The sequence below is a fragment of the Pseudophryne corroboree genome, chromosome 9 (assembly GCF_028390025.1).
Source record: "Pseudophryne corroboree isolate aPseCor3 chromosome 9, aPseCor3.hap2, whole genome shotgun sequence".
Taxonomy (NCBI): Eukaryota; Metazoa; Chordata; class Amphibia; order Anura; family Myobatrachidae; genus Pseudophryne; species Pseudophryne corroboree.
Genome location: NC_086452.1, coordinates 228569764 through 228641852, shown reverse-complemented (window position 1 = coordinate 228641852; position 72089 = coordinate 228569764). Strand labels below are relative to the sequence as shown.

The 72089-nt window shown below is 46.9% G+C and overlaps 1 protein-coding gene and 1 long non-coding RNA gene across 2 annotated transcripts; one reads left to right on the top strand and one right to left on the bottom strand.

Moving 5' to 3' along the window:
* Positions 1 to 45231: 45231 nt before the first annotated feature.
* On the top strand, positions 45232 to 47734 carry LOC134957915 (uncharacterized). The gene is made up of 4 exons (XR_010186794.1): positions 45232 to 45368; positions 46757 to 46882; positions 47165 to 47290; positions 47571 to 47734. It is a non-coding gene; the product is annotated as an uncharacterized LOC134957915 (long non-coding RNA).
* Positions 47735 to 47736: 2 nt separating this feature from the next.
* Positions 47737 to 52770, bottom strand: LOC134957914 (serine/arginine repetitive matrix protein 1-like). The gene is made up of 7 exons (XM_063940154.1): positions 52586 to 52770; positions 50962 to 51140; positions 50273 to 50792; positions 49690 to 50196; positions 49476 to 49601; positions 48319 to 49400; positions 47737 to 47806 (listed from the first exon to the last, which is right to left on the bottom strand). The coding sequence occupies exons 2-6, from the start codon at positions 51136 to 51138 to the stop codon at positions 48715 to 48717; spliced, it is 2016 nt and encodes a 671-aa protein (XP_063796224.1). The 5' UTR covers positions 51139 to 51140; positions 52586 to 52770; the 3' UTR covers positions 47737 to 47806; positions 48319 to 48714.
* Between the last annotated feature and the right edge of the window lie 19319 nt (positions 52771 to 72089).

Sequence of the window (72089 nt, the reverse complement as noted above, 5' to 3'; positions counted from 1 at the left end):
TATTGCATCAATGGAGAAGATTACGTATTACCTTCATGACCGAGGTCATGTTTTTGAGCAGGTTTGGGCCCCCTGGCTCGCCGCTGAACGTCAACCGCCGTCTTTCCCCTCTTGTCCCTAGCCCCACCCGTAGACCCATGGGCATTGCCTACTGATCTTTCTCCATCTCCTTTTCGTCCTTTTCCTCTCCTCTCTCTTCTTTCCTCCTCTTTTTCTCCTCCTTCCTATTTTCTCTCGTCTTTCACTTGCCCTCCTTCTCTATCTTTTGTTCTGAACTCATTATTCTCAGCATATATTCCGTGACTGGGTTATTATGTCGTTGTCCCCACTTTCCCCCCTCCCCCCCCCCCCCCCCCCCCCCCCCTAAATTGGATACTTGATTTCTGATGTTATTTTTGATTACTTTTACTGCTTATTCTAAAAATTGTGGCTTCTGTTGGACGTTGGTCCTCCTGACCGCTTGTCCCCATTATCAATGTTTGCTTACCTATTGTAATTTGCAGCGCAAAATAAAGAATTAAAAAAAAAAAAAAACAGTTTAGAGTAGAAACCCATACCCCTTTTGAGGAGAGGGAACAAGAACAATGCTCCCTGCCATCGGGAGGGATCTGATGAAGACTGAAAGGCGGTGGCTTTACCGATGTCAACTTGCAACCTGGTGGTAAAAAATTGAAGAAGCGGCCTCTCCAGAAAGGTGGGGGCGTATCCCCTGGATACTATGCCTGACACCCAGGAGCCGGACATGGAGGCTAGCCACATGTCTGGTAACTGTAGAAGATGACAGCCCACAATGACTGAGTCCAGGAGGGGACCCCGAGCATCATGCTGTGAAGGCTTGTCAGTTTGCTTATGGCCAACCGAGGACTGACGACCCTTTGGCTTGTCTGGTTTGGACAATAAACCTTGTACACGGGAGAAGGACTGTCTCCTCTGTTTGGACTTTGGAGCAGCAGAAGGCAGAAAAGTGGTCTTGGATTCTGCAATGGTGGCCACAATCTTATCCAACTCAGGTCCAAAGAGGATATCTCCAGTAAAGGGGAGAGCCTCTAAAACTTTCTTAGATTCTTTATCAGCTCTCCATGAGCAAAGCCACAAGGCATGTCCAGCCGTCACAGAGGCAGCTGAAATCTTGCCAACAAAGTTACCAGCATCTACCGCTGCTTCACCCAGGTATGTGCTAGCGTCTCTGATGTGGTCTCCAAAGGAGAGTAAGTCAGAGTGTCGTGTCCCGGACTGGAGACTTTTTATCAGGGCAGGAGCGCAGGAAACTGCAAACTTTTACCAAGCCCTGCACAGATTGAGAAAGATTGTGCACCCATGCTGGCTCCACTGTGGTTGGGGCGGAGTTCAGGCTGTGGTTCTGTGAGAGAGACGGACACAGAAAGCGGATGCCTGAGATAGGGACAGCCAGTGTGGCTCTCTTGGTGCAGACGCCTCTGAAGCGGAACCACCCGGTGCATCAGTCTAGCAGGGTTCACAAAGGCCTGTGTTCCTGCTGCAAACAGGAAAAAATTTCCTTGCAGGCTCTGCAAGTGTATGCACGCAGCCTAGGAGTGGCCCTTTCCTTCTGGGAAGTTTTGGAAGAAGTCCTCCTGGAAGACATCTGGAAACCTGTAAGTGGAGTATAATGCAATCACGCAATTTACCTGTATATGTAATGGGCGAAAAAGAACAAAACACTGTAATAACAGAACACAGATAAATGAACTAGTGTCTGAGGTACTGGGGCGGTGTGGCCCAAACACAGCAAGGACTACTGTTAAAAGAAATAGTAGACCGAATAAGATGACTAATAATATAAACCCAAGAATTAAAAGTACAGTATGTGAAATATAATAAAGGATTATCCAACACCCACATGTACCACATGTAATGCTCACAGAATCAGAGATCAGAGGGACATAGCTACCCAACCATCTACACAGAGAAGTGGGGTGGAGGACAAATAATCTGACACCAGCACAGTGAGGTATAAGGGAGCATAGCAATTCTGGGGCAGATGTATTAAGCTTTTAGAAGGGATAAAGAAGTGATAAGTGCAAGGTGATAACGCACCAGCCAGTCAGTTCCTATCTGTCATTTCTCTTGCGTCCTAGAGGATGCTGGGGACTCCAAAAGGAACATGGGGTATAGACGGGATCCGCAGGAGACATGGGCACACTATAAGACTTTGAATGGGTGTGAACTGGCTCCTCCCTCTATGCCCCTCCTCCAGTTAGATTCTGTGCCCAGAGAGACTGGAAACACACTAGGGGAGCTCTCCTGAGTTTTTCTGAAAAGACTTTGTTAGGTTTTTTTATTTTCAGGAAGACCTGCTGGCTATAGGCTTCGTGCGAGTGAGGGGAGAGAAGCAGACCTACTTCTTCTGAGTTCAAAGGCTCTGCTTCTTAGGCTACTGGACACCATTAGCTCCAGAGGGTTCGATCACTTGGTGCGCCTAGCTGCTTGTTCCCGGAGCCGCGCCGTCAACCCCCTCACAGAGCCAGAAGAAAGAAGCCGGGTGAGTATAAAGAAGATCAGAAGACTTCAGTAATGAGGTACAGCGCAGCGCGCCATGCTCCCACACACACACTTCTGGCGGCACTTGCAGGGCGCAGGGGGGGGGAGGCGCCCTGGGCAGCATGATTACTGGAGTTTAACAAATAATCTGGCCAAAGTATATATGACTGCAGTGCATAGGCACTTGATATAGCCCCCGTCAGTATAAATAATTTAAATTTGAGCGGGACTACAGCGCGCCGGTGAGGGGGCGTGGCTTAGCCCTCACAGCTTACCAGCGCCATTTTCCCTTCACAGAACAGAGACACTGGCCCAGGCCTCCACTCTCCTGCACAAGTAACAGGGAGCAAAACGGGGGGGGTACAGTAATTTGGTGCGATTAACCCATTAATAATAACAGTGCAAACAGGTCTGAGGCAGTGGGTATTGCTCTCAGTACTGGGATAGGCGCTGGGGTGTGAGCTGGTAAACTCCCTCTGTGTTTCTCTAACAGGCTTTCCTGTTGGTCTGTCCCCTATAGCCAGTGTGTTTGTGCGTGTCGGTAAAGGTGTGTCGACATGTCTGAGGCTGAGTGCTCCTCCCCGGAGGAAGTTGCAGGGGGAGCAGAGAAGGCGCTGGGAGTGACTGTCGGCACCGCCGACTGCTGATTGGGTGGATATGTTGAGTACATTGAATGCAAATGTGGCGTTATTGACTAAAAGGCTGGATAAATCTGATTCTCAGACACAAACGTGGAGAAAATCCATGGAGGACGTCTTGTCTCAGATACAGGCCCTCAGGGTCACAAAAGCGTTCTTTTACCCAGATGGCGGATACTGATACCGATACGGACTCTGATTCCAGTGTCGACTATAGTGAGGCCAGTTTAAATCCCAAACTGGTTAAGAGTATTCAGTACATGATTGTGGCAATTAAAGACGTTTTACATATTTCTGAAGTACCTACTGTTCCTGATACAAGGGTTTGTTTGTATAAGGGAAAAAAGCCTGAGGTGACGTTTCCCCCCTCTCATGAGCTGAACACTCTTTGTGAAAAAGCTTGGGAATCTCCTGACAAAAGGTGGCAGATTCCCAAGAGAATTCTAATATCATATCCTTTCCCCTCTGACGACAGGGAAAAGTGGGAGTCATCTCCCAATGTGGACAAGTCTCTGTCACTGCTGTCCAAGAAGGTGGCGCTTCCGTCTCCTGACACTGCTGCACTAAAGGACCCTGCGGATCGTAAGCAGGAAACGACCTTAAAATCCATTTATGTCACTACGGGTGCGCTGCTCAGACCTGCCGTGGCGTCGGCATGGGTGAGCAGTGCGATTGGCAAGTGTGCAGATAATTTGGCATCTGACATGGATACCCTGGATAGGGATAGCATTCTTTTGACTCTCGGTTATATCAGGGACGCTGCGGCTTACCTAAAGGATGCAGCAAGGGATATTGGCCTCTTGGAATCAAGGGCCAATGCCATGGCAGTCTCGGCCAGGAGAGCGCTGTGGATTCATCAATGGAATGCTGATGCCGACTCTAAGAAAGCTATGGAAGCTCTCCCTTATAAAGGTAGGGTCTTGTTTGGTGACGGCCTCGCTGATCCGGTGTCTACAGCTACAGCGGGTAAGTCATCCTTTCTTCCTTATGTTCCTGCACAACAGAAAAAGACGCCGCATTATCAGATGCAGTCCTTTCGGCCTCATAAATACAAAAAAGGAAGAGGGTCATCCTTCCTTGCCTCTAAAGGTAGAGGAAGAGGAAAAAGGTTGCCTGCTGTGCCAGGCTCCCAGGAGCAGAAGTCCTGCCCGGCTTCTGCTAAGTCCACCGCATGACGCTGGGGCTCCTCTACGGGAGTCCGTACCGGTGGGGGCGCGTCTCCGACTCTTCAGTCAGGTCTGGTTTCACTCGGGCCTGGATCCTTGGGTGTAAGACATAGGCCCTCATTCCGAGTTGTTCGCTCGGTAAAAATCTTCGCATCGCAGCGATTTTCCGCTTAATGCGCATGCGCAATGTCCGCACTGCGCCAAGTAAATTTGCTATGCACTTAGTAATTATACTCACGGCTTTTTCATCGGTCTGGCGATCGTAATGTGATTGACAGGAAATGGATGTTACTGGGCGGAAACAGGCCGTTTTATGGGCGTGTGGGAAAAAACTCTACCGTTTCCGGAAAAAACGCAGGAGTGGCCGGAGAAACGGAGGAGTGTCTGGGCGAACGCTGGGTGTGTTTGTGACGTCAAACCAGGAACGACAAGCACTGAACTGATCGCAGATGCCGAGTAAGTCTGAAGCTACTCAGAAACTGCTACGAGGTGTGTAATCGCAATATTGCGATTACTTCGTTCGCAATTTTAAGATGCTAAGATTCACTCCCAGTAGGCGGCGGCTTAGCGTGAGCAACTCTGCTAAAATCGCCTTGCGAGCGAACAACCTCCCTAGTGTCCCAAGGGTACAAACTGGAGTTTCAAGAAGTGCCCCCCCACCGATTTTTCAAATCAGCCTTTCCAGTTTCTATTTCAGAAAGGGAAGTAGTGCGTGCTGCGATACAAAAGCTGTGTCAACAGTGTGTCATTGTCACGGTACCCCCGTCTCAATTGGGAGAAGGGTTTTATTCGAGCCTATTTGTCGTACCAAAGCCGGATGACTCGGTCAGACCGATCCTGAACCTAAAATCCCTCAATCTGTTTTTGAAAACTTTTAAGTTCAAGATGGAATCTCTTCAAGCAGTGATCTCCAGTCATAAAAGATGCCTACTTACATGTCCCAATATATCCTCCACATCAAGCTTTCCTGAGGTTTGCGGTTCAAGATTGTCATTACCAATTTCAGACGTTGCCGTTTGGTCTTTCCACGGCCCGAGGGTCTTCACCAAAGTAATGGCGGAAATGATGGTACTCCTACGCAAGCAGGGTGTCACAATTATCCCATACTTGGACGATCTCCTGATAAAGGCGAGATCAAAGGAGCAGTTGTTAAGAAATGTGGCACTCTCCCTGACAGTTCTGCAACAACATGGTTCTAAATTTGCCAAACTCCCAGTTGATTCCGACAACTCTGCTGTCTTTCTTGGGCATGATCCTGGACACGGAACTGCAGAGAGTGTTTCTCCCAGCGGAAAAAGCTCTGGAAATCCAGACCATGGTCAAGGAGATTCTGAAACCAGCAAGAGTGTTGATCCATCAATACACTCGGGTGCTGTGGAAGATGGTTGCAGCTTACGAAGCCATTCCGTTTGGCAGGTTTCATGCCCGGGTATTTCAGTGGGACCTGTTGGACAAGTGGTCCGGGTCTCACCTGCACATGCACCGGAAAATAAGTCTATCTTCCAGGACCAGAATATCTCTCCTGTGGTGGCTTCAAAGTTCTCACCTCCTAGAGGGACGCAGGTTCGGGATCCAGAATTGGGTCCTGGTGACCACGGATGCAAGTCTCCGAGGCTGGGGAGCAGTCGCACAGGGAAAATGGTCAAGCCAGGAAGCTTGTCTGCACATAAACATTCTGGAATTAAGAGCCATCTACAATGGCCTTCTGCAAGCGGAACACTTTCTTCGAGGTCTACCTGTCCTGATTCAGTCGGACAACTTAACAGCGGTGGCGTACATAAACCGCCAGGGCGGAACAAAGAGCAGGGCGGCAATGGCGGACGCCATAAGAGTTCTCCGCTGGGCGGAACAGCACGTGAGCGCTCTGTCAGCAGTTTTCCTTCCAGGTGTGGACAACTGGGAAGCAGACTTTCTCAGCAGACACGATCTCCATCCAGGAGAGTGGGCCCTTCCTCCAGAGGTGTTTGCAGAAGTGACATGGCATTGGGGAATTCCTCAAATAGACATTTATGGCGTCTTGCGTCAAGAAGAAGCTTCCGAGGTATTGTTCCAGGTCAAGGGACCCCCAAGCCAGTGCAGTGGACACCCTGGTAACTCCGTGGGTGTTTCAGTCGGTGTATGTGTTTCCCCCGCTTCCTCTCATTTCAAGAGTGCTGAGGATGATAAGACGAACAAGGGTTCAGGCAATACTCGTCATTCCAGATTGGCAACGGAGGGCCTGGTATCCGGATCTTCGGGAATTGCTCATAGAAGATCCTTGGCCGCTTCCTCTAAGAGAGGACCTGTTACTGCAGGGGCCATGCGTGTTTCCAGACTTACCGCGGCTGCATTTGACGGCGTGGAGGTTGAATGCCAAATCCTAGCTCGTAAAGGTATTCCCGGGGAAGTCATCCCCACTCTCCTTAAGGCTAGAAAGGAGGTCACAGCAAAACATTATCACCGTATTTGGAGAAAATATGTGTCGTGGTGTGAAACCAAAACAGCTCCTGCGGAGGAATTTCACTTGGGTCGTTTCCTTAATTTTTTGCAGGCAGGCGTGGATGCAGGCCTGAAATTGGGTTCCATCAAAGTGCAGATTTCGGCTTTATCTATTTTCTATTAAAAAGAATTGGCCGCCCTTCCTGAGGTTCAGACTTTCGTGAAGGGAGTGCTGCATATCCATCCTCCATTTGTGCCACCCGTGGCACCGTGGGATCTTGACGTGGTGTTACAGTTTCTTATGTCTCACTGGTTTGAACCTTTGCGAAAGGTTGAGTTAAAGTTTCTCACTTGGAAAGTGGTCATGCGTTTGGCCTTGGCGTCTGCCAGACGAGTGTCAGAATTGGCGGCTTTGTCTCACAAGAGCCCATATTAGATTTTTCATGTGGATAGAGCGGAATTGAGGACTCGTCAACAATTTCTGCCGAATGTGGTTTCTTCGTTTCACATAAATCAACCTATTGTGGTGCCCGTGGCTACAGATGCTGTGGCAGTCCCAAAATCTCTTTATGTCGTAAGAGCTTTGAAAATGTATGTCGCCAGAACGGCTCTTGTTAGGAAAACGGAAGCTCTGTTTGTCCTGTATGCTTCCAACAAGATTGGAAATCCTGCTTCCAAGCAGACTATTGCATGCTGGATTTGTAATATGACTCAGCACGCTCATTCTGCGGCTGTGTTGCCGTTGCCGAAGTCAGTAAAGGCCCATTCTACCAGGAAGGTGGGCTCATCTTGGGCGGCTGCCCGTGGGGTCTCGGCACTTCAACTTTGCCAAGCAGCTACGTGGTCGGGTTCAAACACTTTTGCTAAGTTCTATAAGTTTGGTACCCTGGTTGAGGAGGACCTCATGTTTGCTCAATCTGTGCTGCAGAGTCGTCCGCACTCTCCCGCCCGGTCTGGAGCTTTGGTATAGACCCCATGTTCCTTTTGGAGTCCCCAGCATCCTGTAGGACGTAAGAGAAAATAGTATTTTAATACCTACCAGTAAATCCTTTTCTCCTAGTCCGTAGAGGATGCTGGGCGCCCATCCCAGTGCGGACTGTTACTTGCAGTTGTATTGATACTTGTTGTTTTCGGTTACACGATGGTTGTGTATCAGTTATATTCAGCTTGTTGCTGTTGTTAGTTCATACTGTTATCTGGTATTCCTGCTAATCCATTTGTATGGTGTGTTTGTGGTGTGAACTGGTATGTATCTCGCCCTTAGTTTAACAAAAATCCTTTTCCTCGAAATGTCCGTCTCCCCTGGGCACAGTTCCTATAACTGAGGTCTGGAGGAGGGGCATAGAGGGAGAAGCCAGTTCTCACCCAGTCAAAGTCTTTTAGTGTGCCCATGTCTCCTGCGTATCCCGTCTATACCCCATGGTCTATTTGGAGTCCCCAGCATCCTCTACGGACTAGGAGAAAAGGATTTACCGGTAGGTATTAAAATCCTATTATTGCTTTAACTAGGTAGTAACAGACATAAGCCACAACATTTACAACAGTCACTTGTATATATTTAAATGCTAGTACCAGCTGTCATTAAGGTGGTATATGGGAGAAATCGTAGTTTAGGACAATCCAAAGTATATTCCGGGACAGAAATATTCCTCCAAAGATCAATGTCCAAATAAATTTTAAGTTCTCTGTATAATAAAAAACACCTTATATAAAACCGTGAGGGACTTGCTATATGTTGTACTTTGTTTCCTACTATAAGAGTCCCGTACGCTGACTGAAGTTGCCGGAACTCGAGCAATTAGGCAGCGGTGTACAGATTATATGCAGCTAATGGAGTTGCAGCAAGTCTACAGCAGCACATCAGTTACTGAAGACTGCCCAAGCTCAATCGAGTTGCCTGCAGTGTGTCAGAGAAATGGAGCTGAATGCCACAGAAAGGTAACATGGTTGAATTTTAACTGAGCGGTGTAGTGCTGATCTATATGTGATTAGCAATAGATGAATCTCCAAAGTACAAGGTAAAGGTGATCACCTGGATGAAAGCAGCCAATAGTGTTGCCTGTATTGAATGCCCCAGATCTTAACGTGTTTCTCAACTCCTGCTTTCATCAGAAGTTGGGGCCTAAAACAGCTGCAACTTGTGGTTACGTCCACGCTGAATGTCGCCCTTTATGACTACTTAGGTTAAGACCAAGAATCCAGTTATTGAGGAGATAAGTTCAGTCGGAAACTGTTTAATAAAATGCTCTAGAAACTTGATTGGAAATTTGGTAAAAGACTATCTTGCAGCTGAAGCGAAACACTAAGGAGATTGAGATCATCAGTAAATAGGTATGTTAGTCTTCAAGCAGGGGCGGATCCAGGAAAAAATGACAGGGGCGGCACCTTGTGCATGCCGAAGGCGTGCAGCCCCATGAAGGTGTGCGTGGCCTCACAAGAGCGCTCCTTTTTTATTTGATTAGAGTATCTATAGATATATATATATACATACATACATATATATATACATACACATATATATATGAACATATGACCAAGAATAAAATATATTAAAATATTAAAATTTAGCCAGCCTTACATTTGTGATTATGCTGCTGGCGGGCAGTACTGTTCAATTGGAGACCGAGAGCTGGCTTCTCTCGGCCTCTCCTCCAAGGACGCAAACATAGCTACAGCCTCCGGGGTTCCACGCATCTCTCCTCCTTCTTCAGTGCAGACTGCGGCGCGCCAATGACTGAGCCGCAGGCTTGCTGAGCCGGACAGCAATTGGATAGCTGAGCCGCCGCTCAGCTGCCCTGACTACCGCTCTTAGAGCACTCTTAGTCAGGGCAGTTGAGCGACGGCTCAGCTGTCCAATTGCTGTCCGGCTCAGCAAGCCTGCGGCTCAGTCATTGGCGTGTCGCAGGCTGCACTGAAGAAGGAGGAGGACGTCAGGGACAGGGCAGCGGTGCTGGGGAGCCGGGACACGTAAGCGCAGCGCCGCAGATCGGATTGAAGAGAGATCCGATCTGCGGCGGGGGGCCCTTTTAGATTGGGCGGCCTGGGGTACTTACCCCCAGGCCCCCCCTCCCCTTAATCCGGCTCTGCCGCCGCCGCTGCCAGACCCTTCATCGCGGCGGGCGCCGTCTGCGCCGCCGCTTCTTTTTAAAAGGGACTGCTCTGTTGTATTTTTTTAAAGTGCCAGACATGACAGGGGGGGCACGGGCCCGCGTGCCCCCCACTTGATCCGCCACTGTCTTCAAGCATTCCAAAGGACATTTCATTGATCTAAAAAAAATAAAAATGTTTTTATTTAGAAAATTAAATGGCATAAAAAAAGATCAAATGCATCACAGATAAACTGACTAGCTAGGCACTCATCTGAATAGATATCCAGCCCATCAGAGATGAGCTGTTACTCCCGATTTGGCCAGCAGTCCATTGCATTGGTGGGCATCCAGACGTTAACTCATTTCATGTTGGATCTATAAATCTAGTCCGGATGATTGTACATTTTTATTATTTATTATTGATGGATTACATCTGATCAAGACAAAGTTGTGAAGATAAGTAACTGTGGATACCACTACATTACATAAACATGTACTGGACAACTGGAAATGTACACAAATAATATGCAGCACAATATAAATATTTTATACCTCAGTCTGCCCAATCCCCGCACTGACTGCTGAACCCACTCACTCCCTCCCATAATACTTACCCTGTTCCTGGTGGGTCCTCTTTGTCTGTGGCCCTAGGTCTGTCCTATCTCCCTAGTAGTGGGAACCATTACAGATGACCGTTACAATTTGTTTAAAATAAAAAAAAAATATAATATATTAGTGGGCACAAAATAGGGGAAAGAAAAAACAGGATTTTTGTTCTTACCTGTTAAATCCTTTTCTCTGATTTCATGGGGGAACTGGAGACTGGGATATATAGCAGATGTGGAGAAAATATGGGCACTAAAAGGTCAAAAACAATTTCTAGCACAGGCTCCTCCCATTTTATACCCCACCTGCTGCCTCCTAACTGCCAGTTTATACTAACAAAGCTGAAGAACAGAGGGAAGAGAACAAGGCAATTACAACTACATACACAAAGGGTGACTAGAAAGACAACAGGCTCCAAAGAGCTACCGGGAGTGCCAGGAAGGGTGCCCAGTGTCCCCAACAGAATCAGAGTAAAGTATTTAAAAGGTAAGAACAAAAATCCTGTTTCTCTAACGTCCTAGTGGATGCTGGGGACTCCGTAAGGACCATGGGAATAGACGGGCTCCGCAGGAGACATGGGCACTTTAAGAAAGAATTTGGATTCTGGTGTGCTCTGGCTTCTCCCTCTATGTCCCTCCTACAGACCTCAGTTTGAATCTGTGCCCGGACGAGCTGGGTGCTGTTTAGTGAGATCTCCTGAGCTTGCTATAAGAAAGTATTTTGTTAGGTTTTTTATTTTCAGGGAGATCTGCTGGCAACAGGCTCCCTGCATCGTGGGACTGAGGGGAGAGAAGCAGCCCTACTCTCTGAAGCTAGGTCCTGCTTCTTAGGCTACTGGACACCATTAGCTCCAGAGGGATCGTACACAGGATCTCACCCTTTGTCGTCCGATCCCGGAGCCACGCCGCCGTCCCCCTCGCAGAGCCGGAAGACAGAAGCCGGGAAGAAGCAAGAAGACTTCGAAATCGGCGGCAGAAGACTCCAGTCTTCACTGAGGTAGCGCACAGCACTGCAGCTGTGCGCCATTGCTCCCACACTACACCCACATACTCCGGTCACTGTAGGGCGCAGGGGGGGGGGGCGCCCTGGGCAGCAATTAGGACCTCTTGGCAAAAGTTAGACATATATACAGTTGGGCACTGTATATATGTATGAGCCCCCGCCATAATTTTGTACAGAAACGCGGGACAGAAGCCCGCCGCTGAGGGGGCGGGGCTTCTTCCTCAGCACTCACCAGCGCCATTTTCTCTCCACAGCTCCGCTGAGAGGAAGCTCCCCAGGCTCTCGCCTGCAGATTCACGGTAGAAGAGGGTAAAAAGAGAGGGGGGGCACATAAATTAGGCGCAAAAACATAATATACAGCAGCTACTGGGTTAACACTAAGTTACTGTGTGATTCCTGGGACATATAGCGCTGGGGTGTGTGCTGGCATACTCTCTCTCTCTGTCTCTCCAAAGGGCCTTGTGGGGGAACTGTCTTCAAAAAGAGCATCCCCTGTGTGTGTGGTGTGTCGGTACGCGTGTGTCGACATGTTTGACGAGGAAGGCTATGTGGAAGCAGAGCGGGAGCAAATGAATGTGGTGTCTCCGCCGACGGCGCCGACACCTGATTGGATGGATATGTGGAAGGTTTTAAATGATAATGTTAATTCCTTGCATAAAAGGTTGGATAAAGCTGAAACCTTAGGACAGTCAGGGTCTCAGCCCATGAATGATCCTATGTCGCAGAGGCCGTCAGGGTCTCAGAAGCGCCCACTATCCCAAATTGTTGACACAGATACCGACATGGATTCTGACTCCAGTGTCAATTACAATGATGCAAAGTTACAGCCTAAATTGGCTAAAGCCATCCGTTATATGATTATAGCAATGAAGGATGTGTTGCACATCACAGAGGAAACCCCAGTCCCTGACAAGAGGGTTCATATGTATGGGCAAAAAAGTCAGATGGTGACCTTTCCCCCTTCACATGAGCTAAATGAGTTATGTGAAAAGGCTTGGGAATCTCCAGATAAAAAACTGCAGATTTCCAAGAGGATGCTTATGGTGTATCCCTTCCCGCCAACGGACAGGTTACGCTGGGAATCCTCCCCTAGGGTGGACAAAGCTCTAACACGCTTATCCAAGAGGGTAGCCCTGCCGTCACAGGATACGGCCACCCTAAAAGATGCTGCGGATAGAAAGCAAGAGGGTACCCTGAAGTCCATTTATACACATTCAGGTACCTTACTAAGGCCGGCAATTGCGTCGGCCTGGGTGTGTAGTGCTGTAGCAGCATGGACGGATACCTTATCTGAGGAACTTGATACCTTAGACAAGGATACTATATTAATGACCCTGGGGCATATAAAAGACGCTGTCCTATATATGAGAGATGCTCAAAGAGACATTAGCCTACTGGGCTCTAGAATAAATGCAATGTCGATTTCTGCCAGAAGGGTCCTGTGGACTCGCCAATGGACAGGCGATGCCGACTCAAAAAGGCACATGGAGGTTTTACCTTACAAGGGTGAGGAATTGTTTGGGGAGGGTCTCTCGGACCTGGTCTCCACAGCTACTGCTGGAAAGTCAAATTTTTTGCCATATGTTCCCTCACAACCTAAGAAAGCACCGTATTACCAAATGCAGTCCTTTCGATCACAAAAAGGCGAGAAAGTACGAGTTGCGTCCTTTCTTGCCAGGGGCAGAGGAAGGAAGCTGCACAACACAGCTAGTTCCCAGGAACAGAAGTCCTCCCCGGCTTCCACTAAATCCACCGCATGACTCTGGGGCTCCACAGGCGGAGCTAGGCCCGGTGGGGGCGCGTCTCCGAAATTTCAGCCACAAGTGGGTTCACTCCCAGGTGGATCCCTGGGCAATAGAGATTGTGTCTCAGGGATACAAGCTGGAATTCGAAGAGACGCCCCCTCACCGATACCTCAAATCGGCCCTGCCAGCTTCCCCATTAGAGAGGAAAATAGTGTTAGCTGCAATTCACAAATTGTATCTTCAGCAGGTGGTGGTCAAGGTTCCCCTCCTTACACAAGGGAAGGGTTATTATTCGACCATGTTTGTGGTACCGAAACCGGACGGTTCGGTCAGACCCATATTGAATTTAAAATCTCTGAACATATACCTGAAAAGGTTCAAGTTCAAAATGGAATCGCTCAGAGCGGTCATTGCAAGCCTGGAAGAGGGGGATTTTATGGTGTCTCTGGACATAAAGGATGCGTACCTTCATGTCCCCATTTATCCACCTCATCAGGCGTACCTCAGATTTGTGGTACAGGATTGTCATTACCAATTTCAGACGTTGCCGTTTGGTCTCTCCACGGCACCGAGAATATTTACCAAGGTGATGGCAGAAATGATGGTACTCCTGCGGAAGCAAGGGGTCACAATTATCCCATACTTGGACGATCTCCTCATAAAAGCGAGGTCAAGAGAGCAGTTACTGATCAGCGTAGCACGCTCTCTGGAAGTGTTAGTACAGCACGGCTGGATTCTGAATATTCCAAAGTCGCAGTTGATTCCTACGACTCGTCTGCCCTTCCTGGGCATGATTCTGGACACAGACCAGAAGAGGGTTTATCTCCTGATGGAGAAGGCTCAGGAACTCATGACACTGGTCAGAGACCTATTAAAACCAAAAAAGGTGTCGGTGCATCACTGCACACGAGTCCTGGGAAAGATGGTGGCATCATACGAGGCCATTCCCTTCGGCAGGTTCCATGCGAGGACTTTTCAATGGGATCTCCTGGACAAATGGTTCGGATCACATCTTCAGATGCATCGGTTAATCACCCTATCCCCCAGGGCCAGGGTGTCTCTCCTGTGGTGGCTGCAGAGTGCTCACCTTCTGGAGGGGCGCAGATTCGGCATTCAGGACTGGGTCCTGGTGACCAGGGATGCAAGCCTCCGGGGGTGGGGGGCAGTCACACAGGGAAGAAATTTCCAAGGCCTGTGGTCAAGTCAGGAGACTTGCCTTCACATCAACATCCTGGAACTAAGGGCCATATACAACGCCCTACGTCAAGCGGAGTCCCTACTTCGCGACCAACCGGTTCTGATACAGTCAGACAACATAACCGCAGTGGCTCATGTAAACCGCCAAGGCGGCACAAGGAGCAGAGTGCCGATGGCGGAAGCAACCAGGATTCTTCGCTGGGCGGAGAATCACGTAAGCGCACTGTCAGCAGTGTTCATCCCGGGAGTGGACAACTGGGAAGGAGACTTCCTCAGCAGGCACGACCGCCACCCGGGAGAGTGGGGACTTCATCAAGAAGTCTTCACACAGATTACAAGTCGGTGGGAACTACCACAGATAGACATGATGGCGTCACGCTTTAACAAGAAGCTACAGAGCTATTACGCCAGGTCAAGGGACCCTCAGGCGGTAGCTGTAGACGCCCTGGTGACACCGTGGGTGTTCCAGTCGGTCTATGTATTTCCTCCTCTTCCTCTCATACCCAAGGTACTGAGGATAATAAGAAAAAGAGTAAGAACAATTCTCATTGTTCCAGATTGGCCACGAAGGATCCGTGGCCTCTTCCTCTAAGACAGGACCTGTTGCAACAGGGACCATGTCTCTTCCAAGACTTACTGCGGCTGCGTTTGACGGCATGGCGGTTGAACGCCGGATCCTAGCAGAAAAGGGTATTCCGGAGGAGGTCATTCCTACGCTGATAAAGGCTAGGAAGGACAATAACAGCTAAACATTATCACCTGATATGGCGAAAATATGTTTCTTGGTGTGAGGCCAGCAATGCTCCTACAGAGGAGTTTCAGCTGGGCCGTTTCCTTCACTTCCTTCAGTCAGGAGTGGATTTGGGCCTGAAGTTAGGCTCAATTAAGGTCCAGATTTCGTCCCTTTCCATTTTCTTTCAAAAGGAGTTGGCTTCTCTGCCAGAAGTTCAGACGTTTGTGAAAGGAGTGCTGCATATTCAGCCTCCTTTTGTGCCTCCAGTGGCACCTTGGGATCTTAACGTGGTGTTGAGTTTCCTGAAATCACACTGGTTTGAACCACTTAAAACAGTGGAGTTGAAATATCTCACGTGGAAGGTGGTCATGCTATTAGCCTTGGCTTCAGCTAAGCGCGTGTCAGAATTAGCGGCTTTGTCTCATAAAAGCCCATATCTGGTTTTCCATATGGATAGAGCGTAATTGAGGACACGTCCACAATTTCTGCCAAAAGTGGTCTCATCCTTTCATATGAACCAACCTATTGTGGTGCCTGTGGCTACTCGTGACTTGGAGGATTCCGAGTTACTAGATGTAGTCAGGGCTTTAAAAGTTTATGTAGCCAGAACGGCTAGAGTCAGGAAAACGGAGTCACTGTTTATCCTGTATGCATCCAACAAGCTTGGTGCTCCTGCTTCAAAGCAGAATATTGCTCGCTGGATCTGTAACACGATTCAGCAGGCTCATTCTGTGGCTGGATTGCCGCAGCCAAAATCAGTGAAAGCCCATTCCACTAGGAAGGTGGGCTCTTCTTGGGCGGCTGCCCGAGGGGTCTCGGCATTACAGCTATGCCGAGCTGCTACTTGGTCAGGTTCAAATACGTTTGCCAAGTTTTACAAGTTTGATACCCTGGCTGAGGAGGACCTATCGTTTGCTCAATCGGTGCTGCAGAGTCATCCGCACTCTCCCGCCCGTTTGGGAGCTTTGGTATAATCCCCATGGTCCTTACGGAGTCCCCAGCATCCACTAGGACGTTAGAGAAAATAAGATTTTACTTACCGGTAAATCTATTTCTCGTAGTCCGTAGTGGATGCTGGGCGCCCGTCCCAAGTGCGGACTTTTTCTGCAATGCTTGTATATAGTTATTGCTTAAATAAGGGTTATGTTATAGTTGCATCAGGGTTTATCTGATGCTCTGTTATTGTTCATACTGTTAACTGGGTAAAGTTATCACAAGTTATACGGTGTGATTGGTGTGGCTGGTATGAGTCTCACCCTGGATTCCCAAAATCCTTTCCTTGTACTGTCAGCTTTTCCGGGCACAGTTTCTTTAACTGAGGTCTGGAGGAGGGACATAGAGGGAGGAGCCAGAGCACACCAGAATCCAAATTCTTTCTTAAAGTGCCCATGTCTCCTGCGGAGCCCGTCTATTCCCATGGTCCTTACGGAGTCCCCAGCATCCACTACGGACTACGAGAAATAGATTTACCGGTAAGTAAAATCTTATTTTTACTTCCTATAGGAGACACTGCAGACATTGGGGACGTCCCATAGCTGTCCCTAAGGGAGGCAGTGCTCCTGTGTGAAAGACAAAACCCTGTGACCATAATTTGCATTGCGAGAAAGCAAAGATCAAAGCAGTGGAACTTAATAATGGTGTGGGTGGAAGACCAGGTGGCAGCTTTGCAAAGCTGAGCTGCGGAAGCACTACAGCAAGGTGCCCCAGAAGTACCTACTGATCTAGCAGAGCAGGGCCTAACCGACTCGGGAACAGGGCAACCGGTAGCTGTAATCCACCAGGGGATCGATTGTTTTCATGCAGGAAAGCAGCGCCTGTGAGCATCAAAAGTACAAACAGAGAATCTTGGTTATGCAGTCCTGGCAATGTAGATGTGAAGAGCTCAAACCATGTTTACGGTATGTAACAAAGGGTCTGAAGTACTGAGCTCTTCCTCCAGGAGAGTGGGAACCACAATCTCCTGATTAATGTGGTAACTAGAAACCACCTTAGGAAGGAACTGCAAAATGTGTGCGGCACGGTTGTGATGAAAGACAAGAACTGGTGACCTATGTGATAAGGCTGATAATTCAGATACCCTCCTGGCTGAAGAAATAGCCAATAAGAAAACAGTCTTCCAGGTAAAGAACCACAGGTCCGCAGACTCCACTGGTTCAAATGGTGATTTTTGAAGTGTTTTAAAGACCAAGACCAAGTCCCACGGCACCACCAGAAGTACAAAGATGGAAAGATGTTACCACCTTAGGGAGATCACCGGGATGAGTTCTAAGAACTGCCTGGTCTCGGTAAAAAATCAGAAAGGACGGACGACAGGACAAAGCGCCTAAGTCCGACACCCTCCTAGCAGAAGCAATAGCCAACAGAAAAACGACCTTAAGCGTAAGGCATTTAAGATCCACAGACCCAAGAGGTTCAAATGGAGACTCTGTAGGGCATTCAAAATAACAGACAGATCCCATTGAGCCACAGGAGGGACATAGGGAGGCTGAATCCATAAAACACCCTGAGTGAAAGTATGAACGTCGGGAAGAGACACAATTTTCCTCTGAAATCACACCGACAAGGCAAAAATATGAACCTTGAGGGAGGCCAGATGAAGGCCTAAGGCCAGGCCCTGTTGCAGAAAACCCAAAAGTCTGGAAGTTTTGAAAGTATATGCATCATAATTCTTACCAGCACACCAGGTGAAGTAAGAATTCCAGACCCTATGATAAATGCATGCAGATGCCGGTTTACGGGCTTTCAAAATAGTTTGAATAACCTCCTCAGAGAATCCCTTGGCCCTCAGAACTGAAGCTTTAAGAGCCACGCCATCAAAGCCATTCTGGCCAGGTCCGGGTACACACAAGGTCCCTGAAAGAGGAGGTCTGGGCGTTGAGGAAGTAGAAGAGGACCCTCTTTCGATAGACCCTGCAGGTCTGAGAACTAATGCCGTCTGGGCCATGCTGGAGCGAGTAGAAGTAGTATTCCTCTTTCTTGCTTAAACTTCCGCAGTACCCTGGGCAGGAGTGACACCTGAGGGAACACGTATGGCAGCCAAAAGTTCCATGGAATTGCCAGTGCATCCACGAACGCTGCTTGAGGATCCCTTGATCCGAAGACCGGAACCTTGTGATTGTGTCGAGACGCCATCAGGTCTACATCTGGTAGGTCCCACTTGTCCACTAGGAGTTGACAGACTTCCGGATGAAGACTCCACTCTCCGGCGTGAACATCCTGATGACTGAGGAAATCCGCTTCCCAGTTGAAGACTCTAGGAATGAACACTGCCAATATTGCTGGCAGATGGTGCTCCGCCCAACGGAGGATCTTTGATACTTCCAGCATTGTCATGCGGCTTCGAGTGCCACTTTGTTGATTTATGTACGCCTCCGTGGTGGCGTTGTCTGATTGTACTTGAACAGGCATGTTCTGTACTAGAGGCAGGGCCAGTGTCAACGCATTGAACACTGCCCGCAATTCCAGAATGTTTATCAGGAGGAGAGATTTCTCCTTGGTCCACCGACCCTGGAGAGAGTGTTGCTCCAACACCATGTCCCAACCCTGCAGACTGCCATCTGTTATCAGGAGGACCAGTTGGGGATCCAGAAGGGACGGCCCCTGCTTAGCTGTTGGTCCTATAGCCACCAGCTCAATGACCGATGAACCTCCGGAGTCAAGGAGATCATTTGAGACCTGATCCAATGAGGCAGGCCGTCCCACTTGGAAATGATTAACCTCTGCAGAGGGCGGGAATGAAATTGAGCTTACTCCAGGGCCATAACTAGGGTGCAGGATTTGAGGGGGCGCCAAAGAGTTACAGAGGAGCAGGGTTTTTTGTTTTGTTTTTTACCGGCAGGGCTGTGCTGCTCCAGTGAGACAGCAGACAGCTCCCGGGGCAATGTCTCTGCCCACAGCTGGCGCCGATGCTGTGCGGGTTAGCTCCAGTTCCTGGGATCTCTACTATGCCGGCTTTAGGGGATGTAGTATAGTGATATAGAGCAGTGTATAGGGGAATGTGGTGCAGTGATGAAGTGTTATGATATAGTGCAATGTATGGGAACACACAGAGGAGCATGTAGTTGAACATGCTGGCGGGGCATGTGAGGCACATAAGGGAATATTGACCAAATGTATTCCTTTTTTTTCAAAATTTTCTAGTAATCTGATTATTTAAATCTGACAAGGTTTCTATTTTATTTATTTGTTTTTGATTTTTTATTTTGATTTTTTTTTTTGGGGGGGGGGGGCAAATTACTACCTTGCCCCTGGTGGCGTAAATCCTAGTTTCGGCCCTGCTTATTCCACCACGTTGAAAGCCAACACCATGAGGCCTAGTTCTTGCGTTGCTGAGTGTATCGACACTCTTGAGCGAGAGAGGAAATATCTGATCCTGTCCTGAAGTTTCAGGACTTTCTCTAGAGACAAAAACAATCGTTGGTTGTGTGTGTCCAGTAGTGCCCCCAGGTGCACTATGCTCCGAGCAGGGAACAGCGAGGACTATTTTACAGTTGATGAGCCACCCGTGGGCTTGTAGGAATTGGACCGTCAGTTCCAGATGACTGAGGAGAACCTCTTGGGAGTTCGCCAGGATCAGCAAGTTGTCCAGATACGGCAGGATCCTGATTCCCAGACGGCGGAGAAGAGCCGTCATCACGGCCATGACCTTGGTGAAGATCCGAGGGGCCGTGGCCAATCCAAAAGGCAGTGCCTAGAATTAATAATGTAGGTTGCTAATAGCAAACCGCAGATATTGCTGATGCGACATGGCAGTAGGTATGTGCAGGTAAGCATCCTGCATGTCCAGGGATACCATATAGTCTTTGGGTTCCATGGCCAGCACTTTAGAGCATGGAGTTTCCATACGGAATTTGGATACTATCGCAAACTTGTTCAATGATTTGAGGTTGAGTATAGGCCGGAAGGGCCCATTTGGCTTCAGAACTAGAAACAGGGTCGAATAGTATCCCCTGCCTCTCTGAGACAAAAGTACCGACACTGCCACTCCTATATCCAGGAGGGATTGTACAACCAAGTGTAGAGCTTGCACTTTCAACGGATCCACAGGGATAACCATTGTGCAAAACTGGCGAGGGGGACGTCTCTTGAAAGAGATTGCGTACCCGTGAAAGACAACTTCCCGCACCCAGGCATCTTCTGAAGTGGTCTTTAACCAAGCCTGGGTGAACTGCAGTAGTCTGCCTCCCACCCTGGGGTCCCGGGATTATTTAGATTTAGGCTTAGTGGTTTTGGAAGCACAAGCCTGTCACGGATATGCCTGACCCTTTGCTTTTCCTGGAGGTCGAAAGGAACGAAAGGTGGTACTCTCAGCCTTCGGAACAGAAGGATTAGCATTTGGGAGACACACAGTCTTGGCTGTAGCCAAGTCAGTTACAATCTTGTTCAGAACCTCCCCAAATAGTATGTCTCCCTTAAAAGGGAGCACCTCCAAGGTCTTTTTGGAGTCCAGGTCCACTTTCCAGGACCTCAACCACATAATTCAACGAGCCAGGATAAACGTAGTAGATGCCTTGGCCGCCATTACACCTGCATCAGAAGCCGCCTCCTGAATATAGTGGGAGGCTGTGGTAATATAAGACAGATATTGTCTGGCAGTGTCAGAAAAATCCTGAGGCAGCTCATCCTCAATTGCCTAAACCCATGGTTCAATACCTTTCGCAGCCCAGGAGGCTGCCATAGTAGGTCTATGTACAGCGCCAGTAAGGGAGTAAATAGACTTCTGGCATCCCTCCACATGCTTATTCGTCGGTTCCTTCAGTGAGGTGACAGTGGCGACAGGCAGAGTAGATTACACCACAAGACGGGCGACATGAGAGTCCACCGGCAGTGGAGTTTCCCACTTGTTACTCAACTCCGCAGGGATAGGATAATGAGCTAGCATCTTTTTAGACAGTGAAAATTTATTTCCTGGAGACGACCAGGATTCCTGACGTATGTCAATTAAACGGTCAGAATGTGGTAAGACTACTTTAGCAACCTTCTGACATTTGAACTTATCAGGTTTCTTAGACGCAGTAGTAGGCTCAATGTCATCATCTATTTGAAGAATTAGCTTAATAGCCTCCACTATGTCAGGAACATCAACCTGGGTTGTAGATTCCTCATCAGAAGCAACTGTATCAGTGTCTGACGGATCAGAATATTACCCATCCTCATCAGAATTATCTGAAATATTAGTGGATTGTGAGGAAGAAATGGCCAGTTTAGATGACTCCTTGGTCCCAGAGGAGCGTGGGGTAGACTTTTGTCTAACCAAACATTGATTTAATTGTTGTAACTGGGTAGACAGAGTATCCGCCCAGGGCGGATTAACTACAGGGACAATATGTGGCTGCAATGACACAGGAGGTCCCACAGGGGGCGTAAGACATGTCACAAATGTAGTCAGCGGACTTGAGAACGCTGCCCAAGGTGGGTCCTGATTGGCCACAGGTGCTGCAGGTTGACTGGGTGTATTGCCTGAACCAGCAGCTAAAATTTCCCCCTCCGGTAAATCCGTGGTGCCAGTACTGCAGGATGCAGAAGCGTCTGCGCATTTCCTGCCCTGTGTGGCAGACATTATAAAACCAGGCGGCACGCCAGGGACTTGTGAAATCAGGTAAAGTGTATTCTCAAATCAAAAAGCAATAATGAAAGGCATATCTTGCCGAAGTTTCAGCGCCTCGCAGGACACTTTTTTCAAGGCTATATGCAGTTTGTATTTTTCACTGCATATAGCCTTGAAAAAAGCGTCCTGCGAGGCGCTGGAACGTCGGCAAGATATGCCTTTCATTATTGCTTTTTGATTTGAGAATACACTTTACCTGATTTCACAAGTCCCTGGAGTGCCGCCTGGTTTTTACTGATTGGGAGTGGGCCGTTGCTAACCCCTCTCTATTAGACCACGATTCCTATACAGCATAAGGAGGGCACCGGGGCAGTTGTTCTATTGAAAGGGAGTGCCAACAATTCCAGTTTGCTATATATATATATATATATATATATATATATATACTCTTCCACGAAGGCACAGCACTCCAGACGACTTATTTAAGAATGACAAACGGCAATTGTTCAGCAACGTTTCAATGTATTACACATTGTCCTCAGCCTGAGGACAATGTGTAATACATTGAAACGTTGCTGAACAATTGCCATTTGTCATTCTTAAATAAGTCGTCTGGAGTGCTGTGCCTTCGTGGAAGAGTGTATTACTTTATATAGCACGGGCACCCGGCGCATTACCGGAGATTGTTGATGGGAGAGCCGGTACCTTTGTTGTGTGTATATATGTATGTATGTATATATATATATGTATGTATATATATATGTATATATATATATATATATATATATATATATATGAGAGAGAGAGAATGTCAGCTCTCACGAGTAGGGCCCTCTTCCCTCATGTGCTTATCCTTTTCTTACTTTAATAATGCTCAACTGCCCAAATCCCGCAGTTTTTTGGCCACCTTGAAACTTATCTCTGTCATTTACTGGTGCTTAGTTACCCTGTACTTGTCCTGTTTTGATTATGTACTCTGTAATTGGGTGCTGTGGAACCCTTGTGGCGTCATATAAATAAAGGATAATATATATATATATAAATATATATATACACACATATATACACACACACACACACACACACACACACACACACACACATATATATATATACTGTATATACTGCTCAAAAAAATAAAGGGAACACTACAATAACACATCCTAGATCAGAATGAATGAAATATTCTTATTAAATACTTTGTTCTTTACATAGTTGAATGTGCTGACAACAAAATCACACAAAACTTATCAATGGAAATCAAATTTATCAACCCATGGAGGTCTGGATTTGGAATCACCCTCAAAATTAAAGTGGAAAACACTACAGGCTGATTCAACTTTGATGTAATGTCCTCAAAACAAGTCAAAATGAGGCTCAGTCGTGTATGTGGCCTCCACGTGCCTGAATGACCTCCCTACAATGCGAGCTGGGCATGCTCCTGATGAGGTGGCTGATGGTCTCCTGAGGGATCTCCTCCAAGACCTGGACTAAAGCATCCGCCAACTCCTGGACAGTCTGTGGTGCAATGTAGCGTTTGTGGATGGAGCGAGACATGATGTCCCAGATGTGCTCAATTGGATTTAGGTCTGGGGAACGGGCGGGCCAGTCCATAGCATCAATGCCTTCGTCTTGCAGGAACTGCTGACACACTCCAGCCACATGAGGTCTAGCATTGTCTTGCATTAGGAGGAACCCAGGGCCAACCGCACCAGCATATGGTCTCACAAGGGGTCTGAGGATCTCATCTCAGTACCTAATGGCAGTCAGGCTACCTCTGGCGAGCACATGGAGGGCTGTGCAGCCCCCCAAAGAAATGCCACCCCACACCATTACTGACCCACTGCCAAACCGGTCATGCTGGAGGATGTTGCAGGCAGCAGAACGTTCTCCTTGGCGTCTCCAGACTCTGTCACGTCTGTCACATGTGCTCAGTGAGAACCTGCTTTCATCTGTGAAGAGCACAGGGCGCCAGTGGCGAATTTGCCAATCTTGGTGTTCTCTGGCAAATGTCAAACGTCCTGCACGGTGTTGGGCTGTAAGCACAACCCCCACCTGTGGACGTCGGGCCCTCATACCACCGTCATGGAGTCTGTTTCTGATTGTTTGAGTAGACACATGCACATTTGTGGCTTGCTGGAGGCCATTTTGCAGGGCTCTGGCAGTGCTCCTCCTGTTCCTCCTTGCACAAAGGCGGAGGTAGCGGTCCTGCTGCTGGGTTGTTGCCCTCCTACGGTCTCCTCCACGTCTCCTGATGTACTGGCCTGTCTCCTGACACAGCAAACCTTCTTGCCACAGCTCGCATTGATGAGCCATCCTGGATGAGCTGCACTACCTGAGCCACTTGTGTGGGTTGTAGGGAGGTCATACAGGCACGTGGAGGCCACACACACTACTGAGCCTCATTTTGACTTGTTTTGAGGACATTACATCAAAGTTGATCAGCATGTAGTGTGTTTTTCCACTTTAATTTTGAGGGTGACTCCAAATCCAGACCTCCATGGGTTAATAAATTTGATTTCCATTGATAATTTTTGTGTGATTTTGTTGTCAGCACATTCAACTATGTAAAGAACAAAGTATTTAATAAGAATATTTCATTCATTCAGCTCTAGGATGTGAGGATGTGTTATTTTAGTGTTCCCTTAATTTTTTTGAGATATATATATATATATATATATATATATATGACCCTGACGCACTTAGCCTCTCAGGGTCCAGAATATAGTGATAGCAATATGTGTTATAGGAGAATGGAATCCCACACAACAGCTACAGGCACACTCAGTCATATGTACAATGCAGAAGTTATTACATATAAACAATAAAATTGCACTGGACTAGTAAAACTACATATAAATATGTATGAGTATAGCTATAACAATGCACAGTAGATACTGGATGTATATCACAGGGTACTTGTACTAAATATCCCTGTAGTTATGCACTTGTTCTTAACTAACACTGTCTAAAATGACTTGTAGAATACTTAAGTGCCTGTAAATGCACAGCGCTGATGAGACAGGCGGCTTTACAGAGGAGACAGAGCCCAGTAGTCCCAGAGATCAGCCCAGCTAGTAGTGAAGATGGTGCCAAAATCTCTGTCAGGGAGTGAGAAATGCAGGTCCAGGGCAGGAACACCAGCAGTAGATGGCGCCCGAAGCTGGGGGAGGGGCTAAAGGTCAGCGCCTTATCACCTATGCTGGGAATCACCACCGGGTACTATGGAGCCTACAGTATATTAAACGGATTTTAGTAAATCAGACCTGTGCTCCCTGCCCTGGTGGATATAGTGGGATGCTTGTGCAGTACACTGTCCACGCCATCGGCACGGTCCGTCTCCTGGGACCGCGATTTACCGGTGGGTCCTACCTGGGGGACCCTCTTACCTCCTCCCTGATGTGCAGCCACGCTATCCAGGAGAGCGTCAGTGGTGTGTGCCTGAAGTCCGGTGCGCCTCCGCTACAAGTACCCGGGAATCAGGCCGCGGGAGTATGCAGCGCTGCTGGGGGAGGTGATGGAGCCGCAGCACAGCATGTCAGAATGCCATAGAAAGTGATGCGGACCTTGAAGTCTTCTTAAAAAGCTCTTTTCAGGTCTGCCTAGCCCAGCCCCCCGTTAGTGACCTGCTCTGCAGGCACCAACTTACAAACTGAGCTCCAGTACCTGGAGGCGGTGCAATGCATCCTGGGAACATTCAAAGCTTTAGTCTGTTGGTGTCTCAGATCAAGATCCAACTCTACACCCCGATGTTATTCCCTGTGGTATACCAGTGTATCGCACTGCAGAAACACACTTCACCCGGCCCGCATACAACACTAATTTGCAGTATACATGACATGAGCCGGTGTACCCGCTGCTGCTTACTGATCTCTGCTATCACGATACAAATGTGCACACATCATGCTGTTTGACTTAGGAGGGGTCTTTGTGTCCCCTGCATTTACATTGGTTATAAAATATATAGGTGGGGAAAGGAAAGAGCCAATACCACATGACTACGTTGAAGCCAGGTCAGCTCTCAGAGTAGCAGTACATAGATCACATGTGCAAGGGTGAGATTAAAAAGTAAAAAATTACACACTAACAACAGTTACCCTATAGTGGTATAAAGAAAGTCAAATCTGGACATATGAGTCCAAGTTAAAACTAACATCGGGAACAACACTGCCTTTCCCCCGGCCAACTTCTGGACCAGGCATAATATTCTTTTCCCCTTAGAGCTTGCTCCTTTACGCTTCTTTCCAGATTTTAAATGACTAAGTTCTCGTTTTGGGCTTCTAAATTCTGTCATCCTTCAATATCTGCAAATTAGACACTTATTTTTCCCTACATGTTCCCCACCCCATTCCACTAACCTCTTCATCTGAATCATTTTGTTGCTGGGACTGGTTATTAGAAGGCCAATTTTCCTTGTTATATCGGCTCATTCTCACTCACAACCAACCAAACTGGCCTGGGAGAGACTCTGGGGAATTACTAAAACAGAACTGACTAAAAGTTTCATTTCAGAAAATTATCTTAAGCTGTATTATCAATGTTGTATGGTTCCATCTAGACTATCCGCCATATTTCCCACACCCTCTGATCTCTGTTGGTGATCTTGTGGTCACCATCCCTGCTGCACATTTGGTGGTCATGTCCCAAAATTCAAGCTTAATGGAAGCTTATACACGATTTTATTCAGACTGTGATAGGATCTGAAATCCCAGATTCCCGCTCTATTTTCTTATTTCCCATCCTATCCCACAGGTTCCTGTTATGAGTCTCCGCGCTAGATGTAATGTCCCATTCTGCGCGTCCCAGCTGCACGCCGACGCTATAGAGCGGCAGATCATATTTGCTTCTAGTCCCGGCTGTTGCTTCTTATCTTGGCTCTTCAGATTTAGCTGAGATGGCTGCTCCATGTGACTCATGCCACCAATTAGAATAGTGGGGTTTGTTTCCCCTATGGGAATGCTTATTGCTGTCTTAGTAAAAAGGCAGGGAGGGCTTAGCCTCCCTGCCAGTTATAGCGTTCTTGCCTTGCATAAAAGCATACCTGCTCGTGATCCTGCTATGACTGCTGTGACACTTTACCTCCTGGATCCCAGTCTATATTGTACGTGTGGGTGAGGTCCCATTCTCTTTAAATCAAGACCCGTGAGACTCACTCAATGACTGACTGATCACTAATTCTCTTACTTCACGATTTTAATAAACCTCCCCTAAGGGGATAAAAAAGGGGTTGACATAATGACATCAATACTGATGCGTGATTTGCGTTGTGTGAATGATAACACCCAAACGGACAATCAGGTAAAAATTTGGATTGCACTTCCAGTGTCTAGATTTTAATAACCTACAAATATAGTCCTGTAATTTTTTTACTGCATCTGCTTTGGGTGCTCCTCGGACCAAGAATCATAGATTAACTCCTTAGACTCCTAACTCATTAAACTCCTGTGCACAAAATGGGGCGAACAGCTAATATAAATATATATATATATATATATATATATTCAATTTAATATAGAAGGCACTCACCATACTTGTAATGAATATGCAAAAAATTGTTTATCAAATCTCACATCAGCAGCTTAATCATGGTTGGTCGACGTTTCGGTCCCAAACCGGACCTTTTTCCAGACCAGTGTGTACAATCGTCAGAATCACAAGCCAAATGACCCTGAGTGTGGAACTACAAGTACCCCCCCAGGACCCGCCCGTTAATCCATCTACCAATTACAATCCAAGATGCTCTAACAGCCAGATTATATACTTGGTAAACACATATAGCTCACCTCACCTCTCATTGATGCAAATTAGCCTTTCTATATGCAACACATGAAAATAGTATAGTTGCGCTCACCTCATTCCCTGTTTGGAATAGATCAACAGATGGAACGCACGCTGCCGGTGACCCGCATGGGACTTCCACCGTCTCTAATTACCATATTACCACTTCCGACTTCATCGTTCAGCACTGGGTAACCAGTGGAACGCACGCCGCAGATGACCCGCAAGGCGCTTCCGCATCTCATAATAAAATGTCACTTCCGGATGTTCATGTGAATACCGTGGCGCAGCGTGAATACGCTACATACTAGCAAATATAACTTCAAGTATTAGTATAATTTACATAAAGCTAAATGTGAGTGACTATAACTGTGTTTACAATAATGTATCACCCAATCAGATCTTTATAAGTAAGGCCGCCCAAGCGGGTATCAGTAATTCCACACTGGTTTAGAACAGCATAATGGAAACTTGGTATCCAATACATATATAAACATACAAATAATATATTACTAAATAACATATTATTATTATTAAAATCCCTATTGTTGGACTGAATCACTGGATAGCCATGGTGGACAACCCTGTCATGGAAATAGTCCTTGAATAATCAAAGATCACAAGTTTGAAATTATTAGAACACAATGTCCAATATACTCAAAGAAAAATACTTAAATGATTCTGTTCATTCAGCCCTCTTGGTGACACAGTTCCCAGATAGTGTATCCAATAGGCTTCTCTTTTTAGGAGTAGTAAACCTCTGTCTCCCCCCCGTAGGGGTGGCGGAATCCAGTCAATGATCATATGACGTAATGTGGCAACTTGATGTTTCATCTGCATAAAATGAAGTGCCACTGGTTTATCTGTTTTGCCGCTGGTGAGTGCCAATTGTATTGAGGACCTGTGTTGGTTGATCCGTTCACAGTACGTTCTCACAGTTTTCCCCACGTACATCTTCCCACATGGGCAAGTGAGATAATAGACTACATGGTCCATTAGGCATGTCAGATGATGTCGTAACTGAACTTTTATCCCATACAGTGGGTGGTTGAAGAATCGCCCAGTTATCATAGCTCTGCAGGTCATGCATTTCAAGCATTTGAAGCATCCTGGATTTACATTCAACCAGGTCGTTCCAGTCGTCATCGTTGGTCGCATGGTCGGTCTCATCAGCATATCCTTCAGATTAGACCCTCTTTGTACACTCAGTAAAGGTGGTTTGCTGCCAACTTTCTTGAATTTGGGGTCAGTGCTGATCATGGACCAATTTTTCTTTATTGTTCTTTCCACAGTATGCAAACTGGTGTTACAACTAGTCTTAAATATTATGCGGTCACGATTCTTATTTCTGCTGCTGGTATTTTTCATATGTAATTTACGTGCTTTGACCAAACACTTTTCCACCACGGAGGCTGTATATCCACGTTCAATAAAACGTTGTCTGCACTCAAGCAGTTGTGTGTCAGCGTTGGTGTCATTAGAGTTATTTCTTAATACCCGGAGAAATTGTGAAACCGGTAGATTGGATTTTAACTTATCTGGGTGATGGCTGGATGCCCATAAAAGAGTATTTCGGTCTGTGGGCTTGCGGTATAAAGTATAATCAAGTATTGATGGTGAGGACGGATCTTTATATATGGTAATGTCCAAAAAATTAATGGTAAACTCGCTAATTGTAGCAGTCAATCTAATTGGACTATTAAGAGCATTAAGGGTGTCCACCATGGTGTGAAAGGATTCGGCGGATCCCCGCCAAATGATAAAGAGATCATCGATGTATCTCTTATAGCATACAATATGCTCAGCATAATTCACCAAAATGTTTTCTTGTTCATATTTTGCCATGTACAGATTGGCAAACACCGGGGCCAAATTAGAACCCATAGCGGTGCCCGCCAACTGCACATAGTACTCGTCCTGGTATTGAAAGTGATTACATGTAAGTACCAATCTAATCAGACTCAAAACAAACTCAATAGGGGGACCCTCATATGGCCCCTTGATCAGTGCTTCTCTTACAGCGGTTATCCCTTCTTCATGAGGGATGACGGTGTATAGTGATGTTACATCTAGAGTTGCTAAAAAGCAAGTGGATACATCATCAGTGATCCGAGTCAAAAACCCCAGGAGATCACCGGTATCACGGATATAACTATTCATCATCTTCACACATGGTTGCAGAAAATGATCGACAAACCGTGCCAGCGGTTGTAGCAGCGATCCTTGTGCAGATATTATCGGTCTCCCTGGGGGTTTTACCAAGGATTTGTGCACCTTAGGGAGGGTATAGATGATTGGACATATAGGGTGAGTCACCGATAGGTAGTCAAAAACATCATCATTAATCCATGCACATTGTAATGCCTGTGCCAGTAGGTTATCAACCTCCTTTTTGAATCTGGGAATGGGGTTGTAGGGAGCTTGGATATAGGTGTTACTGTCAGACAATTGTGTTTTAATTTCAAAGTCATAATCAGCGAAGTCCTGGAGGACTACAGCTCCTCCCTTATCAGCATTCCTAATAACCAGGTTAGTGTTTTGTTTTAAATCTCTAAGTGCTTGCCATTCGGCATTAGATAAATTGGAATAACCTTCATTGCCCTTATTACTTTTCTGAATCTCACTGTCAATTACCTGCAAGAAGGTTTTTAAACTGGCATTATTGGATGCCGGGTCAAATTTACTTGAATTTTTAAACAACCCAAGTGGTCGTGTTTGCATTTCAAGCTGTGGCTGATTATTGACAAATTTGTTATCAAAAAATTCCCTTAGACGCAATTGGCGTCCCATCTTATACCGCTCAATTGACCACTTAAAAGGTTTAAAGTGGCAGGTTGGGACAAATGAGGGGCCTTTATTTAACAAAGAAGTTTCAGCCTCAGATAACACATGAGTGGATAGATTAAATATTAAATTCGAGAACCTCTCCCTCCTCGTCCCCGTGTTTTTGATCCTCCCCCTCCGCGGGTGGGGTCGCCTGTAACGGCTTTGGCCCTCCGAGCTCTGGTGCCTGGTCCTAAAAAAGAGGACGAAGCCCCAGCCCCAGATGGCGGTATAGTATCAGTGAACTCAGAGTCGGACGAGGAATACCCTTGTGAATAGTTAAATCTTTGTTGTCTTTGATTATATCTACCCTATCGATTACGTCGCCATCTGGTGGATTGATCCTCACCAGATAGCCACTTATATACTGAATGTTGTTGATAATCAGATTCAACGGTTTCCCATTTCTTCCTTTTGAATGCTAACAAATCAGTTCTGTATTTGTCAATCGGCAATTTTATTTTCTCTAACCAGTTTTCTGATTTGTCAGCCTTCAAATTAGAAGTATATTCACGTTCAAATGTCTCAATATCACCTTTCACCTTTTTAAGTTCTATCCCTACCTCCTCCACCACAAGCACCAGTAAATCAGACGAACATTTATTTAATATTCCACACCATTTAACACAAAAGGACGGATTTTTTCTGCCAATTGTAGGAGTATTGGCGATTCTAAATCCCCTAGGGATTCTTTTCTTCCGGTAATACTCAGAAAGAAACTGCCCATGAAGGGTTAAATCAATTTCCCTCTTTTTTAATTTGTTAAGCTTGTGGAAAAGATCTAACGGTGTTCGGGCTGGCAGCTGTTCAAAGTCTGTTTGATTAAATAGAACTTTTTCAATGTCATCATCAGTGAAGCTAACTAATGCATTTTCTGCCTCACTTAATGAATTCTCATCTAAAGTGCCAACTTTTTCCTGAAAGTTAATCAAACTTAACAGTTGGGCACTCGTCCGGTTCGCCACATACTTACGGACTTGCAGGCCATAACAGACTTTGGTCGATCAACAAAGTGTGGAGACGCGTCTTAAGTAATTTTGTATTGTGTTTAAAACCATCTTGTGTTGTTAGGCCACGTCTGTTCTGTATAGTCTTAGAGGTGCTGGTGCAACGCAAGGGACAAACAGGAAAAAAAACGTTTATTATTTTGTGTGTGTAACATTTGGCGCGAAAGCGTGCACAAAAGAGTACTGATACTTTGCATACATTCTCACATATTGTTGCCATAGGTTATAATAGTCATTATAGTTCTGTATAAAGTCGGATACGTTTGTTTGTTATATATTATTTAGTTTGTTAAGGGAGTTATTGTAAAAAACACGAAACGCAGTTTCGGCCTAAATGTTTAGGTAAACACTCAAAGGAGGATTACCTTTGTGGGTAACCTCCAGCGAGTGTAAGGAACAATTGTGTATTGTGTAAGTGGGCAGTAGTATTTTGTTGCTCACATTTATCGTGATATAGTGTGGTTTATTTAGGTGCGAATGCACGGTGAACACGTGGCACGTTGTGTGTGGTAAGTGTGCAGGAATGTGCATTTAGCGCGGGAACGCACGGTTGCGTGCATACGCACAGTTACGTGAAGAAGCAAGCGCAAGTTATAACCACACGATAGCAGTTCAAGTTAAGGTGGGGTAAAGGATTTGTAGTTATACCATAGCAAATAACTATCCGATTTTAAAAGCAGATTACTATAATAACGAGTTTTATGGTAAGAACTTACCTTTGTTAAAAATCTTTCTGCGAGGTACACCACTGGGCTCCACAAGTCTGGACAATGGGGTGTAGAGTAGGATCTTGATTTGAGGCACCAACAGACTCAAAGCTTTGACTGTTCCCAGAATGCACAGCGCCGCCTCCTATATCACCCCGCCTCCCAGCACAGGAGCTCAGTTTTAGTTAACCAGCCCAATGCAGTAGCAGGAAAAGAGACGACAACGGTTAGCAGCCACATACACCACACTCTCACGACAAGAGAAGTGTCAGCGGCTAATGCCATATCAACCCAAAGAAGCTAAGTGCGTCAGGGTGGGCGCCTTGTGGAGCCCAGTGTACCTCGCAGAAAGAGTTTTAACAAAGGTAAGTTCTTACCATAAAACTCATTTTCTGCTGCGGGGTACAGTGGGCTCCACAAGTCTGGACAATGGGGATGTCCTAAAGCAGTTCCTTATGGGAGGGGACGCACTGTAGCGGGCACAAGAACCCGGCGTCCAAAGGAAGCATCCTGGGAAGCGGCAGTATCGAAGGCATAGAACCTTATGATAAAACAAAAAGGTGGAGAAAAAAGTGTCAGAGTGCGCTCAGAAACAGCAGCAGGTGTGAAAAATTCTGTCTAGGAGGGTGCTCTCAACCTCCCCACATATAGACTAATACAACAAGATGTATGAACGTGTTCCCGGAGGACCAAGTAGCCGCCTTGCACAATTGATCAAGGGTCGCACCACAGTGGGCCGCCCAAGAAGGTCCAACAGACTGAGTAGAATGGGCAGTAATGTGAGCAGGAGCTGACAGACCAGCCTTCACATAAGCATGTGCAATCACCATTCTAATCCATCTGGCCAGGGTCTGCTTGTGAGCAGGCCAGCCACGTTTGTGAAATCCAAACAAAACAAAAGAGAGAATCAGATTTTCGAATAGAAACAGTTCTCTTCACATAGATACGGAGAGCCCATACCACATCCAAAGACCGCTCTTTGGGAGACAAATCAGGAGAGACAAAGGCTGGAACCACAATCTCCTGATTAAGGTGGAACGAAGAAACCACCTTAGGTAAATATCCGGGACGAGTCCTAAGAACCGCCCGGTCACGGTGAAAAATCAGATATGGGGAACTACAAGACAAGGCACCCAGATCCAACACTCTTCTAGCAGAGGCAATAGCCAGCAAGAGCACCACCTTAAGGGAAAGCCACTTAAGGTCAGCTGAACCAAGAGGTTCAAATGGAGGCTCCTGCAACGCCTCCAAAACCACCAACAAGTCCCAAGGAGCCACAGGCGGGACATAGGGAGGTTGGATGTGCAACACACCCTGAGTGAAAGTATGAACATCAGGTAAAGTCACAATTTTTCTCTGAAACCACACCGACAAGGCAGAAATATGAACCTTGAGGGAGGCCAGACGCAGGCCTAAATCTAGGCCCTGCTGCAGAAAAGCCAAACGTTTGGCTGTACTAAACTTGGAAGCGTCATAATTGTTAGATGCGCACCAAACAAAGTATGAATGCCAGACCCTATGGTAAATCCGAGCAGAAGCCGGTTTCCGGGCCCGCAACATAGTTTCAATGACCTCTTCAGAATAACCCTTAGCCCTCAAGACGGAAGCTTCAAGAGCCACGCCGTCAAAGATAGCCGGGCTAGGTCCTGGTAGACACAAGGGCCCTGAACGAGGAGGTCTGGGCGTTGTGGAAGTAGAATTGGACGCTCTGACGATAGGCCTTGCAGGTCTGAGAACCAGTGCCATCTGGGCCACGCCGGAGCTATAAGAAGCAGAGTTCCTTTTTCTTGCTTGAACTTCCGAATTACCCTGGGCAGGAGTGACACCGGAGGGAACACGTACGACAGTCGAAACCTCCACGGCACCACCAGCGCATCCACGAATGCTGCTTGAGGATCCCTTGTCCTTGCTCCGAAGACCGGAACCTTGTGATTGTGTCGAGACGCCATCAGATCCACATCTGGAAGACCCCACCTTTCCACGAGGAGTTGAAACACTTCTGGATGGAGGCCCCACTCGCCGGCATGCACGTCCTGTCGACTGAGAAAGTCCGCTTCCCAATTCAGGACTCCCGGAATGAATATTGCCGATATTGCCGGTAGATGGTGTTCTGCCCAACGTAGAATCCGTGAGACTTCCTTCATTGCCAGACGGCTTCGAGTGCCGGCTTGATGATTTATGTAAGCCACTGTGGTGGCGTTGTCCGACTGTACTTGAACAGGATGGTTCTGAATCAAATGCTGGGCTAGGTTCAACGCATTGAAGACCGCCCGCAATTCCAGAATGTTGATCGAGAGGAGAGATTCCTCCTTGGTCCACCGACCTTGCAAGGAGTGCTGCTCCAGCATCGCGCCCCAACCTCTTAGACTGGCATCTGTCGTCAACAGGACCCAGTTGGATATCCAGAAGGGTCGGCCCCTGCACAATTGTTGGTCCTGGAGCCACCAGAGCAGCGACAGACGGACCTCCGGAGTCAAAGAGATCATATGAGACCTGATCCGGTGAGGCAGGCCGTCCCACTTGGCTAAGATCAGCCTCTCGAGGGGGCAAGAATGGAATTGAGCATACTCCACCATGTCGAATGCCGAGACCATGAGGCCCAGCACCTGCATTGCCGAATGTATCGACACTTGCGGACGAGAAAGGAAGCAATGAATCCTGTCCTGAAGCTTCAGAACTTTCTCCTGAGACAAAAACAACCTCTGGTTGTGAGTGTCCAACAGCGCTCCCAGGTGCACCATGCTCTGAGCAGGGACCAGGGAGGATTTCTTCCAGTTGATGAGCCACCCGTGGGCTTGTAGAAACTGGACCGTCATGTCCAGATGACGCAGGAGAAGATCTGGGGAATTTGCCAGGATTAACAAGTCGTCCAGATACGGCAGTATCCTGACCCCTTGCTGGCGGAGTACCACCGTCATCACCTCCATAACTTTGGTGAAGACTCGCGGAGCTGTTGTTAAACCAAAAGGTAACGCCCAAAACTGGTAATGTAGGTTGCCAATAGCGAACCTTAGGTATTGTTGATGTGACACTGCTATAGGAATATGCAGGTAAGCATCCTGTATGTCCAGGGAGACCATGTAGTCCCCAGGTTCCAAGGCCAGAACTATAGAGCGAAGGGTTTCCATACGGAACTTGGATACCTTCACAAACCTGTTCAGCGCCTTCAGGTTGAGAATGGGCCAGGAGCACCCATTCGGTTCGGGACTAGAAACAGCGGAGAATAGTACCCCCGGCCTTTCTGAGCAAGAGGCACCTGTACTACGACTCCTGTATCCAGGAGGGTCTGTACCACCGAATGTAGAGTGTTTCCCTTTGTCTGGTCCGATGGGACGTCTGTTTGGCAAAATCGATGAGGGGGTTGGTTTTTGAAGGCTATAGCGTAACCTCGAGTGACGACTTCCTGTACCCAGGCATCTGAAGTGGTCTTCAACCATTCCTGGGTATACCCTAGAAGCCGGCCCCCCACCCTGGGATCCCCCAGGGGGAGGCCCGCCCCGCCATGCGGCAGGCTTATCAGTCTTGGCAGCTGGCTGACGGGCAAGCCCAGGCTCTTTTGGGCTTCGGCTTACCAGGTTTGGAAGGGCGGGTCTGCTTATGGTACGCCTGACCTTTTGCTTTACCTGAAGGACGAAAGGGGCGAAAGGACGTGCCTTTGGCCTTCGACACAGAAGGAGCTGTATTAGGCAGACAGGCAGTTTTGGCAGTAGCCAAGTCAGCCACTATCTTATTTAAGTCCTCCCCAAACAGAATATCTCCCTTGAAAGGAAGTACCTCCAGGGTTTTTCTAGAGTCCAGATCCACAGACCAGGATCTCAGCCACAATATCCGGCGAGCCAGGACTGGCGTAGTAGAGGCCTTGGCTGCTAGGATACCGGCATCAGAAGCCGCCTCTTTAATATAGCGGGAAACTGTGACAATATATGACAAGCATTGTCTAGCATGGTTAGAGGAGATTTCAGCTTCTAACTCCAAGGCCCATGCTTCAATAGCCTCTGCAGTCCATGTAGCTGCAATGGTGGGCCTTTGTGCAGCACCCGTGAGGGTGTAAATCGCTTTCAGACAACCCTCGACACGTTTATCCGTAGGCTCTTTTAGAGACGTGACGGTAGTGACAGGTAGAGCTGAGGAAACCACCATCCTAGCCACATGTGAGTCTACTGGAGGAGGCGTTTCCCAATTCTTAGACAGCTATGGCGCGAGGGGATAGCGAGCCAGCATCTTCTTTTGAGGCACAAACTTCGAACCCGGGCTTTCCCAGGGTTCCTGACGTATAGCCACTAGGTGGTCAGAGTGAGGTAAAACCTGCTTAACCACCTTCTGACGCTTGAACCTATCTGGTTTCTTAGGAGGTATGGATGGCTCGGGATCATCCGTAATCTGCAGAATTAACTTAATAGCCTCCAAAAGATCAGGAACATCCACATGTGAACTACCCTCCCCATCAGCCGTATCTGAGTCAGAACCTTTGGGGTCAGTGTATGTGCTGTCTTCATCAGACGAGGTGTCAGTGACAGCAGTGGATTGTGAGGAGACGAGCGCTCGCTTAGAGGACCTCTTGGACTTAGGCGAGCGTTGGTCAGACTTTTTAATAGTCAGGGACTGGTTCAACTTCTTTAATTGAGCAGATAAATCATCCGCCCACGCGGGTTAGCTGCAGGGACCACATACGGTTGTACCGGCATTGGGGGTCCCACAGGGGGTGTTAGTTTGTGAACTAGCATATGTAGAAGCGTGGAAAAAGCGGCCCACGGAGGGTCAGTATGTGCCTCCGTTGCCACAGTCCCACTGGGGTGCAAAGAGCCCCCAGAATCAGAGCCCACAGCTGCTATATTCTCCTCATATGGGTCTGTGACTGCAGTGTGCTCAGCCCCAGAACCGTTACCCTCAGAAGCAGACATGATATAACTTGCAGTATGAGGTAACACAGTCCAATTGTTAGCAGCACTACAGATGTGTCCTGATATATCGTTGCTGCGTACCGCATAGCGGGCGCCATGCAACTCGCGCCAGCTCCTTGCGCTATAACTCCCGTTATAAGTTGCGTTGTAAATGTGACGTCACGTTATAATTGTAACGTTCATTCTACTTTCTGTCCACCAGATGTCGCTTTTCCTAAACTCTACAGCGCATGCCTCAAATAGCCAACGGACCCTTCATAGCGCCGCCTGCTGATTGGCTGACATTTATTGTGACAATGACGAACCATTAATCACTTCCCTTTATATGGGAATTATTTCGGACTAGCTTTGTGTTTCAGTCACTACCAGATGGTCTCCAGCCACACTGCCGCTCGATCACGCTAGCTATGGATATTGTCGTTACAGTGTGTACATTTGCCGGGTAGCTTATTTCTGACTTTTTTTTTTTTTTTAAGCACTCAGGTATAACACATGACATATAAACCCGGAGGGCCCTCCTCTGCCATGGTTGAAGACCCGGGTTCGATACAGAGTTCGGCACCCGTTTATTATTTTATTTTTATTTTTTTATTCTTTTTTAATACAATAAAGATATTTGTGTTTTAAGTTTCTACTTCTCGTTATATAAAAAAAGTCTGCTTCTACTAAATACAAGGCCACGCTGCAGCCCTGTTCACGCTATTCATCTAGTCGTTACGTTCTGTACAAACTGATGGATAATATTAGCATAAGCAGCAATCCTATTTCGGAGTAGCTTTGTGTCTCTGTTGTTTCAAATGGGCAGAAATATTGAATGCAAAGTGCAACTGGGTACCTACAGTATCTCATGAATGCACAGTATGACTACCAGATGGTCTACAGGCACACTGCCGCCCGATCACGCTAGCTATAGATATTGTCGTTACTGTGTGTACAATTAGCAGGATGACATTAGCGTAAGCAGCTACCTTTTTTTTTTTTTAAAGCACCAAGATACAACACATGACATAAACCCGGAGGGCCCACCTGTACCATGGTCGGCTGTGGCCTAACGAGAACAGCGGCCGCCTGCAATGCTGCAGAGTGATTGACAGGAAAGGGGCGTTTCTGGGTGTCAAATCACCATTTTCAGGGAGTGTTCGGAAAAATGCAGGCATGGCTGGGAGAACGCAGGGCGTGTTTGTGACGTCAAATCCGGAACTGAATGGTCTGAAGTGATCGCAAGCGCTGAGTAGGTCTGGAGCTACTGTACTCTGAAACTGCACAATTTTTTTTTTGCTGCCGCACTGCGATGCATTCGTTCATACTTCTGCTAAGCTAAGATACACTCCCAATGGGCGGCGGCTTAACGTTTGCATGGCTGATAAAAACTGCTAGCGAGCAAACAACTCAGAATGACCACCAATGTGTTTGATACAGTAACTACTGTACAGGGGCCAATATGTTTAATTATTTTTCCACATTGACAGGACTCCAGTCGCACCTGGGCCGACTGCGCCCTCTGGCTGCCTCCACCACCACCACCACTCCACATTCCAGCATTCCTGGACCCTCAATAAGTAAGCTAAGTCAAAAGGCAGCAGGGAAGAGGGCTTTGGGTAAGTCACCTCCAGGGATGATTAAGTTTAGGCATCGCTGGTGGAGGTTAAGAATAATCTATGGCAGGGAGGGTTAGGGCTAAGATGTGGAGTTTTTTGGGGTTAGGCTGCAGAAAAGATGGGTTAAAGGTAGGGGGTATGGTAAGTACTGTATACTGTGTTATGCTTTACTACCCCAAAAGTTACTGCCGGGCCTGCTGTTTTTGCTAAGTAAAGGGAACAATGTGTTTGATTACTGTGGGGGGGCCAATGTGCTTTATTCCTGTGGTGGTGAATGTTTCTGTTTGATCACTGCTGGGGACAGTGTTAATGCTGTGGGCAATGGGGGTCATTCCGAGTTGATCGATAGCTAAAAATGTTCGCTGTGCAGCGATTAAGTGAAAAAATGGCACTTCTGGGCATGCGTATGTGGCGCAATGCGCACGCGAAGTACTTTCACAACGGGCGATGTCGTTTCACACAGGTTCTAGCGAAGCTTTTCAGTCGCAATGGCGGCTGCAGAGTGATTGACAGGAAAGGGGCGTTTCTGGGTGTCAAATCACCGTTTTCAGGTAGTGTTCGGAAAAATGCAGGCGTGGCTGGGAGAACGCAGGGCGTGTTTGTGACGTAAAATCCGGAACTGAATGGTCTGAAGTGATCGCAAGCGCTGAGTAGGTCTGGAGCTACTGTACTCTAAAACTGCACAATTTTTTTTTGCTGCCGCAGTGCGATGCATTCGTTCGTACTTCTGCTAAGCTAAGATACACTCCCAATGGGCGGCGGCTTAACGTTTGCATGGCTGATAAAAACTGCTAGCGAGCAAACAACTCAGAATGACCACCAATGTGTTTGATACAGTAACTACTGTACAGGGGCCAATATGTTTAATTATTTTTCCACATTGACAGGACTCCAGGCGGACCAGGGCCAACCGCGCCTTCCGGCTCCGACTTTCACCACCACCACCAGACCAGCGTACATCGCTGGACCCTCAATGAGTAAGCTAAGTCAATAGGCTGCAGGGAAGAGGGCTTTGGCTAAGTCACCTCCAGGGATGATAATGTTTAGGCATCGCTGGTGGAGGTTAAGGATAATCTATGGCAAGAAGGGTTAGGGCTAAGCTGTGGAGGAGTTTTTGGGGTTAGGCTGCAGAAAAGGTGGGTTAAAGGTAGGGGGTATGGTACTAAGGGGGAGAAACTACAGTTTCAGGGGGAGAGACAATGGGGGTCATTCGAAGTTCGCTCGTTGCCCATTTTCGCTATACTGCGATTAGTCACTTACTGCGCATGCGCAAGGTACGCAGAGCACATGTGCTTAGTTATTTTACTAAAAACTTAGCTGTTTTGCTGTAGCATCTGCGGCGCTTTTCAGTCGCACTGGTGTTCGTTAAATGATTGACTGGAAAGGGGAGTTTCTGGGCGGCAACTCGTTTTTCCCGGCGTTGGCTAAAAAACGCAGGCGTGTCAGGGAAAAACGCGGGAATGTCTGGAGAAACGGGGGAGTGGCTGGCCGAACGCAGGGCGTGTATGTGACGTCAAACCAGGAACGAAACGGACTGAGCTGATCGCAGTGTAGGAGTAAGTCTCGAGCTACTCAGAAACTGCTAAGAATTTTCTATTCGCAATTCTGCTAATCTTTCGTTCGCAATTCTGCTATGTTAAGATTCACTCCCAGAGGGCGGCGGCCTAGCGAGTGCAATGCTGCTAAAATCAGCTAGCGAGCAACTCGGAATGAGGACCAATATCAGGGACAGAGTTTCCAAAGACTGTTAACCTGTACACAGTAAGTATCACAAGCTTACCTTCTTCGACGCAGTTCTTCCTCCTTTTTCTCAGTAGTTCAGTGCATGGTGGGAAGAAGATAATAGAAATATCGTTAGTACAGTAGTATGATCCTGCCTGTTCCAGGTGACACATTCACCCAATGTGACTGCATTCTGCCATGCAATCTTGGGTGATAATACAATATGTAATACACCAATGCATTTCATTGTGTTCTAGGACTAATGACATCCAAACAATGATATGAATTCAAACAAAATACAGTATTTAAAGAAGGGGACATTTGTGGGTAGTAACTGGCCGTTTTCAGAGGAAAAATACAAAGTGAAAGGAGAAGTCATCTATTGTTTAGAAATTCAGTATCTGCATATGGATGTGTATTCTGGGCAAATTGGATTAACTCTTTTGGAGTGAAAGGAGACATCATCTATTGTTTAGAAATACAGTATGTTTGACTGGGGGGAGGGTTGCCATGCATAGCAGGGGGCATAGCAACAGGAGGGACAACTACTGGGGCACAGCGGGTGGTCTTCAGTATGCCGGCTCTTGGGATCCCGGCGCACAGTATACCGACACGGCATAGCGACACTTATTCTCCCTCGTGGGGGTCCACGCCCCCCCTGGAGGGAGAATAAAATAGCGTGGCGCACGTAGCGCACCACCGTGCCCGCAGCGTGGCGAGCGCAGCGAGCCCGCAAGGGGCTCATTTGCGATCGCCACACTGTCGGTATGCCGGCGGTCGGGCTCCCAGCGCTGTGTACACTGTGTATTTGTGTGAGTGGAAGGTAGGAGTGGACGTGTTGAACCCCGGAAATCAGGAACCCCCGTGGAGACGCTGAGTTAGTAGAGGCTCAACGGCGTGGAAGGCCGTGCGATTGGACCGCGCGTCCGTGCGTTATACGCAGCGCAACGTGATACCATTTGCTAAGTATAAAAAGGAACTGGTTTCTAAATGGTGGGCAATAGGAGGTGCAGCCTCAATCAAAATCACACAATGGGGGCGTCTCCCTCACTCCCACAAAACAATACAATATGGAACAAAAAATGAGTGAAATCGAAATGTGGCGCTCCTTTCAAACTATATGCGAATGGAAATGGCTATAGTGACTTTTCATATAATGACAGAAATAGTTTCAGCAGTATACATCCCTGAATACCACTTGTGTCTTCAGCATATAAACTAGGTTCATCCGTATTCTCAAGAGTACTCCTTCTCCCCAGGGTCTCTTTTCACTACTGTACTGCTGCTGACTGCTCTCTGAACTTTGATTGTTGTTCTCACTGTAAAAGTTTGCCTGTATTGCATTTGCATTGCTGACGCTCCACAGTCCACACACACGCGCATGCGTAGGCCATTTGCGTTATTTTGCGCAGTTGTGTCATATGCGCTTTGTAGAGCATACGCAGACGTGATTTGTGTAAACAAAGGGGTTTTTCGCTGAGTTCCTCAGGAAATCTCCCTGGTGGGCATTCACTGGAAAGGGTGATCGATAAGTTGTTTCTCATCCTACAAAAATTCCAGTGGATAGATACTGAAAAGGTATTTTTCGCTGGCTCTCTCAGGAAAATATTCCAACAGAACCTCCACTGAAAGAAATGACGGTGCTGAAGGATCTGGTAGGAGCCTAAGGTTGGATACATCGGGTTTTCCTCTGTTGGAGTGGGTCGTAGTACAGGCCAGAGGAGGCAGGAGCGAGTGAAAGCGCTCGGTAAGGACTTTCACCGTTTTTCTTTGTGCATTTGGGGATTGTGTATATAAGGCCCACAATGGGAGCCAAGTGCACAAGCGAGAGACGTTCGGCAACCAGGGTTCAGGCTGGAGAGGTAGGGTTTGCAAGGTTGATAATGTGTGGGAAGTATGGTCCACACGCATAGGCTTTTTGTGACGAATGGGTATGTATGACTGCTGATGATAAGGCATCATTTCCTAGGGTTGGTAGTTTTGAACATGAGGTGCTGCAGAATGTAAGGAATAGAATATGTCTGATCAAATCTAAGAAACAAAGGATCAGACATAACGACTGTTTAAATATATGGCAACAAGAGGGAGACATGCAAAGGGAGCTGGCTCGCACAGCGAGTTCCAAACCTGATAGGAATGTGAATGCAAATACACCATCACTGACACGTCGATGGAGAGAAAACAGCTACAACCAATGGTACATCGGTAAATAATAGGAACATGCATAACAATTGTATTAACCCAAACCCATGCATATTGTACTTTGTTATAAGTTCTATCAAAGATCATAGGTCAGAGGAAGACGATGGATCCAGCCTAATCTCAGCCCTCTACCAGGCAGCCACCTTGCAGGAAACTCAGGTGGGCACGGCCCAACCAGTAAGAGCAGTGACGGTGTCTTCCACTGAAGGGACGGGTGAGATCATAGCCACCGGTAAGTGTGAGACTGTTCATTAGGCAGAGACAGTAACGCCTCACAGTGAGCCGATTAGGAATGGAATGGTAGTGTTACAACCTGTCTGGGTAATAGCAACTCCCAATGGGAGAACCGATAGCCAGGGAGTAACCCTCATCAGAAATACTGCAATGAATTGCCCGTGGACCAGATCGGAACTACGGTCAATCATTTCAGAATTCCCCGATCCCCGGAGACATTTAGCCAGATGTAAGAAGTTTATTAAGGATCTGGCTAATGCCCATGAACCTACAAACAAATTGGCGGACAGTTTTAAAAGCGTGCCTACCCCCTAATATTGACACCCAAAAATGTATCACAGATTGTAAGATAGAGGCAGACGGTCCTCTGACTGACTAATACAATCAGGAGAACGTGAAACAAATTGATGAACAACTAGGATTGTATTTCCCCACAATTGTAAAATGGAGAATTTTTTTTTCAATCAAACAGAGAGAAAATGAAACGACATCTGAGTATTTCCATAGAGCTTTACAAACTATGGCTAAGTACACTGGGGTATCGGATATAAGGAACGACGCGAACCACAGGGAGGTGGCTGTCTCTGTGCTAATGGACGTGCTCAATAAGGCATTGAAAGTCAGGGTACAGACTTCTTTGCCCAAGTAGAGAGGTAGAGAGGGGTCACTGTAGATACTCTCAGTGAGTCTGCTATTGAGCATGACAGGAATATCTCCAAACATAAAGAACAGCAGAAGAGGTTGATGACGGTGAGTATACAGGCACTTGAAGGGATGCCCGATCAACCAAGACCCCAGGCCCCTAAAGATTCGAAAAGGTCAATAACATGTTTTAATTGCAGGAAAGAAGAACACTTTGCCAGGGATTGTAGGAATAACGTGACACATACTAAACATAGACCTCCTAGACAAAGAAGACGAGCCACGTTAGCAAACATGTAGACGGGACCAAGGGACATATAGGGGTATATGCAATAGCGGGCGAATTGGCAAAAAAGGCGAATTCCGGGCCGTTTTCGCCTCCAAAAATCAATTCGCCTATGCAGTGCAGTCATTTTTCGCAAAAAAACGGCCCGTCAAAATTCGCCTTTTCTCAATTCGCCTTTTTCCGAATTCGCCTTTTCTGCAATGGTACAGATGCTGCAATTCGCCTCCAGCATATTCAATTCAAGTTTGGAAATTCGCCTGCAGTGCTTTTAGACAGCAAATTCGCGATTTTCACTCCGCCACACTTTGGAGGGTGAAAACAAATAAAAAAATTTTAAACATGTTTTTTTTGGTGTTTTTTTTTTTAGGAATAGCAGATCTATTTATATTAGAAGGGATTAGGTACTTTTTTTTTGGGGGGGGGAGGCACAAATATTATTTATATATTTTTTAAAATAATATTTATTTATTTATTTATTTTTTTTATTGCTGGAACGTAAAATCAGAAAAAAAAATGGCGTGGGGTCCCCCCTCCAAAGCATAACCAGCCTCGGGCTCATTGAGCTGGTCCTGGTTCTAAAAATGCGGGGAAAAAATTGACAGGGGATCCCCCGTATTTTTAAAACCAGCACCGGGCTCTGCGCCTGATGCTGGTGCCAAAAATACGGGGGACAAAACGAGTAGGGGTCCCCCGTATTTTTAACACCAGCATCGGGCTCCACTAGCTGGACAGATAATGCCACAGCCGGGGGTCACTTTTATGCCGTGCCCTGTGGCCGTGGCATCAAATATCCAACTAGTCACCCCTGGCCGGGGTACCCTGGGGGAGTGGGGACCCCTTCAATCAAGGGGTCCCCCCCCCAGCCACCCAAGGGCCAGGGGTGAAGCCCGAGGCTGTCCCCCCCCATCCAATGGGCTGCGGATGGGGGGGCTGATAGCCTTTGTGTTCAAAAAAAAAGATATTGTTTTTTCCATTAGTACTACAAGTCCCAGCAAGCCTCCCCTGCAAGCTGGTACTTGGAGAACCACAAGTACCAGCATGCGGGAGAAAAACGGGCCCGCTGGTACCTGTAGTTCTAATGGAAAAAAAATACCCAAATAAAAACAGGACACAGACACCGTCGACAGTAAAACTTTATTACACACTGCCGACACACACATACTTACCTATGTTCACACGCCGACATCGGTCCTCTTCTCCATGTAGAATCCCGGGGTACCTGAAAATAAAAGATCAATATACTCACCTCAACAGGCTCCAGAGATAAATCCACGGACTTGGCAAAAAAAGAAAACGAACAACCGGACCTGCGGACCGAAAGGGGTCCCATGCTGACACATGGGACCCCTCTCCCCGAATGCCGGGACATCACGTGACTCCTGTCACTGATGTCCCTTCAGCCAATCAGGAAGCGCTACTGCCGTGGCGCTCACCTGATTGGCTGGACGCCGTCTGTACTCTGACAGCGCCTCGCAAAGCCGCTCCATTACTTTCAATGGTGGGAACTTAGCGGCTAGCGGTGGGGTCACCCGCCGGTCACCGCTGACCGGCGGGTGACCTCACCGCTAGCCGCTAAGTTCCCACCATTGAATATAATGGAGGGAGCTGTGCGATGCGCTGTCACAGCGATCAGCCAATCAGGTGAGCGCAACGAAGTTGCGCTTCCTGATTGGCTTAGAGACCTGTCAGTGACAGCTGTCACTGACAGATCTTAATCGTGGAAAGGTGTCCCATGTGTCAGCATGGGACCCCTTTCAGTCCGTTTTTGGTGCGGGTAAATGCGCTTTCTTTTTTTGCCAAGTACGTGGATTTATCTCTGGACCCTGAGGTGAGTATATTGAACTTTGCTTTTCAGGTATCCGTGGATTCTACATGGAGAAGAGGACCGATGTCGGCGTGTGAACATAGGTAAGTATGTGTGTGTCGGTAGTGTGAAATAAAGTTTTACTGTCGACGGTGTCTGTGTCCTGTTTTTATTTGGGTATTTTTTTTCCAGTAGTACTACAGGTACCAGCGGGCCCGTTTTTCTCCCGCATGCTGGTACTTGTGGTTCTCCAAGTACCAGCTTGCGGGAGAGGCTTGCTGGGACTTGTAGTACTAATGGAAAAAACAATATCTTTTTTTTTGAACACAAAGGCTATCAGCCCCCCCATCCGCAGCCCATTGGATGGGGGGGGGACAGCCTCGGGCTTCACCCCTGGCCCTTGGGTGGCTGGGGGGGGGACCCCTTGATTGAAGGGGTCCCCACTCCCCCAGGGTACCCCGGCCAGGGGTGACTAGTTGGATATTTGATGCCACGGCCGCAGGGCACGGCATAAAAGTGACCCCCGGCTGTGGCATTATCTGTCCAGCTAGTGGAGCCCGATGCTGGTGTTAAAAATACGGGGGACCCCTACTCGTTTTGTCCCCCGTATTTTTGGCACCAGCATCAGGCGCAGAGCCCGGTGCTGGTTTTAAAAATACGGGGGATCCCCTGTCAATTTTTTCCCCGCATTTTTAGAACCAGGACCAGCTCAATGAGCCCGAGGCTGGTTATGCTTTGGAGGGGGGACCCCACGCCATTTTTTTCCCTGATTTTACCGTTCCAGCAATAAAAAAATTATTTTAAAAAATATATAAATTATATTTGTGCCTCCCCCCCCCCAAAAAAAAAGTACCTAATCCCTTCTATTATAAATAGATCTGCTATTCCCAAAAAAAAAAACACCAATAAAAACATGTTTAAAATTTGTCCCGGCCTTTGGGAGAAAGGGGTATGATGTGAAAACATTGGACCCCTTTCATTAGTCCGCTGGATCGGTGTGCGTTTTTTTGTTTTGCCAAGTACGTGGATTATCTCTCTGGACCTGGATGTACCTCTGGACGCTGGAAGGTGAGTATGATTTTTTGACAGGTACCTTCGGTTCGTCGGAGATCGTTGCAGTCGGCGTGTCAACACAGGTGAGATGGATTGCCCAGAACTCCCTTTGTCCAAAATCACCCTGGCATGTCCAAAATGCATCCCTCCGGCACTTGCGTCACTACACATCCAAACATTCCATGAAACAGCAATGCTGGTCAGGGAATGTTTGGATGTGTAGTGATGCAAGTGCAGGAGGGTTGCATTTGGGCCGCTGCAACCCGCTTGTGTTGTGTGGACTGTATGTACCTCTTCTTTCCATTCCCAGGGTGACACTATTACCCACATCTGGTAGCTCATACTGTTCTCTTCCACAGGTCCTGCGTTGTATCTTCCCAAGTGGCGTGGATGTGAGGAGACACGACATTTCACCCGATGTTCCATGGGCGACCTACTGGTGATGTGGACCTGACCCTCCGCCATGTAGCAGACAACCACCTCAGGTGAGATGCAATTGACCAACAAAACTCACTTGTCCTAAATCACCCTGGCATGTCCAAAGTGCAGCCCTACGGCACTTGCGTCACTACACATCCAAACATTCCCTGAAACAGCAATGCTGGATCAGGGAATGTTTGGATGTGTAGTTATGCAAGTGCAGGAGGTTTGCATTTGGGCTGCTGCAACCCGCTTGTGTTGTGTGGACTGTTGTATGTACCTCCTTTTTCAGCCCCAGAGTGACACTATCACCCATACCTGAAAGCTTAAACGGTTCTCTTCCACAGGTCCTGCGTTGTATCTTCCCAAGTGGCGTGGATGTGAGGAGACACGACATTTCACCCGATGTTCCATGGGCGACCTACTGGTGATGTGGACCTGACCCTCCGCCATGTAGCAGACAACCACCTCAGGTGAGATGCAATTGACCAACAAAACTCACTTGTCCTAAATCACCCTGGCATGTCCAAAGTGCAGCCCTACGTCACTTGCGTCACTACATATCCAAACATTCCCTGAAACAGCAATGCTGGATCAGGGAATGTTTGGATGTGTAGTGATGCAAGTGCAGGAGGGTTGCATTTGGGCCGCTGCAACCCGCTTGTGTTGTGTGGTCTGTATTTACCTCTTCTTTCCTGTCCCAGGGTGACACTATTACCCACATCTGGTAGCTCATACTGTTCTCTTCCACAGATCTTCCGGTGTATCCTTCCTAAGTGGTGTGGACGTGAAGAGACAGATCCCCTGATGTTCCCTGGGCAATCTTACATACAATTCAACTGCATTACAAATTTTAATAAAAACCACAGGAAACTTCTATTTTTAAAAGTTTATTGAAGATAAAAAATTTTTTAATAAAGTTTGAAAGTTAATTAAAAAAAAAAAGTAGTTTGTTCTTCTTTACATTCTTTTCTTGTGTATATAGATATCTGTGGGGAAAAGAAAAAAAAAAGTATATTAAAGTAAAAACACACTTGTTCATTTTTTTCCAATGAAAATTTGTGGAACAACACAGCCCAGCATGAGCCATTGCTGGGCGGTGTTGTTCTACAAAGGCATGCGGTTCAAAGTGAAAGAGTGTCGTCAGTGGTCAGCACTTTGACATGCTAACATTTGTGGAACAACACAGCCCAGCATGAGACATTGCTGGGCGGTGTTGTTCTACAAAGGCATGCGGTTCAAAATGAAAGAGTGTCGTCAGTGGTCAGCACTTTGACATGCTAACATTTGTGGAACAACACAGCCCAGCATGAGCCATTGCTGGGCGGTGTTGTTCTACAAAGGCATGCGGTTCAAAGTGAAAGAGTGTCGTCAGTGGTCAGCACTTTGACATGCTAACATTTGTGGAACAACACAGCCCAGCATGAGCCATTGCTGGGCGGTGTTGTTCTACAAAGGCATGCGGTTCAAAGTTTCTTGAATTAAATTTGGTTCTACTCACCTTGGTACGCTCAACACAATCTTATTCCGTCCACTTCATTTTTCCTCACAAATCCTATGAATAAGTCAAAAACACAGACTAGTGAATAGTAAATTCACACAATGAAAGTCTACAGTACATCATTACAAAAAGGATTTTTTGAAGAAAAAGGGGGTATCAGAATAGCTCTTTGGCCCATCATACATGTAGCCGCAAGGAGCTTTCATCCGTTACCACACGCGCCCGCATACATGCCCGCGCATGTATGCCTACACAAAGCTCCTTGGTAGTACCCGGTCACGGGTGGGGAAGCCCAACAAAGAAAAAACAATAGTAAGAAAAACAACAAACTAATGGGAGGGGAAGACAGGGATACATGAAAAACATTTAAAATAAAATAAAATAATACGACCGGGTTTATGGTGGAAGTCTGTCCGGATCCTCTTCTTCCCCCTGATAGGGCGTGGATGTCCTGGGAGGCTGGGGAGTATGTCGACTGGCCCTTGGTGCCCATGCTGCTGAAGAATGTGCGGCTGGTGGTGGAGGCATCTGGGGGGTGGGGTACATCCCTGTATATCCCTGGTACATCTGTGACTGACTGTACTGGGATGGGACTTGAGGAAGGGTACGATGCGTCCTTGTGGCTTGAGACGGCGGATATGGTGGATCACCAGCGTGTTGATGAGCTGGTTCTGGGAGCTTATCATAGATCATCTGCAGTGTGGTTGCGATGAGCTGTTGGCTGGAAGCGGAGTGTCGATGACTATCCGACATGTTCTTATTGCTTTCTGCCAAACATGTGGTTTTTTCCACAAGCTTGACCAAGGAATCGGACATGATGTTAAGTATGTTCCTATTCTCCCTACGATCTTCAATTATGATCTGTAGTATTGTGGCCGTGCTGTCGGAAATAGTCTTCTGCAGTTCATGCAGATTGTTGGACATTTTCTCCATTGTCCTCTCAATGTTGTCCAGTCTGCTTCCCACAACATTTGTGTATGTATCCTGGCGTGTCCCAATCTCTGATGCCAGGGTGTGAACCCTCTGAACAGTTGAGGGATTCTGCCCTTCCTGGATGTCTGCCACCACATTCATTTGGGCAGCTGAAAAGAAAATTAGACAATATTATCCAAATTCAACAAACATTTTTTGGAAGGTTCACAATTCAATTTACTCACGCAGGGATGTAGCAACTGGAGCATCCTGCACTTCCACCTCGTCATCCTCTGACGACTCCTGTAGGAGATCCGGCCTGAAGTACGAACCAACCCCCGAAGCTAGTCCGCTGCTGGTTCGTGGCACCACTGTTTGCAAAATAAATTTTGGAAAAGTTGATAAACTTTACACAACTACTGCCCCCCCCCCCCCCCCCCCACAAAAAAACAAACAAACCTTCTCCATCCTGTGATGCCGCTGCTCCAGGAGCTCCACTTGTCCTCGTTTCGGAAGACTTTTCAAGGGTCTGGCTGGATACATCTGCACGGCTGTCCTCAAACCCAAGAAAAGTTTCGTCAGTTAACCCTGTAGACTCAAACAGATCGAGTGATGGGTCCACAAGGGTTGTGTCTTGAGGCTCTTCAGTCACAGTCCCAGAGCTCCTGGAGAGACGACGATCTGGTGATGGCCTGCGCGCAGGAGCTGTAGTTTGGCGCCCATCTTGTGGTGTGGTCGCCGACGGTGTCTGGTGCACAGGTGATAGTCTGTGCACTGATGTCGTCTGGTGCACAGGTGACCAACTGCGCGATGACGAACTGTGGCGCACAGGTGACGATCTGTGTGCTCGCGATGCTTGCGGCGCAGTTGATGGTCCGCGCGCTGCTGCCGATGCCTGCTGCACAGGTAACGGTCCGTGCGCTGGCGATGTCCTGTGCGCAGGTGATGTCCTCTGGGCAGGTCTGTCTGAAAAAAAAAAAAAACACATTAGCACATACAAAAATTTTAAAGGGAACTACAGCTCATGTGAATGTATTCTTACCATCAGACCTCCTTTTGGACGGCTGGTCTCCCGCCTTCCTCCGTCTTCTGGGCGGTTCTTCCTCCTCGAGAAAGCCAGCAGGACGGCTGGAGTCCACACCTCCGCGAACTCCTTCGACCATGACAGGGTTCAAGCGCCTTCTAATAACGTTCTCCCAGGGTAGCCACTTCAAATTGAGAGCCGGGCCACCTCCCGTAGCTGTCTCATGTCGGCGCTGAATCCCCATCTTCTTCTTGGTCTGTCTGCGGCAATCACTGTACCGCTTCAAGCAATTTTGGGTGCTCCGACGGTTTCCAGAAATTGCAGTTACTTGACTGGCGATGGATTCCCAGATGTTCCGCTTTACCTTAAATGCTGTTTTCTGTGCCCTTGATCCATACAAAACGTCGTAGGACCTGTCGACGCAATCCACTAGGACACAGTTTTCCGCCTCAGTGTATCTGGGTCCACGCGGCTTTTTCTGTCCTGCTTCTTCACCAGAGGCTTCCTCCTCCGACTGCTCCTCTGGCTGGCTTCTTGCCTTTAGGGATTAAAAAAAAATAAAAATAAATTTTATTAAGATCGGTATGTACCTGTGAGTGTCAGTATCCCTGGCATTGCGCACCTATTACAGTAGGTGTGCATGGCATTGCACAAACTACAGTGGGTAAAGTTTGATGCTATTTGTGTCTGCAGGTGTGGTTAAGTACCTTTTTACTAGGCTTTTTCTTGGACTTCTCATGGGCCCTTGACGACCGCGGCTGGTCACTAGATGCCTGGTCGGTCGCATCCGCCTCCTGGGTTGGCTCCCACTCCTCATTGCTTTGCAGGGATATATCCGAGGGGGTGGGGGAAGGGGCGGATCGGGTTTGTTTGTCCCTTGACATCTCTGTTATAAAAAAAAAAACCATACATGTATAAATGGCTGACCCTCACAAAATGGCTGCCCCTTACAAAATGTCGACCAGGCTGTCGACTCAACTTGCTCCAAATCACCCCAAAATGGCCAGAAAGCATCCCTGCACACTCAGGAGGCACCCCACAGCAAAATTAGGCGGGAAAACACATGTTTGAAAAACAATCAGCCGCACATGTCAACCTGGCTGTCGACTCAACTTGCTCCAAATCACCCCAAAATGGCCAGAAAGCATCCCTGCACACTCAGGAGGCACCCCACAGCAAAATTAGGCGGGAAAACACATGTTTGCAAAACAGTCAACAGCACATGTCGACCAGGCTGTCGACTAAACTTGCTCCAAATCACCCCAAAATGGCCAGAAAGCATCCCTGCACACTCAGGAGTCACCCCACAGCAAAATTTGGCGGGAAAACACATGTTTGCAAAACAGTCAGCAGCACATGTCGACCAGGCTGTCGACTAAACTTGCTCCAAATCACCCCAAAATGGCCAGAAAGCATCCCTGCACACTCAGGAGTCACCCCACAGCAAAATTAGGCGGGAAAACACATGTTTGCAAAACAGTCAACAGCACATGTCGACCAGGCTGTCGACTAAACTTGCTCCAAATCACCCCAAAATGGCCAGAAAGCATCCCTGCACACTCAGGAGTCACCCCACAGCAAAATTAGGCGGGAAAACACATGTTTGCAAAACAGTCAACAGCACATGTCGACCAGGCTGTCGACTAAACTTGCTCCAAATCACCCCAAAATGGCCAGAAAGCATCCCTGCACACTCAGGAGTCACCCCACAGCAAAATTAGGCGGGAAAACACATGTTTGCAAAACAGTCAACAGCACATGTCGACCAGGCTGTCGACTAAACTTGCTCCAAATCACCCCAAAATGGCCAGAAAGCATCCCTGCACACTCAGGAGTCACCCCACAGCAAAATTAGGCGGGAAAACACATGTTTGCAAAACAGTCAACAGCACATGTCGACCAGGCTGTCGACTAAACTTGCTCCAAATCACCCCAAAATGGCCAGAAAGCATCCCTGCACACTCAGGAGTCACCCCACAGCAAAATTAGGCGGGAAAACACATGTTTGCAAAACAGTCAACAGCACATGTCGACCAGGCTGTCGACTAAACTTGCTCCAAATCACCCCAAAATGGCCAGAAAGCATCCCTGCACACTCAGGAGGTACACCAATGCTAATAGAAGACCAAAAAAAGTCAATTAAAGAAAAAAAAAAACGTGAAAAACTACCCCAAAACCCAAGTCTCCCCCTAAAAATGCAGCAACACAAGCAAGGGGCTATACACATACCTGCACACATGCACACATACACAAACACCCCATGTACACCTCATGGCAACCCCCACTACACAAACACATACATGCAACACCAGACACACATGTGGTACTTACCTACAAATGTAGTAAAAGCTCCTAAAATGGCTCTGCTCCGGGGTAACAGGAATCCTCCTGACTGTCCTGGAATAAAGCCTGCTGGGGTGTCCAAAGATATCCACAGCAAACAACCAAATTGTTAGCTCTGCACCTCCTCACACCTCTCTGCAGGTTCACAAAATGGCTGCAGAGCACATGCAACAAACAAGCCCTAATATAGTGCTGCTTTGGGCGGGAAGGCGAATTCAGTACGCCCACTGATCGCCGATTGGCCGGAATCCGCCTGCGGGAGGGGCGAATCATTTTTTCATTGCATATTGCGAATCCAGGGTCCCGGCGACAGGGCTGCGGCTGGCGATAGCGGGCGAATCACACAGAGGCGGATCTAATGACGCGATTCGCCCGCTATTGCATATGCCCCATAGTAAGAATTTAAAGCCATGTAGAAGGAAATATCATTGGTAAACACTAATTCGGAAAAAGGGAAGAACGGGAAAAGTGCAACATTACCCTTTGACAAGACCTGCTGGGGTTACGATTGGGGCCTCTATGATGCTAAACCTTTTCTTTTTTTTTCCTAGCAGCAGTGGCCCCTGACTAACTTAATCGACAGACACTTTGTTAAATATGAAATACATATAGTGCACTCCCGCTCAGGAAGTACAAAGTATGTTAGATACCCACAAAAGACTAATGTTGCATTCCACTGTTCTAGATTCATGTCCATCACAGGTAGAGGAAATGATCTCTCAAAATACCGGGTTCCCTATGAACTTAGGATGGACAGGACGCTGGATTGAAGGCTGGTATAGTCCCAGTAGTGATACAACAAGCACAAACTTTAAAGGGGAGTAGACCAAATAGAGAATCAATTCCCCGTAGTGCCCAATCCAGTTGTCGTTTTAATAAAATCCTCTTCACCTCTACAAACCTATCTGTCACCAACCTCTATTTTGTTTTTCTTCACAGGTTCCTCTTCATCTTTTGCATTCACCTACAGGCAGGGTACAATACATGGACCCGATTCTCCTAAAGTCAAGTGACAGCCTGAGTATTTTCTCCCAAGCCCTACATGACTGTTTACAGTCCTTTCAGCCTGAGAATGGGTCGGCGCTGATACTTCATATATGATATGTTGATGACTTCTTGTTGTGCGCTGATTCATTTGAATCGTCCCTGGTAGATACAAAATAGTTTCTGTTTCGTCTCTTCCAAAGAGGACACCAGTTCTCAAGGGATAGACTACAGTTGTGTGGGACAGGGATCAAATACCTGGGACGCAGTACTGGTATATGATTTGACAGTTCATACACCACATGCCTCATTGGTCCTTCAAAGTTCTGCCCGAAACCGGTATGTCTCACCAGCACGATGGCACCAGTATTACTGCAGTGTGCCTTGTCATGCACAAAGGGTGGAGAATGAGAATACTGGTGAAGGGAAATTTTGTATAGACACTGATATGCATGATGGTGTGAACGCAAACCTGATATTTTCTTTTTTTTCTCTTCTCTTCTCTCTCCTCTAGAGATGTTTTTACCCTACACAACAAATACACAACAATTAATCGAAATGCTAAATTTGTGTTCCCTACAGGAAAAGGCTGTCTGGAAGGCGAAGGGATATGGTCAGGAGTCCTCGGGACTCTGGAGAGATGGACAAGGTAAGCCAGTGGCCCCCAGGGCATATCTCCCGAGCCTAGCTGAAGCGACACATGGTCTGACTCATCTGGGCAAGGAAGGTATGTGCAAATGGTAAGAGCCTACTGGAACGCACCAGGGTTCTTTTCTCAGGCGAGCAAGAAAGCAATGACATGTCTTACTTTCTTGAGGAAGAATATTGGCAAGACAATACCAACGGAGCCATCCCATTTCCCTCCTACAGACGGACCTTTCCAGGTAATACAAATCGACTTCATACAGCTACCACCCTGTAGGAATTTAAAGTATGTTTTAGTATGCACTGATGTCTTTTCGAACTGGGTAGAAGCATTTCCCGCTGCCACAAATACTGCCGTATTCACTGCAAAGAAAATCGTACAAGAATTTGTGTGTAGATATGGGATCCCTAAAATGATTGAAAGTGATAGGGGTACCCATTTTACAGGTGAAGTCTTTCAGGTCATGTGCAAACTGATGGGTATTAATAGTAAGCTACATACTCCATACTGGCCACAGGCCAGTGCGAAGGTGGAGAGAATGAATAGCACTATTAAGAACAAGCTGAGCAAAGTGATGGCTGAAACTGGACTGTTGTGGCCAGAAGCACTGCCACTAGTAATGTACAGAATCAGAACCACTCCCAGGTCACCGCTTAACCTATCACCCTTTGAAATTCTTTTTGGACGACAGCCCCATATAATGATAGACCCCCAGGATGATTTGAAGTGCAATAATGAAATGACTGTGCAATATTTGGTTAGGATGAGCCAGCAACTGAGAAACCAGCAAAGGAATCTGAAACTGCCCATTTCTGACCTATTAAACAGTAATTGTCATGACATTGAACCTGGGGATTATGTGATGATTCGAACTTTTCTACGCTCAGGTTGCATCATTGACAGGTGGGAAGGACCATATCAAGTTTTGTTGACTAGCACGACAGCACTGAAGGTTGCCGAGAGAGAGATTTGGCTCCACTCGTCCCACTGCAAGAAGGTCGCTGACCCGGAGAAAACTTGTGAAAAAGAGAAAGGTGAAGAGAACCTCGTATCACTAGAGAATCTGTGTTGGGAAAGCTGAGAGGCAGGACTGTTGGACGGCACCTGAGCGTGGTGAACAGCAAGATCAAGGAAGGTTGTCCTAATTTTTTTTTCTTCCTCCAATCACCCCCCCACCACTGCATTTTATTTCACCCTTCCTCATTTTTCTCCTTAACGAAATGGATCCACACCAAGAGACTGTGTTCCGGCTTCTTTTTGTGACTCTATTTTTGATCAGGACATTTTGTTTTTGTGAGGGTACCTGAGAAGTCGAGCAAGGATCTGGAATGGGTTCTGATGGAGAGGATGGATTCGTAGGACCCCAGGATCAGTCCATCACTTTGGTCAAAGCTGGTATCTCTTGGTCAAAGCTGGTATCAGTAAGAAATCTGGTAGTCACGGAGCTCGGAGGCAATGTGAAGGGTTACTGTCTGATGAATACTGCCTATGTAGGTACTGCGATAACATAGTCGAAGATGAGTGCATCCAGAGATGTCAGTCAAACAATACTATCGGGCGGACATCCTTTGAGTGATTACCACTCATTAGTGGGTACGGTCTTAAACCAAACAGAATGCTGGGTGTGCTCACAAGTACCTCAAGGATAGAGTAAGTCGGGATTAGTGCCATACCCTTTAACAGTAAATGAGGAACTCGAATTACATGGGGGGAGACCGGTGGACAAGAAATTCAACATATCTAGGCTGCCTAGCTTGAAGCTCCACCAGTACCATGTAGATAGGTCACTGCTGTGTTTTAACGTGTCCAATTTCCGGAAACCAGGAAATTGGGAAGTAACATGGAACTATCAGACAATGACCTTCTCACATAGAGCTGATTGTGAAGATACGGATTCTCTGATCACTCAGGTAAACAGTTTAGTAAAGTGGCAAATGCCCTTTATTGTAAAAATACACACACAGTACACAAAACAGCAACTATTACATGCCAGGATGGTATCTTACTTACTAAGTCCCCACAGTAGTTTAGAATTACAGTCTCCTGATGTCACATACCAGCAGTAGTTCTGTGTCCCCTGGTCTGGACTACCAGCTCACACAGTGCCCTTTGCCACTGACGGCCCCGCAATGCCTAGTCAGTGTCTCCACTACAGAGGTACATCCACTCTCTCTGTCCTTCTGTGTAGATCTCACCCTCGGTGCACGTCCAGTAGTCTCTTGAAACCAGCAGACCCCAACGATGCTTCTAGGCCTCAGCACACTGGCAGCACTATCTTACCAGTAGCTTTCAGAAGCCAAACACATCACTCCTCTCAGGCCAGGAACTTCCATGCACTCTCTGTTTCAAAAGCCTCTGTTATCCTCAAACCTTTGTCTGTCCTACCATAAGGCGACACCTTCTGGCTCTGTATTGGGTGGGTTACATTAAAGGGGCTGACTACAGAACACTTTCAGATAGACCTACTTTAACATGTCCAGGCATGTCCTCTAGCACACAATAGATGTTAACTAAATGAACCTTAATTAATCTGATTGTGTAGCCTGGAATCCATTGTGTGGGGAAGAATGAGGGGGGGTGTATGGACTGACATCTGAGACTGGCTGTATCTCCAACAGCAAACAAACAGGTTATCAAAGCAGTCACATTGGGGGGGGACATTATTTTACAAACTATAATACAAAAACCAGTACATTCATATATATACATCTTCATATGCATTCTGTACAAAACATCAGGCTAGACATATTATTCCCTGATAAACACAAACACATATAACAGAGGGATAATGTTTCACAAAAATATGTGATGTCCAGTTCTATTGGGAATCCAGGCAGCATGCTGTATAGGTGATAACCAAGTTCTGTCCTGTCTCTTTACACTAACGCACTGAATCCAGAAACAGGCTGGCAAAAAGTACTCCTCAAGAGCCAGCTGCGGCTGCATCCGTTACAAACCTCCCCTACTTTTTCCAGCCGCTGCGCTTCAGTGACAAGAGTAACCCATTTGGGATGGGCAGACATCACATCTGGACCGCCTGGGTCAAACAAGTGTGGGCTTTCATTTCCATCTGGCGGTGGAGGATCTGGGCTCAGCAGTTCACAGTTTTTAAGACCCCCTCCAGTATCCCAGGCACTGTGTTTAAACAGCCTGATTGATGGCGGGTATTCCCTATCATCAGAGGTGCTTCCCTCACCGCCCTCCTTTTTGGATGACCACACTCCCTTTATCTTTGGTGCATCAGAGAGGAGAGTGAGCTGCATCAACAAGATCTGGTCTCTGGGGTCCTCACTCTCCCTCCCCAACACTATATTCCCTGGGAACTCCACCTCCATCACCTCTGGTGCATCTGGACAGTGGCTTACCTCCCCCTCTCCCATTTTGAGTGACATTACTCCCTCTACTTCTGAGATATCACAAAGCAGCACAATCTGCATCACCAGGCTTGCATCAGGAAACCTGCCAGGGATAGTCAGTGGCTGAGGCTCTTCTTCTGCACTTAAGCACTGGGCCGAATTTGGCTGCAGGGGAGCAGTGAGTATCTGTAATTCTTCTCCACGTGCTCCCCCCTCAAAAGCCTCTACCCCCTGTCTTCGGTCTGAAATGTCTTCTACACCCTCAATTGATAATTTCTGGGCCTCCACTAGCATAGTAAACTGGACAGCTGGTTCAGGTGCCACTGGCAGACTAGACCTCACCTGCAGTAGTGAGTCCTCGGCCCTTATCAGCTCCTTGGTACCCTTGACACCAACATCTTCTTGGTACTGGCATTCATTCACCAGTTCCTCATCTTCTATCTCTGAAAATGGAAAGCTTGGAAGCTGCACTTCTCCCAGGTCTATTGCTGTATCAAGCAGATCATGACTCTGGGTCTTGTCCTCTGTATGTGGTGCATTGAGCCCTCCCACCACAGGCACCTTAGCTGACTGGTTAGTCCTTTGTATAGGAATGCTATAACTCAGCTGTTCCTGATATATTCCTTGCATAGGGTAGCACAGGGTAGCATTCACTGCACTTACCCGCACTGTATGGTCCAGACTCCATGTACGCCTTTCTGGGGATAACTGGCTCCTGGAGTGATCCAACACACCTTGCTCCCTGGTCTGTTCACGCCACCTTAGAGTGGATTCCATCAGCCGACTGTTCGAGCTCTCCATCCTCTGACCCAGTCGCTGGCTTGGCAAATCTCCTCCATGCAAATTTTCAGACACCAGGTTGAGTTGCTGGCCCATTTCCTGGGGCACATCCTGATGGGACAGGGGAGTCTGTAGAGTATTGGACACTGTAAGACTGTTTTCTGGTAATCCCAGCATCTCCTTTATTACCCGCATCCGATCCTCGGGTGTCGCTCCATCTCCCAGCGCTTCTAGACGGGCCTGTAATACCTCCGGTGTCCTTTCAAACGTTTCTCCAACCTTCCCCTCTCCAAGGGCTTTCAGACGGGGTTGTACTAACCCTCGGGATCTCACCTCCGATCCTCCGCTCTCCCTGCGGTTACTGGCATCGAATGTCCCGGCTGAAGGTCTCAACCATTCCGTCACTTGTTCCTCGTCGTCCGACTCCTCAGAGTCCTCCTCCTCATTATCAGGATGTTCTCGATCCCATAGAACCAATCTTGCAATTAGGAATTCCTTTACATCCGTTACGGTCACCTTAATACCGCGCGCTCGACAGACCATATGCAGGAATCTCTTGTTGAGGTTTTTGTACACCTCTGTTTCTGCCTCCATAGTGCTGACTTTCCAAACGTACTAACAACTTTTCAGCAAGATACCTGGCTACTGTGTGCCAAACTGTTTACAAGGCTCTTAGGTGTACTCCGCCGACACCTCTCGCAGCCTTACCCAGGGTAAACCGGGACTGAGTGACCCCACTGCTTGCCACCAATTGTGAAGATACGGATTCTCTGATCACTTAGGTAAACAGTTTAGTAACGTGGCAAATGCCCTTTATTGTAAAAATACATACACAGTACACAAAACAGCAACTATTACATGCCAGGATGGTATCTTACTTACTAAGTCCCCACAGTAGTTTAGAATTACAGTCTCCTGATGTCACATACCAGCAGTAGTTCTGTGTCCCCTGGTCTGGACTACCAGCTCACACAGTGCCCTTTGCCACTGACGGCCCCGCAATGCCTAGTCAGTGTCTCCACTACAGAGGTACATCCACTCTCTCTGTCCTTCTGTGTAGATCTCACCCTCGGTGCACGTCCAGTAGTCTCTTGAAACCAGCAGACCCCAACGATGCTTCTAGGCCTCAGCACACTGGCAGCACTATCTTACCAGTAGCTTTCAGAAGCCAAACACATCACTCCCCTCAGGCCAGGAACTTCCATGCACTCTCTGTTTCAAAAGCCTCTGTTATCCTCAAACCTTTGTCTGTCCTACCATAAGGCGACACCTTCTGGCTCTGTATTGGGTGGGTTACATTAAAGGGGCTGACTACAGAACACTTTCAGATAGACCTACTTTAACATGTCCAGGCATGTCCTCTAGCACACAATAGATGTTAACTAAATGAACCTTAATTAATCTGATTGTGTAGCCTGGAATCCATTGTGTGGGGAAGAATGAGGGGGGTGTATGGACTGACATCTGAGACTGGCTGTATCTCCAACAGCAAACAAACAGGTTATCAAAGCAGTCACATTGGGGGGGACATTATTTTACAAACTATAATACAAAAACCAGTACATTCATATATATACATCTTCATATGCATTCTGTACAAAACATCAGGCTAGACATATTATTCCCTGATAAACACAAACACATATAACAGAGGGATAATGTTTCACAAAAATATGTGATGTCCAGTTCTATTGGGAATCCAGGCAGCATGCTGTATAGGTGATAACCAAGTTCTGTCCTGTCTCTTTACACTAACGCACTGAATCCAGAAACATGCTGGCAAAAAGTACTCCTCAAGAGCCAGCTGCGGCTGCATCCGTTACACTGATAAAGTACCCATCAACTCCGAACTTGTACGTAAGATAGCCACAAGTGGGAGGTACTTCCGATACAGGTATACACGTGGGATCAAAACCATGTGGGCTGGAAAAGTGTCACAGGGATATTGTGCCCACATCATCCAGCCCGATACTTGTATTGAACAAATGGGAGAACTGGGGACCGGTTTCTTTGTGAGAAAAATCTGTGATATGATCTTGTTGCATTTTGTCCCCTATGTTCTTCCAGATGACGCCTATTTCATATGTGGAAGGAAAGCGTACAAGTGGCTTACTCCGAGCTCTGAAGGGTTGTGTTACATAGGCAGAATACTACCAGAGGTCATGACCATTGCACACGACAAAATGAAAGATATTCACTGCAATGCTCAGACTCCTTATACTCGTACACACTATGAACACATTGTCAAGAGACACCTCATAGATAGGACAGAGCCCGCAGCATCTGATTTGATCCATGAATCCACCGGGATTCAAATTCTTCTCGCATCAGATATCACCCATACTGCCAGAGGAAATATAAATTATAGCTACATCCATGCGCTAGCGAACTTGATAGATAATATCACTGAGATGTATGATGACACCTTCAGGTATACGGGTAGTTAGCTACAGGCCTACAAGAATTAACTGGTCCAGCACAGGATGGTCTTAAATTACGTCACGGCCGTGACAGGTGGGTATTGTGTTACTCTGGCAACTCAATATGGTGTGAAGTACTGTACGTATATTACAAACAGTACTGAAGACCCAACGGAGATCATCGATCAAAAGATGGACAAGATCTTGCAGTTGAAGTGGGAGTTCAGAAGGAAGCACAACCTTACCTTAACGGCTGTGGGTAATGAATTGACCGGCTGGGCCTCATGGTTGAACCCACTCAAATGGTCCTCTGGGTTAGGAGAGTGGGCACAAAGTAATTGCAAGTTTGGGAAAGTTTCTCCTCTGTATCCTGGGTGTTGTCATAATTATCGGTCTGATATTCAGATGTGTTCGAATTTTGACGCGGCGCAAACATAGGACAAATTTGATGAGTCTAAGGAGAGAGGGCGTTGTAACAGCGGCAGATTTGGTATATGACCCAACCGTAGAAAGTGTTGTGATAAGGAATGCAAAGGAATTTCATGGCCTGTTTCTTTCACCATTTTTCTGTTTTCCCCTCTACCCAGAGACCTACAACCGGAAGAGACTTCAGTGTACCCTAATTTATGTGAATGTATCTTTATATGTCTTACTCTTATCTCTGCAAACTTCAGTTAATAACACACATAGTCGATAAACTTTATCCACACATAATGGCATACACATACATCTCCCCACATGTATCATCAGATAAATGTGCTCCCCATTTGTTATTATAAGAAGCCGGACAAGGTGAGGGCTATTGGCCTTTGCCTAAAAAGATCTTGGTAATGTTTGTTTGCCCATCTACAGACCCTTAATACGGGATGAGAAGGATTAAATGTATACTTCGCAGTACCTCGAAGCTTACTTAGAACATATACGGCACAATGATACATGCCCCTCAGACATTTACTCATACATACACGCTTTTCCTATCCCACTAGGCTATATATTTCCCACCTACAACTCTTCCCCTGTTACCCGAAAGTTGTACATATTGTAAATGTAATATTTTCAGTATTATTAGTAATGTGTGGCAGTTATTGTTTACTGCAAAAGGGTGGACTGTCGAAGTCGAAAATATTATAACCACATGCATCACATGCAAACACCATACAGAGTGGCCTCCGTGCGTGTGCTTGTTCTGCCGTGCTTGCGCATACCCGCACGCTGCGTACATAGCTCACGAAGCCCTGCGTATAAGTGCGTGGTATGAGTAAATACGGTATCATACGCATTCGCATGGAAAAGCCACAAAGACATATCTGATATTTAATCCCCCTTAGTGCATAATTTACACATAGTCTACACGCACCACACCAGCAAGTTATATTTGTTTCAGAAATGGAACAGTAGAGATATTCAACTTTACAGGATGTGAGTTGACAGAATTAGGTTAGGACATGGTGTTTGGTATCCAGATGTACAGTATTTCAAGGGCAATATTCCGATCGCTGTTTGCAGACTATAGCATGCTCCTGCGCATAGATATGCGCAGGATTACAATATTAATATGTCACTGTATTTACTGTACTCCTGATATTCGGCAGGAACCCAGTGGAGGATATCTGCAAGTACACCTGGACCAGGCATCGCCCACCTATTCAAACCGACCTATGACCCCTCATGTACTGTAAATGACCAACCCTTTGACCTATGAAAGAAGAGCTTACAGTCTCCTTTGTACTATGTTTTGGACAAATGTATAAAAGCCAAGCCTCCTGCCCGATCCCAGTCTAATTCTCTGAAGGTCATCTTGCTAAGACTGACTGAGGGCCGAATCCGGGTGACGCAAGCAAACAAACGTATGTATCCATTTGTTGTAGCTATTCTTTTGTGTTATTGTTGTATTTCTCTGTGTATCCCCTTTTAAGTAAATATTTGTTGCTGTGTTGGACCACAACATAACATATACAATTGGTGTTGCATTCCATTCCTGTTAGGGGTTTAAAGTGTAATTAGCCGCACGTGTAGCTACATTGTGCTCACAACGTGTCGGCGTGCTTACGCAACTTGTACGCATTCATAGAGGATTATCGCACACACTTAGCGGCCGCAGCGGCCCGATCTCTTGTGTATTAAGGAACGGCTTTTTCCTGAAAGTTAATCAAACTTAACAGATGATAGGCTGGGTACTTCATGTCCTATGGGTTATGGGGTTTTGTTGCCCTGCAGTTAGTTAATTTTTTTCTTATAGTCTGACTCTTCTAGAGTCTTTTCAATGTTTGGGGTTAGGTGTACCTATGTTTGGGTTGGTATGCGGGGTGGAGGTGGTGGGGTTTTATTATATTTCTTACCTCTGTTCTTTGTTTTTTGTGTTTTTCGTGTGCTGTTCTGTATTATATGTGCTGATTTATGTATGTCCTCTTTCTGCGTGGGGGGGGAGGGGGCTGGTGCCATGCTGGGGCAATGCTGGTTTAATGTTTCTGTACTCCAATTCTATGCGCCACCATGGTAAACGTTCTCTCCTGGAACGTTCAAGGCCTTAATGATAAGGTAAAACATTCCCTAGTTTTAAAATACATTAAGACCCAAAATCCGGGTTTGGTTTGCCTTGTGGAGACGCATCTTATTGGCAGCAGAGTTCTCTCACTCAAGAAGCCTTGGGTGGGGTGGTGGTTTCACTCCACCTTCCATTCTAACTCTAGCGGAGTATCGCTTCTGATTCATAGAAATTTGAATTTTATATGTACTAAGGTTCGAATTAACCCGTTGGGATGTTACGTTTTTCTAGCTGGCACAATACATAGCTCCCCGTTTGTGCTACTTGCTATATATATACCTCCACCCTACAACTCTGGAATTCTTGAGAAGGCATGCGCCTTTATGCAGGAATTTCCCTCTGTCCCAACTACAGTGGGGATCGAAAGTTTGGGCATCCCAGGCAAAAATTCATCTTAATGTGCAAAAAGAAGCCAAGGAAAGATGGAAAAATCTCCGAAAGGCATCAAATTAGATTAGACATTCTTATAACATGTCAAAAAAAGTTTGATTTTATTTCCATCATTTACACTTTCAAAAGAACAGAAAACAAAAAATGGCTTATGCAAAAGTTTGGCCACCCTGCAGAGTTAATACCTTGTACTGCTCCCTTTGGCAAGTATCACAGCTTGAAAACGCTTTTTGTAGCCAGCCAAGAGTCTTTCAATTCTTGTTTGCGGTATCTTCGCCCATTCTTCCTTACAAAAGTCTTCCAGTTCTTTGAGATTCCAGGGCTGTCTGTGACGCACTGCTCTTTTAAGGTCTATCCATAGATTTTCAATTATGTTGAGGTCAGGAGATTGTGAAGGCCGTGGCAAAACCTTCAGAATTGGTACGTTGGTTTGGCTCTTTCTCTGGCATATGTATTAAATGGGACAAATCAGTGGTGTTTTTGTTCTGAGTCCTTCCACATTACCTCCCCCATCCTACGACCTTCCCCTTAAATGGTGTACCCAGTTTAAATATCTCGGTATTCAAATTTCTCATTATCCTAAAGATTTTGTTGCCTTGAATTTGACCCCCCAGATTGATAAATTATGTAAGACGAGAACTTGGCAGAGACTCACTTTAACTGTTACGGGCCATGTGAACATTGTTAATATGATCATCCAACCCAAATTTCTTTATATATTGCAGAATGCACCAGTTTATATGTCTGCCTCTCAGTTTTTGTTGATTTCCCGATATATTACCCCTTTTATTTGGGGAGCTAAACGGGCCCGCATTGCATATAACACACTTTCAGAGTGGAGGGTGGCCTCGCACTATCAGATATACGTCTATATTACTTAGCTGCCCAGCTAGTACAACTTTGTGAGTGGGTTACCCCGGGTGATTATGGGAATCTCCCAGTGGCTTTTTTGGATAAAGCCGGCCTAACTGTTGCAGTTTCTACTGGCAAATACTTCATTGTCCTCTCTTCCCTCATTATTACAACAGGCATTACAGAGTATGGCTGGCAACTGAGAAATTGTTGGGAGGCTCCTCAATAGACCCCTGCTCTCCACTCTGGAACAATATGTAATTTTCTGAAGCCTATGGTTTAGAGGGCAGCACTGGCTGGACCTCTTTTAGGGAATCTGCCATGGGACAACTTTATCAGGATGGGGTCCTCCATAGTTTTGATTGCTTATCTACTACATATGCCATTCCTAGATGATATTGTTTTCAGTACTTACAGCTCCGGTATGCACGGACAGCGCAGTGGCGGGGCTCTGCTCCACAATTATCTGAATCCCCTGTTCATACAATAATCCGTACGTTACCTTCTCATGGAAGGGTCTCTGTTCTCTACTCCTCTCCTCTTCTGGGTCGGATGGGCCCTCCGAGATAAATGGGTACAAGATCTGGGTACAATTGATGAAGAATGGGATCATATCCTGGCTTCCCCGCGTGGGGCCACGGCGAGTGCTAGATTCCAGCAAATACAGCTGTACATCCTACATAGGGTCTACTGGACTCTTTGTAGTTTTTTTTTAAGTCTGGACGCTCAGCTTCTGATAACTGTCCGAAATGTTCTGCTCCAGCTGCTGGGTTCTGGCACTTGCTTTGGCATTGCCCACAGGTGTATGCCTTCTGGGAAGATGTTGCGGCCTCTGTGTGTCACACGGGTGTACAGATTACATTGATGACCCCACATATTTGTATATTTGGTCTTGATTTGCGGGAAATCCTCCCGTCTCATTCTCGTCTTTATGTCAAAAACACTTTAGCATTGGCCCGAGTGTGTATAGCCCGTAACTGGATGGCTCGTGCCCCTCAGTCATCTGCTGAATGGGTTGCCCTGGTGAATACTACTCTCTCCCATGAGCGCTTTGTGTACACTAAACGTAACTGCCCAATAAAATTGAATAAGGTATGGGGCTCTTGGAAGAACTCTCGGCACTTTATTGATCCTTATCCTTACATATTATGTGGATGTGCTGTATATTACGCTGAGCTGCTCCCGGTGCGGACCAGCCTACCCTTCCTCATGCATCCAAGCACGTAGCCTGACTATTTTTTTTTGTATTACTCTGATGAATGATATTGACGTATCTTTTCAATTTATTGCTATAATATCAATTTTATACTGTCGATGGCTGTTATAGTTTAAAGCTCTTACTACTCTTGGTCTATATTTTGTGGTACTATTTGATGGTTATTCGCCTGATATGTAGCCATGTCTTTTTAATATACAGCCTAGTTAATTTTTTAAGTTGTCACATGAAAGGCACAAATTTGGTTTTGTTACTGTTTATTTCTGTCTTGTCTTATTTTTACTTTCTGTTAAGTTATTTTTGAAAAACAATAAAAAAAACACGTAATTCAAATTGTTATGTTCCTAAACTAAATCAAGTTGACCAATTTGCTGCTAGCCTAGAATCAGCACAAGTATAAGAACCACCTTGGGTGGCTTCTTTTGTACAGGTTTTGACACGTATAGCAGATCGCTTGGCTGCACCTGCTATACCTCTAGCTATGGGGTTTCTTCCACAGCCTCCATGGGTAGGTGTGTTCTCACATTCAGTCCAGGATTTGGCTCAGACCTCTGTAGCCTTTCAACAGATGTTACAGGCAGACGAGTCTGTAGAAGGGAAAGACATGCGGCGCCGTCCTCACAATCTACACAGCTTTGAGAATCTGAGAGGTCATCAAAAGATGAGGCTAACTCCTCTCTCCCTGAGTCACCCTCAGGTGAAGAAGATTGTAACATCTCAGTGGATGTGCCCACATTGATTAATGCGGTAATGTCCATATTAACAAAAGAAGAACATGAGCCACCGCCAAAGTCTAAGGCTCCATCCTTTAAACGACAACAAATAGTAAAAGCTGTGTTCCCGAAATCAGATTATTTTACTGAAATTATGCGGGAAGCATGGGGTACTCCAAATAAGAGGTTTAAATTGCCAAAGAAAATGGCTTCTTTTTACCATCTTCCACTGGTAGAATGTGCCAAATGGGAAGTACCTCCAACAGATGATGCTCATGTGGCACGTCTAGTGCGCACTTCTACGTTGCCTATACAATCAACGTCTTCTTAGAAAGATTTGACAGACAGAAAAGTTGAAACCTGTCTTAAATCTGTCTTTTCCCTTATGGGGGCAATTACAAGACCAGCTATAGCCTCAGCATGGGTGGCAAAGGCTGTTGCAGGCTGGGTGGACGCATTAGAGAATAGTCTCTCTGTGAACACGAGAGAACAGCAATCCCATATAACAAATATAAGGCAAGCAGCTGCCTATCTGGAAGAAGCGGCCTTAGACACAGGCCTACTGGCGTCCCAAGCTTCAGCTACCTCAGTAGCAGCCTGCCAAGCAGTGTGGCTACGACCCTGGAAGGCGGATTCAGAATCCAAGAAGGCATTGGAATCCCTACCCTTTGCTGAAGATATTCTGTTTGGAACAGACTTGGACTAAATAGTGGCCACCTTAGCAGCCACTAAATCAGCGTTTCTGCTATCCGCATCAACTTCAAAACCTAAATCCTCTGCTTTCCGGTCCTTTGGGACCCAGAGCAAAGCAAAAGGACAGGCTTATTCCAATAGTTTATTTTTTAGGCTGCCCAGGCCTAAAACCAGACAGGCCTAGGCAGCCAGACGTCCGATTTCCAAATCAGAAGACAAATCCTCCGCCTGACAGTGGGGGCCTCTACCTGGGGGATCCCAGGATGGGAGACCAACTTCTGCAGTTTGCATAGGTATGGTGTCAGTCCACCACAGATACCTTGGTGCAAGAAGTGGTTTCTCACGGTTACGTCTTCACCTTCGTGAAGCAACCCCCCTGCCAACAGTTCTTTTGCACCAGCCTGCCTTTAGATGCAATCAAGGCCATGGCTCAACAAAAAGCAATTCAGACCTTACTACAATCGGGAGTGATACCGGTTCCCTCAGTACAATGAGGACTGGGCTTCCACTCTACCCTGTTCAGAAGCCCAATGGGTCCCATCGGCCCATTCTCACAAATATCTGAATATATATGGGTAGCCTGGTTTTGAATGGAAACTTTATGGGCTATTACCCTGGCAATGGAGCCAGGGGACTTCATGGTGTCTCTGGACATCCAAGATGCCTACCTGCATGTACCGATAGCACTCTCCTATCAGCACTCTCTCAGGTTTGTGATCGTCCAGCAACATTTCCAATTTCAAGCACTACCCTTCGGACTTGCTAAAGCTCCTCGGGTGTTCACCAAAATCATGGTGGTGATGGCAGCTCAGCTTCGTCGCCAAGGGATAAGGATATTTTCATACCTGCTCATCCTGGCACAATTCCAGGAAACCCTCCTCTGCTATCTACAAGTGACTATAGCCTTCCTACAGCTCACGGATGGCTCATAAATTGGGTAAAATCCGCCCTAGTCCCATCCCAATGGATGATGCACTTAGAAGTAATACTGAATTCCAGTTTACAGAAAATCTTTCTGCCACTGGACAAAATAGCCCAATACAGATGAGAGTCCGCAGCTTACTGCACAGTCGGAAAATATCCATTCATACAACAATGATGATACTGGGGTCAATGGTCAATAGTTTCGGCATTAAACATATTAGAGTATGCCCAGTTCCATTCAAGGCCCCTTCAACATCTGATTCTCTCCAAATGGAATGGACAGCATCAGACGATAAAAACCCAGACGATTATTCTTCCTCAGGAAGTATGTCTGTCACTGACCTGGTGGCTACAAGCAGGCCACCTGGACAAGAGTTGCCCCTTCTGGATCTTAGACTGGGTTCTCCTAACAACGGATGCCAGTCTCTGAGGCTGGAGAGCCGGAACAGGTCAATACTCTCTTCAGGGACATTGGACCAAGGAAGAGAGGGGTCTCTCAATCATTGTCCTGGAGCTTCGGGCCATCTAAATGGCACTCACTCAGGCAAGAGAAATGCGTCACAGCAGACCGATTCAGATCCAGGTGGACAATGCCACTGCAGTGGCCTACCTCAATCACCAAGGAGGCACTCGCAGCTGGATAGCTATGAAGGAAGTAGGACGCACCCTCAAGTGGACCGAACACCATCATTTAGCAATGTCCATGGTATTCATACCAGGAGTCTTAAATTGCGAAGCGGACTTCCTCAGCCGGCACGACATGCATGCGGGCGAATGGGCCATGCACCCAAAAGTCTTCCTGATTCTGGTAGACAAATGGGGATTGCCGGAAGTTGACCTCATGGCTTCACGTCAGAACAACAAGGTCCCAGTATACGGATCCAGGACAAGAGATCCTGAAGCAGTCTTTGTGGACGCTCTTGTCAATAAGATGGAAATTTCATCTGACATATGTCTTCCCGCCAATCTCCCTGTTGCCCAGGGTGATTTGCATATTCTAACAGGAAGACAGAGCCGTGATAGTTATCGCTTGGCCCAGACACAATTGGTACACAGATCTGCTGAGGTTATCAGTGTACAAACCATTGATATTGCCTCAACAACCCAATCTATTGATTCAAGGTCCCTGTCTCTACTCACACCTGGATCGGCTGTCTTTGACGGCGTGGCTCTTGAGTCATCCGTCCTAAAGGCAAAAGGATTTTCACAAACGGTCATTCAAAAGATGCTTTAGGCAGGGAAATCATCCTCAGCCCGCATCTATTACCAGATCTGGCATGCATATTTCCAGGTGTACTGCCAGAAGTTATGAACCTTGCTCTTTTACAGTTTCTAGAAACTTGGCATTCCTTCATGTCGGAATTGAACTAGGTCTCCGGCTAATCTCCCTTAAGGTACAGGTTTCGGCATTATCCATATGGTTTCAGAAGAAAATTGCAACTCTTCAGGATCTGTGCATTCTTTCAGGGAGTGCTTCACATCCAGCCTCCTTTTGTACATCCAACAGCTCCTTGGGGCCTAGGACTAGTTATCAAGGCTCGTCAAGCTCCCCCATTTGAACCATTGCACCTGGTGGATCTCAAATGGATGACAGCTAAAACTCTATTTCTACTGGCAATAGCTCCAGAGTATCAGATTTAGGGACACTTTCCTGCTACCCCCTCCCCCCCAATTCTGGTCTTTCATCTAGACAGAGCAGCTCTCAGAACCAGTTCTGGTTATCTTCCTAAGGTGGTCTCTAAATTTCACCTTAATGAAGAAATTGAAGTTTTGGCCTTCCAATTGCCGGACCTCACTGTGGGAGACGCATCATTGGACGCAGTTCGTGCAGTAAGGATCTACATGGGTCATACCAGTAATATCAGAAGATACGGATTCTATGAGGATGGCCTGCTAATAAGCAAACACTGGCGAGATGGCTTCAGATCACTATCTCAGAAGCCTAATCTTGAGCTGATCTCCCTATCCCGCATGTCTCTGCCCATTGTACCCGCTCACTCGGTACCTCATGGGCAGCCTGCCGTGGTGCCTCAGCTGAACAACACTGTAAGGCAGCCAAGTGGTCATCTATCAATAAGTTTCTAATGCATTATGCCTTTGATACCTTTGCCTCTCAGGATGCTGCGTTTGGGTGTCGGATTTTCTTGTTGAATAAGGAGCGTCCGTTCTCTTAAATTCTGCTTTGGGACTTCCCATGTCAATTCTGTGGATCAACTGTGGACCCTCAAGAAGTAAACAAGATTTATGGTAGACTTACCATGGTTAACTCTGTTTCTTCGAGTTCCACAGGGCGCCCACCCTGATGCCCCTAATTTGAGAATCTTTCACTAAAGCCTTCCTTCTGATATGGAAGAGTGTGTTGTTTTTCTCATATGTACAAGTCTTCCATCTCGCTTAATTCTGCTCCTGCCTTGGGCTTGCTGACAAATGAACTGGAACATTTTGGGAGCTCAAAAGCTTAACCATTTGGTGCCCATTCCTTATCCAACCACATACACACCATGTCAATCCTGTGGACCTCAAAGAAACAGAGATAATCATGGTAAGTCTACCATAACTCTTGTTTTCCCCTCTCTGACCACCATCTGCTCTATTTTAACTTCTCTCTGCTTCTCTATCTCTACCTCCTAAGGCTACCATCACTAAGCATAACATTGAGGCTATCACCATATCTTCCCTATCCTTCCTGTTCTACTCACTTCTTTCTCATATACTCTCTCTCATGCCCTGAACTAGTCACTTGCCTATACAATGCATCCCTTACTTCTGGTCTTGAGTGTCGCTCCTCCGACCACTATTCACACTTGCAGATCAACACCTCAACCCTACCACACCAAATGCACCAGATATCTTCAAAAATGCTCACGTACTGCCGAGCGACAGTGGAGGAAATCACATTCTAACACAGACATCCTCCATTTCAAACTTGTCCTTAAATGCTGCCCGTACTTCGAGGACCTCATCTCCTCCCAATTTTTATACCCCCAGCTCCTCTTTGCCACTATCAACTCCCTCCTCTGCCCACCCCCTCAACTTCCCTCCTCACTCTCTGCTCTTGACTTCACCACTTACTTCACATACAAAATTGACTCCATACATCAAGGCATTTCATCCCACCAGACCATCAGCAACCAGCCACCTCCTCCCGATCCCTCTTACCAACTCTGACCTCTTTCTCCCATGTATCTGGTGAGGAAGTAATGGCCCTCATCCATTCCTCCCCTTTGCACCTCCCCACTTGACCCTATCCCATTCCGCCTCCTCCACTACCTTTCTTCTGCCTGCTTCCATTTTTCCCACCTCCTTAATCTCTCCCTCCCGTCAGGCACTGTCCCCTCTGCCTTCAAGCATTCACTTGTCTCCCCTATTAAAAAACCTGCCCTTGATCTACACACTCTCTCCAACTACGACCCAACTCTTTCCCCCCTTTTGCCTCCAAACTCCTTGAGCATCTTGTCTACAACCGCCTGCCTTTCTTTCCTCCCAATCTCTGCTTGACCCATTCCAGTCTGGCTTCCGTCCTCTCCACTTCTCTGAAACTGGCCTCTCGAAAGTCTGCAAAGTCCTCCTTCCTGCTAAATCCAAGGGCCATTACGCTTATATTTTCCTTGACCTCTCTGCTGCTTATTCTCCTTGACCACTCTGCTGTGGACCACCCTCTCTTTCTGCAAATTATTTACTCCCTTGACCTGCATGATATTGCATCTCCTGGCTATCCTCTTCCTCCTCTGTGTCTTTTCTCATGACTCCACCCCCCCACCGACTTCCACTAAAGGTAGGTTTCCCCCAAGGACATGTTCTTATGTTCTTGGACCTTTCCTTTTATTCTCTCTATACATCCTGTTTACAGTATCATCTCTATGCTGATGATTCTCAAATCTAACTCTTCTCCCCCCCCCCCGTGCTTTCCTCACTCATATCTCCAACTGTCTCTCTGCTTGGATGTCCTACAGCTTTTTTAAACTTACCATGT

Excerpts from the sequence above, each read along its gene's own strand:
- LOC134957914 (XM_063940154.1), bottom strand. The coding sequence starts at position 51,138 with ATGTCAAGGGACAAACAAACCCGATCCGCCCCTTCCCCCACCCCCTCG. Across the intron at positions 49,602-49,689 it reads GGCATCACAGGATGGAGAAG|TGGTGCCACGAACCAGCAGC; the intron begins GTTTGTTTGTTT and ends TTTTGCAAACAG. Across the intron at positions 49,401-49,475 it reads TCCAGTTGCTACATCCCTGC|CTGCCCAAATGAATGTGGTG; the intron begins GTGAGTAAATTG and ends TTTTCTTTTCAG.